The sequence below is a fragment of the Schistosoma haematobium genome, chromosome 5, assembly GCF_000699445.3.
Source record: "Schistosoma haematobium chromosome 5, whole genome shotgun sequence".
NCBI classification, from domain to species: Eukaryota; Metazoa; Platyhelminthes; class Trematoda; order Strigeidida; family Schistosomatidae; genus Schistosoma; species Schistosoma haematobium.
Window position 1 is genome coordinate 19,609,766 of NC_067200.1, and position 69,765 is coordinate 19,679,530.

The 69,765-nt window shown below is 38.5% G+C and overlaps 2 protein-coding genes across 6 annotated transcripts; both read right to left on the bottom strand.

Annotated features, from left to right (window-relative positions):
• Positions 1 to 3,276: 3,276 nt before the first annotated feature.
• MS3_00009329 (uncharacterized protein) lies at positions 3,277 to 13,827 on the bottom strand. 4 transcript variants are annotated; one of them, XM_051217683.1, is made up of 12 exons: positions 13,771 to 13,827; positions 13,657 to 13,734; positions 13,480 to 13,620; positions 13,391 to 13,445; positions 13,255 to 13,359; positions 13,126 to 13,209; positions 13,054 to 13,088; positions 11,464 to 11,549; positions 10,219 to 10,448; positions 8,170 to 8,315; positions 7,473 to 7,542; positions 3,277 to 4,629 (listed from the first exon to the last, which is right to left on the bottom strand). In XM_051217683.1, exons 3-12 carry the CDS (start codon positions 13,579 to 13,581, stop codon positions 4,526 to 4,528), a joined length of 1,017 nt encoding a protein of 338 aa, XP_051065116.1. In that variant the 5' UTR covers positions 13,582 to 13,620; positions 13,657 to 13,734; positions 13,771 to 13,827; the 3' UTR covers positions 3,277 to 4,525. The 4 variants fall into 4 exon arrangements, with proteins under 4 accessions (XP_051065116.1, XP_051065117.1, XP_051065118.1 ...); XM_051217684.1 differs by lacking the exons at positions 3,277 to 4,629; positions 13,657 to 13,734 and having other exon boundaries at positions 6,633 to 7,542; positions 12,938 to 13,088; XM_051217685.1 differs by lacking the exon at positions 13,657 to 13,734 and having other exon boundaries at positions 4,324 to 4,629; positions 13,255 to 13,620; positions 13,766 to 13,827.
• Positions 13,828 to 17,294: 3,467 nt separating this feature from the next.
• On the bottom strand, positions 17,295 to 50,719 carry JPH1_2 (Junctophilin-1). 2 transcript variants are annotated; one of them, XM_051217688.1, is made up of 10 exons: positions 50,053 to 50,719; positions 43,108 to 43,811; positions 39,732 to 40,075; positions 39,036 to 39,154; positions 36,053 to 36,405; positions 33,524 to 33,806; positions 30,765 to 31,225; positions 27,073 to 27,576; positions 24,085 to 24,243; positions 17,295 to 17,533 (listed from the first exon to the last, which is right to left on the bottom strand). In XM_051217688.1, exons 1-10 carry the CDS (start codon positions 50,459 to 50,461, stop codon positions 17,513 to 17,515), a joined length of 3,357 nt encoding a protein of 1,118 aa, XP_051065120.1. In that variant the 5' UTR covers positions 50,462 to 50,719; the 3' UTR covers positions 17,295 to 17,512. The 2 variants fall into 2 exon arrangements, with proteins under 2 accessions (XP_051065120.1, XP_051065121.1); XM_051217687.1 differs by having other exon boundaries at positions 17,299 to 17,666.
• Positions 50,720 to 69,765: the final 19,046 nt, after the last annotated feature.

Sequence of the window (69,765 nt, forward strand, 5' to 3'; positions counted from 1 at the left end):
AAATTTCTACCGCTTTTGATTGATGATTTATACTACTTATATCTAACGACATCAGTAGTACACACCGCAGTATGAATTGCCATTATTTGACAGTATTGTACTTTACACTGTCAATTCGTAAAGTACTTAACACTCTATCGCATAAATTGATGAAAGCCAACTTCGTATTTTATATTATCAGTATTTGTCAATGTATGGAATAGGAAAGAATATAAGTAATCAATTGAAGTACTGGTTTAGTCTAATCATTTCAACTTTACTTCAAAGATTAAACTAGTTCTGTTGTAAATGTTTAAATTGCAGTACTGTCTTATATGAATATTCAGGAATATACTTTGATAAAAGTTGGCTTTCTATTCTGAGGAGAGTACTGACTGTCTCAACGAACAATTTATGAAAAGTAGAATTGAGAGTAATGACGTAATAAACAAACTAGTGATTCCCTATTTTGAATCGTTTGCTATGATGACACATGAGAAAGAAACCAAAAGAGGAAGTTGAAAGTCGATGTAATAGGAATTGAAGATGGAGGTTGATTATGAATACAATGGTCTTGAGCGCTATTAGAAGTATGAGGACGGTTATCACTTCCCGGTTGCTTACACTGTGGAAGGATTTCCAAGTCTATCTAATACGAATTGTAGCAGTCACGAATAGATCAATAGTCAAAGCGAAAATAAGACAATATACACCCTTGAAGGTATTATATCGTAATTCAAAATCAGTGTGTTATATTTTACAAAGTGACCATCACTATATGTAAACATCATATCATTGTTAGAAATCCATTGGTCATCAACTGGAGAGTATTTAAGCTACCATTGCTTATGAAAAAAGAATGTATTTGTAGAAATCTCAGCGAATGAATTCGAAGTAAATCCAACGTTTTGCCCGTTAATCTGGTCCAAGCTTCTTCAAGGAAATATAATCAAACTGATCGAATATAAATAGGTACATGGTTCTTTAGTTCACTTTATACTGAGTAGGTCATCCAATTTCTGTTTACATCATTTACGTATAAACACAATCTGTAATCTTAACACTTTTCATAAATGTCTCTTATACACAAATGTAAATACCTACTTTAAACATTGTTAACGTTGATTGCATCGTCGTCCACCATTGTATTCAATGAGTTACCATCTCAAAACAAACGCGGTTGAACTCCACTGGTCACTGCTTCTCGCTAGAACTCCAGGAAATACCTCTTGAAGCCAATCACTAGTGAGCATATGCTGATTAGTATAAGTTTTTGTGGATATTATAGCAATTTAATAGTTGAGTTCATGAGTCAATTGGAGCTAGATAACCATAGAAAACCTGGACGGTCGTTTAACCCTATCGTGAGACTCCTCAGCAGTGCGTATCCACGACCCTAACTCGCGAGATTCGAACATAGGACCTATCAGTAGCGCGCGAACGCTTAACTTCTAGACCACTGTGTCTTTAATGGAAAAATTCACTTTAGAGTACATAACGGTTTATATGCATTTTGACATTATCTAGGAATCCAATAAAATCATGAGACCCAGTTTTCAGATTTAAATAAATGTACATAGGTAAATCAATCACCAAGGGATAAATCACATTGTGATGAGAGTTGTGAGTGCGTACTTCTTAGGAATCCTATTCTAAGATGAACTAAATATCCAGTGTTTATTAGCTTCTCATAGTTCTCTAACTAATGTCTCTCTCTCTGTGGTATTTTTAATTATTATAAATGGGTTAAGTAATTTCGGTGTTAACTAACTAATATATATAGAGCTTAAAAGTGAATATCTACTGTGCATTTAAGAGTTTGTGATTACTGAATTTTCTATCAACATTATGAAACTGACTATAGAATGCACGAACGTCAATACAATGACACGGAGAACTTTCCATTACTTCTCAAAAACATACCAATGAAACATCGTAATCTGTTGAGTATGTTGCTTAATTGAACAATCTTTTTTACTCAGTTATACTTAACACACAAATACATTGAGAAATATTCTGTCTATCCAGTTGTTCAGTTACTAAAAATCCAATATGTGGTTGATTACCTCCTTCTGAGGATCTTTTGATTTAAATCGACCTTATTTGAGTTTATTCATGTAAGTAAACGAGGAAGCGTTTGACAACGTGGATAAGAGAATCCTCTTCGGCACTATGGTGTACATGAAATCGTCAACATCGTACGGAATTCATACGCCCGACTACACTGCAATGTCGTACATGGAGAACAACTGACACATGAATTCCAGGTGGAGACCAGTGTCAGACAAGGCTTCTTACTCTCTCCATTTCTTTTCCGTCTAGTGGTTGATTGGATTATGAAGACCTTCACATCGGAGGGGAGGAACGGAATAAAGTGGACAGTTCAGAATCAAGTAGACGATTTATTATTATTATTAGCTTTATTCAATATTATAATTTTGGTACAATATAGAATTCTCAGCGCAAAGTATTTCAACAAGTTTCCGTTTCTTTCTTCTTGGTCGGTCCTGGCGATAAATATTGAGGAATCGCCAGTTAGATGTTAGCACTTCAGTGAATGAACAACTGAATAATGTACATTCTTTTCGTTGTACATTGCCAGCAACCATATTGTCTCTTATTGAGCTTTCTGTAACTTTGACAACGAAAGGTTGTACACTTTTCAGAAACGCAGCAGAATAGGTTATGCGATTAATAAACATAATGATATATTAAAACAAACAACAATAGATAACTTGTTGAAATATCTAGATGGCAGGAACAGGTAGCCCAGATGCTCAAGCAGGCCGCCCTTATGATTTAAACTTCGCAGATGACCTAGCTTTTCTGTCCCATACACACCAACAAATGCAGGTCAAAACAAACAATATAGCTACAGCCTCTGCATCAGTAGGCCTGAACATACACAAGGGAAAAACCAAGACCCTCAAATACAACACGAAGAACACCAATACAATCACACTTGATAAAGAAGCTCTGAAACAGTTGGAAACATTCACGTATGTGGCAGCATCGTTGATGAACAAGAAGGATCCGATGCAAACGTAAAAGCTAGGATTGGTAAACCAAAAGCTGCATTCCTACAGTTGAAGAGCATATAGAACTCAAAACAACTGTCAACCAATATCATAGTCAGAATCTTCATAACGAACGTCAAGACAGTCCTACTGTACAGAGCTGAAACGTGAACAACTACTATAACTATCATGAAAAAAGTACAAGTATTTACAAACAATTGTCTACGCAAGACACTTAATATCCGTTGACCGGATACCATCAGCAACAGCCTACTATGAGAGAGAACAAACCAACTTCCAGCTGTAGAAGAAATTAGGAAAGACATTGGAAGTGAATAAGACACACATTGAGGAAATTATCAAACTGCATCACGAGGCAATCGCTAACTTGGAATCTTGGAGGTGAACAGAAAAGAGGAATACCAAATAATACACTTCACTAAGAATTAGAAGTAAATATCGAAAGAATGAATAGCAACTGGAAAGCATTGTCCAGGACAGAGTTGGATGGAGATTGCTAGTTGGTGACTTATATTTCTCCACGAAAAGTAACCGAGTACCAACAATAAATATAAATAACAACAGAGTGATAGAGACATTTCTTAACGTATAATTTGATTATTGATATCAACTGAAGAATTAAGGTGGTTTATAAACATAATAAAAGAAAATAGACAGAAAAAACACACACCATAAACACGAAGTTTTCCCACCTGTATAATGTCATAGAATAGTGAACAAGAATACGAGTAAGGGCAATCGAATGTAGTTGAGCACAACATTAGAGAATATCTCATTAAAAATCTAACAACCATACCATAAATACTTAATTTGCAAAGTATCAATCCATTGACTCAAACTTGGTTGTTTCTTCAGCAAATATCAATCCATCGTTTCAGATTTCATTGTTCCTACATTTTCATACCAATTGCCTTCCGTTCTCATTCTTTCTTTCTCGATCTTCTACTGAAATACATTCAATGCCCGACCATCACAATTGATTGATCACTGGGTGGCGATCAATGTCATGCGTGTCTAGTCCTTATTTAGTGCAGATCGAATGCTATCAACCATGTTGCAATTTGGCCACCATCGAATCTGTCAGGGAGCACCAGTTCCATCAAGATTACAGATACACTTTGATGACGAGTGCCAGGTAGCACGAAACCCCCGGGTCCAGGGTTTCCTGTCGACTACCTCCAACCACTATCTAATGCCTGACCATCGTTATATACTACTTATGTAAATATAAGTAGCTCACACTACAATAGTACCCACTTAAAAAGGTATACGACCTAGTAATACCATAATGCCAGAAAGAAAACAATTAAAATCTCCAACAATGTAATCTAATTCTGTATTTCATTTCTCAGATAATTAAAGTAAACAAAGGTGAAAGTATTACAGATGAGAAAGATCAACTGGGAATCTACATACATACACACACCCATACATAGGCAGAGGAATAGTATAATACCAAAAAATGTATTATACATATGAAACTTCTTTATTTTTATATTTTTCTTTAATTACATTTCTTCAACATAATCCCCTAATATTGGATTTCGAATATCATCAAGACTTTGGATGATTTTAAGTTCGATTCGTGCAGATTCAGAAAGGTTCAATGATTCTTTAAAAAAAAAAGGAGGAAAGATCAATTTACACCAAACATAATTGAGGAATAACAGTGAAATATAGTTGTAGGGAGAAAAATCAATAGTTTAAAACACCATTTTGAGATCTTATAATGTTAGTGCCATTAGAAACTCTTTAATTATCACAGTACTTACTTACTTACTTACTTTTTTCTAACTTACGCCAGTTACTCGTCGTGAAGGAGCATAGGCCGCTCACTAGCATTCTCCATCCAACCCTGTCCTGAGCAATCCTTTACAGCTCCTTCCAGTTGTTATTCATCCTTTTCATATCTGATTCTATTTCCCGACGTAATATGTTCTTTGGCCTTCCTTTTTTCCGCCTTCCTTCAGGAATCCAAGTTAGGGCTTGCCTCGTGATGCAGTTTGACGATTTGCGTAGTGTATGTCCTATCCATTTCTATCGTCTTTTCCTAATTTCCTCTTCAGCTGAAAGCTCGTTTGTTCTCTCCCACAAAAGGCTGTTGCTGATGGTATCCGGCCAATGGATGTAAAGTATCTTGCGTAGACAGCTATTTATAAATACTTGTACCTTCTTGATGGTGGTTGTTGTAGTTCTCCAAGTTTCGGCTCCGTACAGTAGAACTGCCTTGACATTCGTATTGAAGATTGTGACTTTGATATTCGTTGAAAGTTGTTTTGAGTTCCACATGTTTTTCAATAGTAGGAATGTTGTCCTTGCTTCGCCAATCCTCGCCTTTACGTCTGCATCTGAACCTCCTTGCTCATCGATGATGCTTCCCAGGTATGTGAAGGATTCTGCATCTTCCAGAGCTTCGCCATCAAGAGTGATTGGATTGCTGTTCTTCGTTTTGAATTTGAGGACCTTGGTTTTCTCCATGTGTATGTTGAGGCCTACTGATGCAGAGACTGCTGCTGCACTGGCTGTCTTTATCTGCATTTGTTCATGTGCATGCAATAGGAGGGCTAGGTCATCTGCGAAGTTCAAATCGGCTAATTGATTCTCAGCTGTACATTGTATGCCGTGTTTTCCCTCAGATGTCGAGGTCTTCGTAATCCAGTCGACCACCAGAAGAAAGAGGAAGGGAGAGAGTAGACAGCCTTGTTTGACTCCGGTCCTTGCTTGGAATGCATCTGTCAGCTGTCCTCCATGCGCGACCTTGCACTGTAGTCCGTCGTATGAGTTCCGGATAATCTTGACAATCTTCTCAGGAACTCCGTAGTGTCGCATAGTGTTGAAGGTTAATTAACTTGATGTTACCATTTCCTCTAATCTCTTTTGGTCTTCTCATGTTTTACTGTTATTGAAGAAAGTTTTTCATCTGACTGCATGCTCTTGGGATTATTCGTCATTTACTCTTACAATTGATCGATTCCTGTATATTATCTATTATTTTTTACTGTTCTACATTATTCTTTTCCGGGTTTTTAAGAAAAGACTTTGCTGTATTGCAAAGAGTGCTGAAGGCATTTAGTAAGGTGTGTAATGAATCTTTCGAGGTCATTATTAATATGGTTATGGATAGACATCTAAAGTCTGGCAAACTCCTGGCAGGTGTTATCTTATTAGATACTAACCATCCCCTTCACTCTTATCTTTCTCCTTGTATATCTTCTGGTAGGATGAGACGTCAATACATTAAAATCCATGCATTTAGGTATAGAACTCCTATAATACCCTACCTAGCAAATATACTCCGTGACAAACAAGTTGTTAGAGCTAACCTAGTCAATAACCTGTATTCTTAAACATGTCTCTAATTTGGAAAGTTGTACAGTTTTTTTTAGATCTTTTTCCACCCTTTTCCTTTTGTTACTGTTGTTTTTTTGTAGAAGGAACTTGTTGAAATACCTTGTGCTGAGAATTCTATATTGTACCGAAATATAATATTGAATAAACCCATCAATAATAAAAAAAATATCACGAAGGTCATTTGCTGATGGGAAGCAATAGAAATTAACAAGTTTCACAAAATTTCTTATACTAATAATAATCATGTGCTTAGTAGTGATTAATCTCAAGAGGTTAATCCGGGATTTCTATTAAAAAGTTGCCACCAGTGAAGTTCAATCGTGTTGGGTGTGAGATAGTAACTCACTGAACACAATGGTGGATGGTAGCTCAATTTCGTGGATTGGTTGAAGTTAGACATTAACACCATTCGACGCCGGCTCAGTGGTCTGGAGGTTAAGCGTTCGCGTGCGATATCAATAGTTCCTGCGTTCAAATCTCGCAGGGCGGGGATCGTGGATGTGCACTTTCGAGGAGTTTCATACTAGAACGAAACGACCATTCAGTGCTTCTAGGTTTTCTATGGTGGTCTAGCTTCAACTGACTCATGAACTCAACTATGAAATTACTATAATATCTACAAAACCCCTTTCTGATATCAAATAATTGTCCTGTTAAGATGTTAGATTCGAGATTTTAGTGTGAATACGATTCATTTTGGTGTAAAACGTAATGAGAACGTAATAAGAGAAGAAATGGTAGGTTATATTTATAATTAATCAATAGTTTTTATGGTCCATCTAACTATACTCCATCTATTCAAATTATTTTGGCTTGTTCATATATGTAGGCTTTCGAACTGTAGTTAATTATTTAAAAGAATTAAATATCTTTTTGAAGGATTTGTGTCCCATCAAAGTTAATCATGTATCGTCTTGTTTCGACTGAAATCAGTCAGGTGTTCTCTAGTTAAGTGTCGGACGATTGCTCTGTAACAGTCATAAGAGGATTTTTGTACTTTCTTGTAAATGTAGACGATCAGTGATCAATACCAGTCATATGGGATCACATTCAAATCGGTAATAATTATAGACGGATCTTATAGAACAAATCAAACCAACTAACCTCCTTCGGATATTTTTAATGTTTTTGATAGAACAGTTTGGATTGTACTAAGAACCGATTGGAAAGCATCCTAAAAAAGAAACAGGTACTTGTTACCTTAAAATAGGATAAAACAAGAAAACAGGTTGCGAAATCATGATCCCATAACCTAAAGATTATTTAGTGCGTTTTTAATGCATTTTAATGCCCAAATGTCCTGGTATGGCCGAAAGTGGGGTGGGCCCGCCCTTCCTCTCGAAATGCTCTCGCACGGCCACACGTATACAGCCTCTGCTAGGGAAGTCCTACTCACTGACTTCTCTCGGCATTACTATTGTTTACGAAATTGAGAGGGCTAAAAGCGAATGTCCAGTGCTTTAACCGGGCCGGTGAGTCCACCCAGGGCAGTTGGGAAACCCTGATTCCAAACCAATGGTGCACATGGGCTCCAGTATACTGAGGGAACAAATGGCGCATAAACCAATTGTTGGTCACCGGACACCATGGGACTGCATCTCCTGACGTTGATCCACTGCCTTGTGGGTCAGACCTTTAAGTCAAGGGCTTGGGGTGTGGCTCCCTAAGATAACCACCTGCTTCGGTCTGAGCACCCGGGTAGTATCACAGCCCACACACAAATAAAATGAAAATGAAATAAAATGAGTAAGAAAATATTTTATGGTTAGAACTGAAACAATGGCAGATCATGCTGAATTACTTTGAAGGAATATTTAGGTATTTGTTGTCCATTTTCATTCTCAATTTTTGTCTCTAAATGAGCTAATGTTAAAGCAGCGAATAAATCTCCAGTTCCAATAAAATGGTAATCAAAATGTGGAATTTTAAAACGTACACGATCGTATTCTGTAAAATTTGGAAACAAAAGAACATTTAAAACCTTACAAAAGATTCAAAATAATAATAGTACAATACCAATGATAACAAATAGACAGATAAATGGTGTAATATTGGAATTCCAAACCGTAAAATGCATTTTTTTTTGGAAATCGTTTTTACTACTGACATCATCATCAGCTGGAATGCGTATTAAAATCACCATTTTATGACAATTTCATATTAACAAAAGGGATTTGTGGAGATTTTACAAATTTCACAGATTGAAATCATGAGTCCATTGAAGCTAGACCACCATGGAAAACCTGGAAGCACTGAACGGTCGTTTCGTCCTAGTATGGGACTCCTCGGCAGTGCGCATCCACGATCCAGCTTTTTTATGGTGGTCTAGCTTCAATTGACTCATGATTTCAATCTGTGAAATTTCATATTAAGTAAATTTGTAAGAGTCATCTTTACTTTGTTCGAGTCACCAACTTTATGGTTCGAGAGAAGATATTTATAGACTGGCAAAAAAACTAGTTATTATTTATTTATTTAAACACATAAACATTCGTACAAAAAGGCACCAAATAGATTTATGTGAGAGCTGGGATACTGTATTAATGCCCAAATCGAAGCAGTTGGTTTCCTTAGATGGACATATTCCGAGCCTTCGACCTAAAGGTCTAATCCACAAGGCAGTAGAGCAACGTCAGGAGATGCAGTCCTATGGTAGCCGGTGATCAATAATTGGTTCATATACAACTTGTTCCTTTAGGATCTTGGAGCCCATGTACACCATTGGCTTAGAATCACGATTTTCCAACTACCTTAGGTGGGTCCTCCATATCCACCGGCCCGATTAAAGCGCCGAACATTCGCTTTTTGTCCTCTCAATTTCGTAAACAACAGTAATGCCTAGAGAAGGCAGTGAGTAGGACTTCCCTGGCATTGGTTGCATGCACGTAGCAATATGAGAGTATTCGAGAGAGAGAGCTGACTCGCCTTACTTTCGGTCGTACCACGGCATTTGGGGGTCTGATCGATATTTTCCTACTGAGTTAATAATTGAAAGGTAACAATCTGTTGAAAATTTTGTGATAATATAACTAGAGATAAATCAAATTGTCTAACATTAGGGAATTTTGTTAATCATATACATTGGCCGTAGCCAGCGCTCGCTTTCAACTCGGATACGGGAACATATTCCAGCTTGGTTCTATAAGGGGAAAGGAAAGCAGTTAGGAGTTCTATAATTGAACACCTAATCGACTGTAACCATTCCACAGATCCAAGAAATGAATTTAAGGTTGTTTATATGATTCGTTCAAATCTACCCAGATTTCTTCGCATCCAACTTTTAAAAATAGCCGAAGCTCTTACCATCCAAGAGCTTAAATCAGAACTATGCGTACAAAAGAAGTACGTCTTATCGTTATCGTTACCTTGGCCTTAAGTATTTTGATAATCCAATTATTATTATTATTTTTATTACTGCATTCTCCCCTTACTTATGTCTTATATTCTTATTGTTTTATTCGTAAATACTCATCATCATATCACCTTATTTATTTTTACACCTCTATGACCTTTAATTATTATAACAAAAAGCATTTGGATCATCTTATTATATTCACTAAATCTATTGTAATTGTTATTCATATTACGTAATCTAGTATTATAACCCTTTTTTTATTAACTGTGTTCACATTTCCTCACGGAATTAGTACTTTTACAAAAACAAAAAATTTCATATATATACGATTGTACAGCTTGATAATAAATTCGTTGAAAAGAGAGAGATCCCTTCGCTAAAATTCGTGTTTTAATTTTAATGTTTAAATGGGAACTATCTGTTAATACTGATAAACTTAGTAGCTTCAAGAAAAAGTAAACAGATAAGCAAGTATATGAGTTCAGAATGAATTACTTGAAGTGTTGTTCGTAACTGAACCATTCGTTTGATTTAACAAATCACTACTATTATTATGATTATTTTTCATTGGATTCTTTAAACGGCTTCCATAACCATACATTACTGGTGATAAAGTTACATTAGTACTTGTAATAATTACAGTTGGAATCTGATATTTTTTATGTAAGTAGTTGATACAATTTAAAGCAGACTTTTCATCCGTTATTCGTATACCACTTAGTATTCTGTTGTAAGAAAGAGTAATACATAAAGATAGACAAATGAGACTTACAAATTAATGCATAGTACAATGCATGATTTACATAATATTATAATGATTTGTTTATGGAAGGAGAATTTTATTAACTGAGTTACGAGTTTAAACCCTAGGCGGCTTCATTTAATTTGGCGAGATAAGTTGTGGCAGTACATTAATATGAACTGATGTAACTTATTTACGAAACACAAGTTTATGATCTTCGTTTTGAGCTACATTTTAATTGAAAACTAACAATGGGATACAGCTGTTCAAATCTGTGGCATATTGGTTGGAAGCCTAGTGCTTTAAGACTATTATTAGTCCTTACCTACAAACATTGGCTATGTGTGTTGGGACCGCTAAGTGAGGAATGCTGACGATAGACACAGGTTACTAAGGAAAGATGGCAAATAGGTTGATGAGATAGGTAATCAATTTTAATCGACTGAGGTAACTGGGACGTGTATTGAGTATCCCTAACTGTCGCCTACCTCGATGTGTGCTGTTAGCTGAAGTAGGAGTTGGTTTTGGATGACCAAATTCAAGCACAAAATCAGTCCGTGAAGTAACTGACTATTCGACTGAGTCGTGTACGTAGGTAGAGACTACCTGGTTAGAGTCTACATAATTATCGTAATCAATGGCGTAAGAAATTGTATGATATGGCTCAAAATAGGTTAAAATGATGCAGATGCATTCACTCTTCATCTTCAGATCTTGAGTTCCAAGATTACATTGTACGTCTTAGTTCGCGAATTCCTTCTTTCTTCTAGAATCACTGTCTAGGCCTAGTACTTTCTGATACAACTGATACTGCCTCTAATACTCCGGCATTTGCCTTGACTGTTTAATTCTGTTCTGATAGTCTGGTAACTTGAACAGACAGACGTGTTAGGATACACGTAGCTTACGACTGGCGGGCATCAAAAAATACCTATAGGAAAACAAATCATATGTACAGCTACCATTCAACAATGACAGTAACAACAGATAAACCTTACTCTGCTTCAAATTGGTTTGGCAAAATGACATCTGATAAAGGGAGTATTTTTTCTTGGTATATCTGGACGAGTTCGGGTGGAACGTACTGATATAAAAAAATAGTTGAAAAACGAAAAACGTTTAGTCAAAGTTGACGAAAAACAACAATAACACTTCAAAAAAAGACTGGAAAAAGTACAAGAATATGGACATCAAGTGGAGTGAGGGAGTAAACTAAATAATAATGGTAAAATAAGTCATTTTCCAATATATTCTACTCTTATGAGACTCTATGTATCTTTTATTTTAAATAGTAGCTAGTTTGACTTTAAAAGCTGGGCGCTGACTAATTGTAAGCACTTGTCAACGGCTACGGAAATCGTCAGAAAAACAGCACAAAGCATGTTGAGAAAATGTAATGATGCGAATATAAACAAACTAACTGTTTCTGAATAATGACAATTTTAAGATAAGTTGAATATGCATAATCTAGGTAAAAGTGCGGCGAGACTATAATTTATGGGTGAACCAATCACATGTAAGACAACAGGTCTCGGGTTTTGGCGCGAAATTCACCCATTCATTTGGATAAATAGAGTTTTCGGCATTATAGCTTATGCTAGTTCGTGATGAAAACTCGAAATCTAATTTCTAAGCTTAATCATGGACTGTAAATCCTAATTCTAATTCCTAAAAAGGATTCATAATCCTCATTTGATCCTGGTTATTAAGTGAACACTCAAGATCAATCTAGCATCACTCAAAGGTCGTCCATAAATTGTAGTCTCAGCAAAAGTACTACTAAATCATTGTGGTTACTGCATATAAGCTGTCATAGTTCGTCGTGAATACATTACTGAAAACAAACGGAGCAAGGATTTAAACCACGAACAATTCATAGCGTATGCAAACTAGATAATAAATTTGATAGTTGTATATGAATCACTTAAAAACCATTTTAGTCGAAAACAAAATAACAAGAAAACTGAAGAAACTTTGTCTTAAATATCCATATTTTTCACTTTAGACTGTTGGATATTATCATCGGTGCTTGACTAGAATATGGCCCAAAGCAGGGTACACAAAGTCAGTAACTTCATTACATTAACATGAATATAAAAGTATAGATTTTTGAAGTTAAAACCTTTATGTTAGGTGTTTGCCAAAACAAAATGACTTGTTAGGTGACGATACTATTCAAACGACTTGTAGTTTATAAACGATTGCTATATTTTCTTACACACATGTCTTCTCAGTTCTCTTGAGTCAAGCAAAGATTCGGTGCATCATTTTTGCTCTCATTTATCATAAAAATTTACCGTTTTCTGGACGACCAGCATCGACATAAGCTACATCACCAGAATGTTATAATAATAAACTTATTAACTGAAACTAATCTGAGAGCCCAGTTAAAATATATGGGGCTGAAAGTATAAATAGACGAATAGGTAGGAGGCTAAGTATGGCTATGGCATGGCCGAGATATTACGTCACCTTTCGTACTCCAAATTCTTGGCTTTCAGTCTTTATCAATATCTGAACTCCTGAGAATGTTGACCGTAGTAGACACAATATGCAGACTTTAGAAATGATCGGACAGAGAAACTCACAAGCTTTCCATTATCACCTAGGACGGGATCGCAGTCTATTTGAGTAAATTTTACCAAATTATGTGCACTTACAATATTTTATATTTGAGTTCTCTTTTTTGAGGTCGGATACAATATCTGCGACCGCTTCTAAAGAGCTTGGTGACCCCAGGTAACCTAGAAACCGGGAAACGAACAATTTAAAATGATATTAACTAGTACCTGTGAGCACATGAGTATACTTGTTGAGGCCATTCGCCTTCAAACCAAGATATAAATCTTTCATGCTCGCAGCATCCAACACCTGCCCCTTGACAAAAGCATAGCCTGTATACGTTATGACTAGTAGTACGCAAACCTGTGTGATTTGAAAACTGTACAGAGTTAATATAGTCAACTTCTATACCTAAGACCTATAAACCAAAAATATAACAAAAATAAACTAACTTGCAAAGGAAAAACAGCTATTTTATTGCCGACATATCCATGGACAACATGACTTTGTATGCAGAGAACCCGTAAGCAATTAAGTGCAACTTTAACTGCCATTCTAACTTCATATAACGTTCAGCCTTTGATAGCTTAAGTCTAAACAAAAGAACATGAGTAAACGCAGATCGATACTTGACAGACACATAGGATGCACATACATTCGATAACAAAAAAAACAATTGGAGAAAATTATAAGTGATACAAATATAACTAGAAGTCAACAAAAAAGGATTGTAAATACCCTACACTCGATTATGACGGGCACATTCAAGGAAAATGAGCTGGATGTGACCTGAAGGTCATAGTACTGTAAAACTATTCAATACTCAATCACACTTTGTCTTCGATGTGCCTAGGTACAATTTACAAAACTTCGACCTTATTTGTCACTCTCCAACGGTGAATTACTTTGAATTGCTGTGATTGTTAACCTTCCGTGAAATTAAACGGACGGATACACTGAGAACTCACTCATACTTGTCATCTCCGAACAAGTATGAAGATACAGTGTTTTGGAGTTTTTTAGAGGCTAAATGTGGACGTCTTGCTTTTTCATCTCCACTCGGAGAGAAAGAAATGTCGCCAAAGGTACGTTGGAAACCAGGAAAATGAACCAAAAATGAATTCGTAGGGCCAATGAAATATTGAGATGGTGGAGAATATTTGTAGCTCAGGTGGATGATTTTGGTGGAGTTTTGTTCAGAAGTCTGTGCTGATGATGTCGTTCAGAAGAATGATGAAAGCTCCACGACCAAAACATCCAGCTCAGAGAACAAAACTCCACCAAAAGTCAATGAAATATCACAGGGCCCTAGACAAATCATCCAGCAGTTGGGTCACTGAATAATAAATAGTTTGCCGATTGTTGTCAAGCTCAGGGAAAACCGGCGCGCACCAAGCAGCTTCGCGCCATGGACTAGCCGGCACGGTGGAGAAATAATTTTGGCCGTTTTCACCCTCGAGGAACGCGTTATCATGTACATCGTCTAGTCGATAATTGTCGACCTAATGCTGCAGTTTTGCTACTGTGTTGATCAGCTTTAATCTCGTCTCTCAAGTCAACCCAAATGCCCTGGTATGGCCGAGAGCGGGGTGAGTTCGCCCTCCCCCTCGAAATACTGTCATACGGCCACGCGTATACAGCCTCTGCCAAGGAAGTCCTACTCACTGCTTTCTCGCGACCGGGGGGGTGTTCGCGAAAATGATAGGACGAAAAGCGAATGTCCGGCACATTACCTGAATTCTGAACCAATGGTGCACATGGGCTCCAGAATCCTGCGGGAACGAATGGCGTATGAAACAACTGTTGGTCACCGGACACCATGGCACTGCATTTCCTCACGATACTCCACTGTCTTATGGGTTAGACCTTTAGGTCGAAGGCTCGGGATGTGGCTCCCTAAGAAAACAACTTGCTTCGACTTGGGCAGCCGGGTAGTATCTCAGCTCGCACACAAAAACGTGATAAACAATTTACTTGTGAAAAATATTCCTCTTGTTCCAAATAACAATAAAGTGACTCGCATTATTATCATTACTGTTATTATTATCATTACTATTATTTACTACGTCATTATTCACCATCTTTTATTCCTACTGTCTATACTTATTTTTTCGACTTATACAGCAGCTCGTCTATGGTGGAAATTCGGCTCTATCTAAACGTTCTCGAGTCACTGTCCAGTTGAAAATTGTATGTTACCACCGAATACGAGAACTGAAGCAGTTTTTCTGAAACCACGTGCACCATTCAAACTGACTGCCTTCAACGTTCGCACATTTATGCAGGTCGGACAACAGATAGGGCTGGTTATGTGTTTGGAAAGTCTTAATATTGATGTTTGTTGTCTATCCGAGACCCGTATTCAAGACTCTGGTGAAGTACTACAAATTCGCTCTTCATCTGTCGCTTCGAAAAGCTTGTTTTGCGTGCGCTTATCCGGGGACCCTGTGGCATCTTCGTCTAGTCTTGCTGGCATTGGTGTCGCACTGAGCGCTAGAGCTGAGGCAGCACTAATCGATTAGATCCTCATTAACAGTCGGTTATGTGCTGTTAGATTAGAAAGTTCCATCAAAGTGAGAGGAAATCGGCGTGAGGAACGATGTCTTTTCGTCATCTCCGCCTATGCCCCGACAGATTGCAGCCCGGATGCAATCAATGATGAGTTTTGCCACCAGTTATCTGTTCTTCTCCAGAAAGTGCGTTCGACAGATATTGTAGTACTAGCCGGAGACTTGAATGCTCAGGTCGGGCGTCTAGGCGCAGAAGAGAGTCGTTTAGGTGGCCGATGGGGACTTGTTGGTCGCAGGACAGATAACGGGGACCGTCTACTGCAACTTTGCACAGACCACAACCTGTTTCTGGCTAGCACTAACTTTCGGCACAGTCATCGCCGATGTGCCACCTGGCGTCCTCTCTCTGCATCTCAGGCCTGGACTCAGATTGATCACATCGCGATCAGCTACCGCTGGCGTGGTTGTGTACAAGACTGCCGCTCCTTTTAGAGTACCTATCTGGACTCTGACCATGCTTTGGTCTGCGCCAATCTTGCCTTACTTTTCAGCGGACAACGAAGTGACTGCCACCAAAGGATTGATGTTAGCAAGCTGGTTGCAACTTCTGTTGCTAGTAAGTATCGAACCGAGCTAGTTTCTAGGCTAGCTACCGTTTCACCGAAAAGTATAGATGAGCATTGGTTGCAATTGCATGACGCCATGAAAATGGCGGGTACAGTCAGTTGTGGGTTCGCGAAACATTCCACTTATAAGCACTGAGTTTCTTCTGGTTCCTTACAACTTATTGAAGCCTGTCGGTCTACTCCGGGTGACCGTGAGTTTGACCACAAACGAAGGATGTTGCGTAAGGAAATTGGGCAAAGCTTGCGTAAGGACCGAGAAGCCTGGTGGTCGGAGCGTGCTAATGAACTGGAAGCAGCAGCTGCATCTGGTAACTACCGGAAGCTCTTCCAACTCATCCGAGCCACTGGCAGCAAGAAGTTTGGTGTGAGCGATTCCAAGTGGGGTTTGCCTTGTGGCGTAGTTGGGTGCTTTCCTCAATGTGTGTCCTATCCACTTTCAGAGCTTCTTGCTGACTTATTCCTCCACTGGTATCTTGTTTGTTCTCTCCCACAGTAGACTGTTGCTGATACCACTATTCATATTTACATATAATGCATTTGAATTAAGTTATAAACTATTGTTCAGTTAGGTGGTGGTTGGAGCTAATCGACAGGAAACCCTGTACCCGGGTTTCGTGCTACTTGACACTCGTCAGCACGATATACCTGTAATCTTGAGAGAGATGGTGCTCCCTGACGGGTGCGATCCCGTGTCACCCAGCTTCACAGTCAGAGACGTTACCACTGAGCTATCCGGGCCGTGACCAACCTCCTGTAGGATTGAGATGTAATCACAATTGATTGATCACTGGGTGGTGACCAATGTCATTGTGCGTGTCAAGTCCTTATTAGTGCAGATCGAATGCTATCGACCATGATGCAATATGGCCACCAGCCCAGGGTTTCCTCTCGACTACCTCCGACTATCATCTAATCTCAAAATAGTGTACACAGTGTCGAGTCACCTAGACTGGTGACCACATTGCACATCATGGTCGATAGCATTCGATCTGCACTAATAATAAGGACTTGACACACAGTGATATTGGTCACTACCCAGTAGTGATCAATCAATTGTGACTATTGTTCAGTATTCAATAGGTTTAACATACTGGTAAACCCGTCGTTTTAAACAAACAAAAACAACCTATTCAATCTCAATAAGTATATATATAATTTAATTACTTGTTTTGTACAATCTTCATTATATAGTATCAATTATTAAGGTAATAATTATTGTTGACAATTCATAATCACAATTCGAACTACAATTGAATTGAGCAAAATGATTGATCTGAAAGTTTCTGCAATTTGTTGATCACAATAATGATTGAATCCATTTTTTGTTGTTGTCATTTTGAAGTTATATATCATGGAAATAGATTCACATTCTAAAAATTTTATACACCGGAAATATGTTGGATTATTACTTTATCAACTGTAAATAATGATGTAAAAGAAACAAGCTAAAATGCAATTGACTAATATAAATGTTAATATGGACAAATTGACACGGCACCAATCCTATAAAACAAAAACAATAACAACAACAATTGTATCAGATATTATACTACTTGAATGTTTTTAATCTAAACAATTAACACACATACATCAATGATCAGAGAGGTTTTGTAGAGATTGTAGTCACTTTAATAGTTGAGATCATGAGTCAATTGAAGTTAGATCATCATGAAAAACCTAGAAGCACTGGATGGCTGTCCCATTCTAGTATTGGACTCCTTATCAGTATACACATTCACGATCCCTCCTCGCGAGATACGAACCCAGGACTTATCGATCTCGCATGTGAACGCTTAACCTCTAGACCACTGAGTCGGTTGGCATCCAACAATGTTAGTGTTTAATTTCAACCAATCCTCAATGTTCCACCCATCATCTACCATTGTTTTCAGTGAGTTGCTATCTCGCATCAGACCTGGTTGAACTCCACTGGTCACCGTTTCTCACTAGAACTGCAAGAAATAACTCTTGGAGACAGTCACTAGTGAGTATATGATGATTATGATCAGAGGGTTTTGTGGAGATTGTAGTAATTTAATAATTGAATAGAAAATTGAATTCCCGGTATTTATCAACTTAATGGTATATATCCAAGGAAATAAGATAAATCGGTTCCAAATAAAATGTCAATAGGTAAGGAGATAAGAGAGATAGTTATAATTTTGATAAATTAGAGATTAAGACAACGGTTAATGGAAAGGTTGTATTGTGGTGTGTGTTACTTATATCGAAGTGAGTATGATATAAAGATAGTCAGGATTAGAATGTCTGACAGCAGAAGGTCAAGAAGCAAAAAACGGGAACAGTAAGCAATTGGTATATATATATATGCCATGAACTGCAGAGAGTAAAGTAAGTTGTACATAAATATCAATGCCAAGGTTGGACTCAATGAGTAGAACTTTGTACTTCTGAAGTTTCGTGACTTAATGTAAGCCACTTCCTCAGAGTAAATAAATAACCGAAATAAGATTAACGCAAGCTTAATTAGTACAGATGAAAATGGTACATAATTGATTGGCAATGCGTCGCATTAGCTAATAGGTACATTGGAAGCTTGCAATTAGGAGAATATAAAACTGCAATAATATAATTATCATGCGTATGGGATTTATAGAGAATGTAGTATTTTCACAGTTGAATTCACGAGCCGATTTAACCCAGACCACCACTGAAAATCTGGAAGCACTAGAAGGCCTTCTCGTCCTGTTATGGGACTCCTCAGTGGAGTGCGTTCACGAGTAGGCACGTAGTACTCGAACCCAGAAACATCGGTGTCGCGTGTGAACGCTTAACATCTGGACCACTGAACCAGCATCCAACCGTGTTAATTTCTAACTTCAATCAATCCATGATCTTGCTCAACCCTTCATCCATTGTCTGAGTTTAATAACTGTCCTACAAGTGCACACCCACGATCCTGCCTCACGAGATTCGTAGAATAGTCGAAGTCAGACTGTCTCAGTGGTTTAGATGTTAAGCATTAGGTCTTGGGTTCAAAATCTCGCGATCTGGATCGTGGATGCGCACTGTTGAGGAGTCCCGCAATAGGACGAAACGTCCATCCAGTGCTTCCAAGTTTTCCGTGGTGATCTAGCTTCAATTGACTCATGATCTCAACTATTGAAATCTTTTATACATTTAGTTTCATCTTTCTGTCTTTCTTCAGCTTTTATTTCGTTATGTAATCATCTTGAAACACTTGAGATTGATGAACGTTTCTTTGTGTAATTTATTTTCAAATAAACCATTGTAGCCATTACATTACGATGACAATGATTATACAGTAAATTGGAGTATAGTGTAGTAATTTAATTAATCGAATGGTCTTTAATACTTCTTCAGTCACATAATTGATTTGTTTCATTATATTTGGTAAAACAATTTGGTTTTATCTTGGAATTAAAAATGAGCTAACTGTTAAGCTTTATACATTACAAACAGTAATAAAGTATGTAACCATTAGATGACCAAACAGCACTGGACAGTTGTTTCTTCCTAGTATGAAATCCCTCAACAGTGCGTATCCAGGGGTCGAACCACGAACTTCAGTCTCGTAACGAGTGCTTAACATGTAAACCGCTGATCTGGCATCTAGTAACATACATTTCTAACTCAAATCAGTTCACGATATTAAACAACTACTGATGAATGGGATGGATAGATAACTACCTCACACTCAACAGGGTTGAATTCCACAGAAAACAATAAAAGATGATTATACAATACTACAAACTAATTACAATTAGACAACATAAATCATTTTAAGACAGCCCAGCGGTAGAAAGAGTAGAAGACCATCTCACCCTAAGATAACCAACTGCTTCGGTCTGGGCACCCAGGCAGTATCGCAGCCCACACGCAAATGATGAACTCTCTATATCTATAGAAACTACTTCTCTCGCTTCGAATAACAATCAAATGATTATTATTACCATTATTATTTACCACATTAATCACCCTCTTTTATACTTATACAGCGGCTCGTCTTTGGTGGAAATTCGACTGTATCTAAACGTTCTCGAGTCACTGTCCAGTTGAAAATTGTATGTTACCACCGAATACGAGAACTGAAGCAGTTTTTCTGAAACCACGTGCACCATTCAAACTGACTGCCTTCAACGTTCGCACATTTATGCAGGTCGGACAACAGATAGGGCTGGTTATGTGTTTGGAAAGTCTTAATATTGATGTTTGTTGTCTATCCGAGACCCGTATTCAAGACTCTGGTGAAGTACTACAAATTCGCTCTTCATCTGTCGCTTCGAAAAGCTTGTTTTGCGTGCGCTTATCCGGGGACCCTGTGGCATCTTCGTCTAGTCTTGCTGGCATTGGTGTCGCACTAAGCGCTAGAGCTGAGGCAGCACTAATCGATTAGATCCTCATTAACAGTCGGTTATGTGCTGTTAGATTAGAAAGTTCCATCAAAGTGAGAGGAAATCGGCGTGAGGAACGATGTCTTTTCGTCATCTCCGCCTATGCCCCGACAGATTGCAGCCCGGATGCAATCAATGATGAGTTTTGCCACCAGTTATCTGTTCTTCTCCAGAAAGTGCGTTCGACAGATATTGTAGTACTAGCCGGAGACTTGAATGCTCAGGTCGGGCGTCTAGGCGCAGAAGAGAGTCGTTTAGGTGGCCGATGGGGACTTGTTGGTCGCAGGACAGATAACGGGGACCGTCTACTGCAACTTTGCACAGACCACAACCTGTTTCTGGCTAGCACTAACTTTCGGCACAGTCATCGCCGATGTGCCACCTGGCGTCCTCTCTCTGCATCTCAGGCCTGGACTCAGATTGATCACATCGCGATCAGCTACCGCTGGCGTGGTTGTGTACAAGACTGCCGCTCCTTTTAGAGTACCTATCTGGACTCTGACCATGCTTTGGTCTGCGCCAATCTTGCCTTACTTTTCAGCGGACAACGAAGTGACTGCCACCAAAGGATTGATGTTAGCAAGCTGGTTGCAACTTCTGTTGCTAGTAAGTATCGAACCGAGCTAGTTTCTAGGCTAGCTACCGTTTCACCGAAAAGTATAGATGAGCATTGGTTGCAATTGCATGACGCCATGAAAATGGCGGGTACAGTCAGTTGTGGGTTCGCGAAACATTCCACTTATAAGCACTGAGTTTCTTCTGGTTCCTTACAACTTATTGAAGCCTGTCGGTCTACTCCGGGTGACCGTGAGTTTGACCACAAACGAAGGATGTTGCGTAAGGAAATTGGGCAAAGCTTGCGTAAGGACCGAGAAGCCTGGTGGTCGGAGCGTGCTAATGAACTGGAAGCAGCAGCTGCATCTGGTAACTACCGGAAGCTCTTCCAACTCATCCGAGCCACTGGCAGCAAGAAGTTTGGTGTGAGCGAAAGAATCTGCGAGGATGATGGGATGCCAATCACTAACATCCATCGACGTCTTGGTTGATGGGCAGAATTCTTCGAAGGGCAGTTCAACTGGCCTGCTGCTCCGGCAACATCGGTCGGACTGTCCTGCCCTCCATGGCCGGTGACGACTGATCCACCAAATGAGGCGGAGGTCCGCAAAGAACCCAAACTCTTGAAGCGTTACAAATCACCTGACCCAGATAACTTACCTCCGGCTCTTTTTAAAGATGGTGGTGACTTTTTGACTAAGGAATTGACGACGTTGTTTACAAAGGTTTGGGAACTAGAGAGTGTACCAACGTCATGGAATGAGTCGATAGTTGTCCCTATCTTTAAAAGGGTTCACGTCGTTCCTGTAACAACTATCGGGGGATAAGTCTACCTCCGATTGTGTCCAAGCTATTGGCTCCCATCATACTTCGTAGGTTGTTCAAAACCCGAGAAAGATTGACTCGCGAGGAGCAGGCTGGGTTTCGTTCTGGTCGAGGATGTATTGATCATATCTTCACCCTCCGCCAAATGTTGGAACACCGCCATACTTATCAAAGGCCAACAATCGTAGTGTTTCTTGACATCAGGGCTGCCTTCGATTCGTTGGACAGAACTGTTCTCTCGGATTGTCTATTGAAGAAGGGTGTGCCTGAGAAGTTTACTAACATCCTAAAAGCCCTATATAAAAACACCTCAGGCAGAGTGAGGGCATACAACCACCTCTCTCCATTGTTCCATTCGAGCAGTGGGGTTAGGCAGGGTTGCCCAATCTCACCATTCCTCTTCAACTTTGCCATCGATGACATCCTGGAAACAGCTCTGATGGACGTAGGTAATGGTGGTATGGATCTGTTGTCTGGAGAAATACTTCTCGACCTTGAGCATGCGGATGATATTGTCTTACTGTGCGATAATGCCCAATGCATGCAATCCGCACTTAATCAGTTGGCAATCAGTGTCCGTAGGTATGGTATGTGCTTTGCACCTTCGAAATGCAAAGTACTTCTACAAGACTGGCAGGATTCTGATCCTGTACTCACCCTGGATGGTGAGCAGATAGAAGTATTCGAGAAGTTCGTGTATCTGGGTAGCTGCATAAGTGCTGGTTGTGGTGTGGGTGATGAGATCAATGCACGTATAGTGAAAGCCAGAGCGGCTTATACCAATTTGAGCCATCTTTGGCACCTTCGTGAGGTCAGTTTGGCTGTAAAATGTCGGATCTACAACGCGTCGGTGAGAGCATTTTTGCTCTACGCTTGTGAAACCTGGCCTCTCCGGGTTGAGGACGTTAGAAGACTCTGTGTTCGATCATCGCTGTCTCCGAAGGATTGCTGACATCCAGTGGCAACACCATGTTAGTAATGCAGAGGTTTGGGATCGTGTGTTCGGGCACAGAGACGGTTATTCAATTGGTGTCACCATCTTGAAACACCGACTTCGGTGGCTTTGACATGTCCTCCAAATATCGTCTCAGAGAATTCCACGTCGTGCATTATTTGCCGACTCTGGGATTGGTTGGAGAAAGCGGAGAGGTGGTCAGTGCATGACATGGTGTCGTGGCATGAAAGAAAGCTGCAAAGGGCTGGCTTGTTTTCGTCCTTCTCGACTCCCTGTTTGGGGTCCTAGAGATGGTGCAACACAGTGGCTAGAGATGTTATCAGATATGGCTGAGAATAGGAGCCAGTGGCGATCCTGCTGTAACCTTCTTTTACTTTCTTCATAAAAAGTGGTTGTGTCTCCCTTAACTGAAACGTTTCTTCTGATGGTACCTTTCCGTTCCCTCATTATTACTATTACTATTACTACACTACCTTACACCAACCTCTTTGTCATTGTTCTCTTTTCACGCTCCTTACCTTTTTTTCTTTCTCTTCGAATTCTCATTGTTTTGTGTGGCGCATATATATTGGCGCTCTCTTGTACCAATATTTTTGTGTTCAAATAAATAAATAAAGACCTGAAGATTATGGGGTTCGATCCTCAATGAGGTTGTGAATATGCATTTTAAAGTAACCCATACCACGTGTTGAGTATGCCCAAACACCGATTACCACGATACAGAATACTCACTAGTTTTGTGGATGTTTTGAAGAATGTTAGGGGTGGCCAAATCGAAATGTGGCATCAGTGCTTCTAGTCTTAGCCATGTTGTTAGATGCAGACTACTCAGTTGAGGTCCGCGTGACTATCAAAACTCTGGGTGACATGGTTCAGAATCGATCACAATGGCGTAGATGTATACACTGTCTTTTCTTAAACTAGGAGACTATAATCGCTTCATATCTTTCTTCCTGTACCATATTTTCATAGGCAATCTTTCTTTTATATATTACCACCATTGAAGTAACTACTTTTATGTATACGAAGTTCATCTTGTTGTGCTAATGAGGTATGTCAACTTGAACCGATGCATATATGTACCTTGTCCTACGTTGTAGCTGACTGACTTTCCAGTTCATGATCACAACAAAAATTCAATGAAGTAATTAAAAACAGAAACAAAGTTGGAAAGAAAGAAGAGAAAAAAAAGTAGAATAATGTAACTTACAAAAAAATCCACAAGTTGTATCACTATTTCACCTTGACGTTTTCTATCTAATATATTCTCATATTTTCTTTTATGTTCTTCTTCTAATTTTAATAAATCATTTGGAGATAATGTAGAACTTTGTTTTGTCACATCTGGAACACTTCCACGTTTAATACTCTATGAAGAAAAAATAATCATCAAGAATTCAATAAAATGATCTATGAACGAACCAATCAGATAAGAGGTCTCTAATTTTAGCGCGGAATTCATTTATACACATTTAGTTAAATAACAGTTTGATATTATAGCTGATGTTAGTTCGTGATGAATATCCTAAATCTAATTCTTAACCGCTAACCATCAATTGCAAATGAGAAGTCTAATTCATCATACTGCTTTATAACCCTCTAGGTCACTTTAGTGTCGCTCAAAGGTGGTCATCCATAAATTATCGTCTCACCATCAGTTCTATTCTACAAGTGATTAATTAGCGAGTCCTGGTATGGCCAAAGGTGGGGAGAGTCAGCTCTCCCTCTCCAAGCGCTCTTACATGGCCACGTACATACAACCACTGCCACAAAAGTCCTACTCACTGACTTGTTGTTTACGGAATGGAAAGGATGGAAAGCGAATGTCCGGCGCTTTAACCAGGCTGGTGGATACAGAGGATCCATCTAGGGGAGTTGGAAAACGATGATTCCAAGCTAGTGGTACACGTGCGCTCCAGTATCCTGAAGAAACTAATGGCGTATAAACCAATCGCTGGTGACCGGCTACCATGCGACTGCATCTCCTAAAGTTGCCCCACTGCCTTGTAGATCAGACCTTTAGATCGAAGGCTCTGGGTGTGGCCCCTTAAGAAAACCACCTAATTCGGTCTAGACACACAAGCAAAACATCACAGCTCACAGACAAATCAAGTCACTTGTGTGGCGTATATCTATTTGATGCCTGTTTGTACCAATATTTATGTGTTCAAATGAATAAATAAAACATCTGAGAGAATATTCTCAGAACATTAATAAATCAAGATGAAATTCCTTATGTTTGGAGTTTCATTCTTCACATCGAATCATGAATTACGGAACTTCTCTATTAAATTAGATAATATCAAGCACATTTTGTTGATAAATTCAAAGCAAGACTATATCTCAATGGTTACTTAACCTCTTACCTTTCCATCTGAAAACTAAAAATTAATACATTTATGATGTTCTTTAAAACAACCAACTGATATATCTATGCTACTGCAAAGCAAGATAATAAACAGCAGAAATGTATATTTATCGTGAGAAGTTACATAGTATTCATAAATTACATATGCATAGCCTTCAATCAACTAATTGCATTTTTTTCAGTATGTTCTGCAATTTGAATATTCTCATCTGTTCTTCAAGTATTTTGCCAACCCCGCACATCCAATACACTGGAACCCTTCATTTCATCCGACAATTGTAATAACTTTGACATCACGTTCCCCTACACACTACTTATAAATGATCTTATGAGTGGCATCCACTACAGTACTTCTGTAGTGTTCGAACCCAAAATTGCAGAATCTTTTAGTAAAATCTAAGAAGCATACAGTAAATACTTCATTTACAAAATATCAATCAATCGTCTTAGACTTCACTGTTCCCCTCACTTCCACACCTATAGCTTTTGTTCCCATTCTTCCCTCCTCGATCTTTTTAACTATCTGCTCCGAGACATTCTATTCCTGACTAGTGTTATATAATACTTATGTCGATATAAGTAGCACGCACTACACCAACTAGCACCTCAGTTGACGGCCCGCATCATCATCCGCAGAACAGCAACCTTTCCTCCCTCTTGATTGACAGCGACACCAAATGTAATGAACGAGAACACAAATGGGGACAATCGCATGTATTTCAACACAAAATTACAGAACATCTTAGTAAAATCTGAGAATCATACAGTGAATACTTCATTTACAAAGTGTCAATCAGTCGTCTCAGACTTCACTGTTCTTTTACTTCCATGTCAATTGCTTTCTGTTGCCATTCTTTCCTTCTTAACTTTCTGATGTCAGACATTCTATCCGTGACTAGCGTTATATACTACTTATGTGGATATAAGTAGCCCACACCAATTTTTAAGAATATTAAAATTTACACCGGCGAGACTCTAATTTATGGACGACCTTTGAACGAATCTTAAGTGACCTTGAGAATTACTAGACAATCAGCAAACAGTCAGTATAGAATAAAAATATGTTATGCAAAACCAAAGAAATAAAGTGGATACACTTCTTATACGCGGTTCAAAAATTGTGAAGTTTAGAAAAAGGTTCAGAGGTTCTAAAATCATAATGCATACAGTAGAGGAAATCATCCATATTGCTACAGAATAGTCGGTTTTATACCTGATTGGTTCGTTCACAAATTATAGTCCCGCCGTTTTATTTGTTATAGCTGCTTAATTATCGTGTTTTATATAAAATCCCCTATAAACCGATCGTCATCCATTGGCCGGATAACATCAACAATATCCTTCTGTGGGAGAGAACAAACCAACTTCCAGCTGAAGAAGAAATTAGGAAAAGACGATGGAAATGGATAGGACATACATTACGCAAATCGTCAAACTGCATCACGAGGCAAGCCCTAACTTGGAATCCTGAAGGGAAACGGAAAAGTGGAAGGCCAAAGAACACATTACGTTGGGAAATGGTATCAGATATGAAAATGATGAATAACAACTGGAAGGACTGGAAAGGATTGACCAGAACAGGGTTGGATGGAGAATGCTGATGAGTGGCCTATGCTCCTTCACGAGGAGTAACAGACGTAAGTAAGTAAGTAAAGTAAGATGAACCGATCGTACGTTAGCATGAAGCACTGAAGTTAGCGCCGTAACCTTGAAATCTCTAAAACTCTTCTGATTGGCTCATCCATAAATTAGAATCTCGCCATTTACACCATATATACATATCATGAAAAAACAAAACAAAACAAAATAATCAGGTTATTCACTACTTACTTGAGATAAATCAATTCTTGATTCTTTATAATATATTGGTAATGGAGTTAATTGATCTTGTGGATCTTCAATCATTACATTAGCTACAACGAATGGTGATTGATTCATTCTTGAATGAGAATATTGTTGTGATGTATTTGTCATTGTAGACATTACATTAATATGATTAGTATTAGTTAAATATGAAGTTTGTATATCTCTACTCATTGAAATAGGTAATGTAGATATTTGTTTCAATGAGTCTAATTTACCTGAGTTATTCATTGAATTCTTTTGTGATAAATGAGTAAATAATAACGAATCTTCATGAATAGGAGAATAAGCATGAGCTCTTTTACGTATACCATTATCTGTAAAATAAATCACTGATGAATTATTATTAGAAGATTGTTCATGTTTAGTATTGATGTTATGATTTGATAAATGTTGAATAGTTGATAAATTGTTTTGAGTATTCCTACTTGACGATTGATTACACATAGTAACTGATTTATTGTTACTAGGCTAAATTTAGTTTCCATTTAAAAATATCAAAAAATAAACATATATGTAGTTGATTATAATTGAAATCAATAAACAAAGAGTTTAGTCAAGTGAAATTAATATTCAATTTGTTAGAGACATGTTAATTCAATGTCCATTTACCTTAGTACTTATATATATACAACTTAGTAACTAAGGGTAAATTGTTTAATCTACCTGATAGTTATCATTTACTCACGTAAAATCTGATTACTTACTTACGCCTGTTACTCTCAATGGAGCATAATGTTGGGCTGATCCAGAAATCACTTGCAAAAGACAAGCAAGCATCAAGAAACACTAAGATGTGTTTCGTCCAATCAGCGCTCATTTGGAGTCTTGGCCAGAAATATCAAGGTAGCGAAACGTCACGTGCGGAAGCTCTGATTGGTTGGCTACTACAGTGCTACTATGTCCAGTAGCATTCCAGAATATTTCGGCGACCCAAGGACATTTAGATATATTATGAAAACCCTATATTTTCTGTAATAAAATGATCCTCGGAGTAAAGTATTTTCCCTCATACTTGCATCTTCTCTCTGGTGTTCAAGTCGCTGTGCAGTTCTAGCTTTCGGGGTACCAGAATAGCTTAGGAAACTAATATAGCGTTCAATCGATAAGACTTATCACATAGACCACCGACCAGCATTTTCCAACCCAATCAGTCATGGCCCTTCCTTTCCAGTTCTATCCGATTGTTGTTCATTCTTTTAATATCTGTCTCCATTTCTCGGCGTAATGTGTTCTTTGGTCTTCCTCTTCTCCTTTGGCCTTGAGGATTCCAAGTAGGGGCTTGCTTTGCGACACAGTTGGGTGCTTTCTTCAATATGTGTCCCATCCACTTCCGGCTCCTGATTTTGTTCTCTGCTGGAATCTGGTTTGTTCTCTCTCATAATAGGTTGTTGCTGATAGTGTCTGGTCTACGGATCCGAATTATTTTGGGTAGACAACTGTTAATAAACGCTTGTATGTTCTGGATGGTGGCTCTCGTACTTCTCCAGGTTTCTGCCCCATACAGTAGAATTGTCTTGGTATTTATTTTGAAAATTCTGATCTTGATGTTGGTTGACAACTGTTTTGGGTTCCAGATGTTCTTCAATGGTAAATATGCTACTCTTGCTTTGCCAACCCGCGACTTCACATCTGCATCAGACCCACCGTGCTCATCAATGCTTCTGCCCAAATATGTAAAGGTTTCTACATCTTCCAAATCTTCTCCGTCAAGTGTGATTTGATTGGTGCGCTTTCTGTTGTATTGTAGAATCTTGTTTTTCCCTTTGTGTATGTTGAGACCTACTGCTGCTGAGGCTGCTGCTACACTGGTCGTTTTTTCCTGCATTTGTTGTTGCTTGTGCAATAGAAGAGCCAGATCATCTGCGAAGTCTAGATCGTCCAACTGCATCCTAGATGTCCACTGTATCCAATGCTTCTCCCCAGATGTTGATGTCTTCATAATCCAGTCGATCATCAGGAGAAAGAGAAATGTAAAGGCTGATGGTAACACTTAAATAACTATGATGGAAGTAGACGAATTATAGTTACGTCACATATTCGAATAAATCAAATATAAGAGACTACTTTAAATAATGAAAAGAACCCCTTCAATTTTTCTAACTCAATTTTTGTGCCAGTATACTTTGGTTATTAATAACCAGTTGTTGAAATAAATCATTAGATTTGAGTGTCTGTGTTCATGTGATTAGGTAGCCTTAATTAGATTGACGATAACAGATCTTGGGTTTTGGCGCAAAATTCATTCATTTATTTGGTTAAATAGCGCCTTGGCATTTTAACTGATGTCAGTTCATGATGAAAACATCAAATCTAATTTCTGACCTTAACATTCAACTGTAAGTCCTAATCTTGATTCCTCACACTAATCTATAGCACTCATTTAAACCTAGTAATTAGGTGAACTTTTTCAAGATCATTCATAAGTGATAGTCTCACTGATAGTCTCTCTCATTTAAATTATACTAACCGCATATACTCACTGCATTTCACAAGATGTTCACAACTTACTGAGAAACTCAAGAAATAATACCTCAAAGGTAGCTCATGTATTTTCATTCTCTTATGTCCCCTGAAGGAACAAGAGGCAATCGCTATGAAATTTATGCATCGAATATATTAATTGATAGAAAGAGATATCATGGTATGTTATGTGCTACTGATGTCGATAGATATAAGTAGTATGTATCATCAATCAAAAGTGAAATGTCTAGTAGTAGAAGGTTAAGAAGATCAAAGAAAAGAGAACAAGAACAAAGAATGATTGGTTTGGAAGCGAAGAAACAACCAATTCTGAGACAAATGATAGACGTTTTGAAAATGAAGTATTCACTGTATGATTCTCAAATTTTACTAAGATGTTCTGTAATTTTGTATTCAAATACATTCAATTGTTAGTATAGGGGGTTGTGGAGATTATTAAGTATTTGATTGAGATCATGAACCGATTGATGTTAGAACACCTTTGGAAACCTGGAAGCACTGGACGGCTGTTTATTCCTATTGTGGGACTCCGTGGGTGCGCACTGCTGAGGAGTCCCACAATAAGACGAAACGGCCGTCCAGTGCTTCCAGGTTTCCAAAGGTGGTCTAACATTCAATTGTACCCATTTGTGTTCTTGTTCACTGCAAAGCAAGCAAGACTGATTGTAAACAATTACAAATGAATATAAATGACTATTAGTCATGCATATTATTGAAATCATAAATCGATCTAAGTTAGAAAATCATTTAAAAACTGGAAACACTACGTCAGAGTTTTGTTCTAGTATAGAACTCTTCAGTCACAGTGTTTATCTAAGGCTCCTAAGCCAAGGATCGAAGCGAAGACCTTCGGTCTCGGACGAGAGGGCTTATACATATGTTCTAAATATTTACAAGTTAAATGCTTATAAAGCGAGAACTTTGTAATAATATTACACTATTTCGTACAATTTCGTTACTGTAATCAAATCTATATAGTTTTGTCATTACTATTATTATTATGTGATGATGGTAAAACTACGTCTGGAGAATCCTTAAGGCTACTGTCGGTCCCAATCCCGGATAAAGGAGGAGGGTTGGGCACAAGGTTAGCGACCCCATACCCTAGGAAACTAACTCTCTAAAAGAAAAAAATACGCTAACCAGTAATGATAATAACCAACATAGTGCATTACCGTGATTCCATTTTCTTGTAATGTTGTTAAATTTGAATATTTACTTAAATCTAATGGTGGTTGTGTTAAAAATCCTGGTAATGTTCTACGTCGTACAATTCTTTTAGATGATTCACAATTCTCGGAAGTACGTGAAAATGTTGCACTTTTTGCATCATAACTTAATGGTTTCGAATGATCACCATCGCCACCATCATGATCATGGTCATCATCAGCATTATCATCATCATATTGATTCATTTTAGGATCCCTAAATTGATTGAAGAGATTTGATTTGATTTCATGTATATGTTGTGATTCATTTAATCTTTCCATAGAATAACGTTTTTCATTATATAATGATGGTGATTGTTTTGGTGTCATTTTATAATGTCCAAAATAATCATCCATTACTGTTGTATTTGACATTAATTTATTCAATGGAATTGTTAATGGTTCTGTTTGAGGTTTGAGAATGTTAACTAACAAATAAACAAAGAAAAGAAAAGTTAAAAGAAAAAACGAGTAAAGCATATTATTCATTAAGTATATATAGATAGTACTTGTCACAGATTGATCTCTGTAGGACTTCAATAAGAATCGAACCTCCAATCGTCTGACTTAGTAACAAATGCCCAGTCATTTTGATGGGGTTTTGTTGTCTGAGCTGGATGGTTTGGTCGTCGAGCATTCATCGTTCTTCTGCCGAGTCAGTAAAACTTCCAGTCTAGTGTTGAATGGTAGAATTCCAAATTTTAATCAATTTCTGATATACCACAGTTGTTATTTAATGCTATTACTAATCACTGTTTCATTTCTAATATGTCTACACTCTACCGTTCACGAATTCTTACTAGAACTTCAGTAATATCATGAAATAAACTACCAGTAAGCTGACAATCATATTTTTATCTGAAATGATTTTGTGAAGATAAGGTTAGTTTGTCAATAGTGTCCATCAAACAATCCTTCTACTATTGTTAATACGTTTACTTTTATGAAGTGTATTTTAAATAAATAAGTGAAGAAAGGTTAGAACAAACTTAGTCTTGAGTGCTGTTAGAAGTATGAGGGCAGTTATCACTTCGCGGTTGTGCACACTGTGGAAGGGTTCTTCTGCAGGTACCTGAAAAGGAATTTGGATTAGAGGTGGTCTTAGTGATCTGAAAGCGTGACCGCAATGCCCAAGCGACAACTGCTTGCGGTCAGTCACACACCATCTTTGTGTGAGTAATTTTCGTGTTAGCTTCCGTACTTGCTGAGATCTTATCACCGGAGACGGATATCTGTGGGATAAGTTGAGGTGTGTATTTTTAGGATCGACCTCCTCGTGGGAAGGCAGCATCTCTGTTATGCTGGTTGTCTGAAGGAAACACCTTACTGTTGTCACACCTCTGTACAGTCAGCAGTATGACTTCGCCTTCGGACCTTAGGTTTGTTGCTTTTACTCTTACTGCTCTTCAACCGACCTGTTTGGCATGGTAGGACCTTGAGGAACGGTTGTTCCAGCCAATATAGCGCGGTTGGATCATCACGATAGGCAAGCCCGACATAGGTATTTGATTCAAGCATTTAAATCTCCTATTACTCAATCCATATAAATCATATTTTCGAACTTCTCTTAAAATAATTCGTTTGGTATACTCAGTTACTATCACTAGCTTATATGTTAAATGTATCGATAATTAAATGATATCAGGTTGACTACTACTATTAGACTGTCGCTAATGATGAAAGTTTAAGCGCCATGTTTCATTAACAGTTCACTGTTTGGTTAACGCAGAATATGGTAATACAACTACAGCACTCAAACGTATAGAACCCACACAGTCACAAATCAAAAGACAAAAGAGCACTGGAGAAGTGCTTATTGACTAAGAATCAAAATGTACAGAAAATTATGGGTATTTATAGATATTAGCGTTTGTTATAACATTATTATAATTCAGTCAATCCATAAAGAGGCATGTTATGCTACTGGCCAATAGTAGCATGTCACTTTAATACTTTAGAAAACTCCATCACATTCCGATTGGATGGAAACTCTTCGACTCAGTCATAGTTCTTGGAAGCTGTCCTAACAGTTCTTGTAGTGACTTTATATCCGGCTTTTTATCACGTGATTAATCCACCAATCAAAATACGATTTATACAATCTTAGCACTGTGCCTAACCAATGACGTTCGACCGGTATGAACAACCTAGCCCGTCCACTTGAGTCCAGTGTAGTGTCAGTTATTATGCCAAGCCCATATACCTTATTCGAGCTTTCGGACATCCCATTCTATCCATTTTACTCGAGCCATACATTGACCTTGTTATTTATTCGCTTATCAATCTAGACTGTTTTTATATGAGCGTATATGTGTGTGCCCTTCTTATTCCATTAATCACATGTCTGTAGCTTTATTTTGTCTGACTATAAATATTGAGTAACGCTTGACAAAGATGGAGTTGGCTTCCCAGCCATCTTCCATACGTGTCATTTTGCTCTACTCTTTTATTCGCTTCATATTCGAAATATATGTCTTCTCAAGTCAATTCTCGTTATTCGACTTATTTAATTCCGTTATTGGATAATGCGATTTAAGTCGACGATGATATACGAGAATCAGCGATAGCAAACATTTATACGATCTTGGAGTCAGATCTACGGGCCACCATACTAGAACACCACCCCACCCACCCCTATCGCAAGAAGGCAATGAGAATGGATACATATAACAATCATAAAATAGAAATAGAATAATCAATAGAAAACTGATATAAACTTTACTTACATGTTGGTAAAATGACATAATTTGATGCTTCTGATGAACTACGTGTTGTACGACTTTCTCCTTCTATTGAATCACATTCAGATGATATATCATTATCTATTCTATTAGTATAATAATTAAGATTTGGTACATGTAAACTATTCTCTGATGTTGTTGTCATTATAGGACTAGGAAATTTATTATTTAATATTGATTTATCATTATTTATTTGTTGAGAAAATGAACAATCAACATTCACTTGTGGTATTTGAAGTGTTAATGATTTGCCAATATCATTTCCAGTCTAAAAACAAAATGAAGATATGAATATACAATAGATTTAAATGAGATGATAGAATAATGATTAGTATAGGAATTTCATCCTGATGGATGCTACTACCTTGATGTAATAGTCGGGTTTGCTTATTGTAATGAATTAATCGAGATATACTGACTGGAACAATCATTCTTCAAGGGCCTATCATGCCAGGCAGGTCGGTTAAAGAAATGTAAGATTAAAAGTAGTAAACTCAAGGTTCAACGGTGATGTCGTACTGCTGATAACCATCATAACAGAGACGCTGCCTTCCTACAAGGAGGGTTGAGGTTAGAAAAGGTCGATCCTAAAAATACACACCTCACTTTATCCCACGGATATCCGTCTCCGGTGGTAAGATCTCAGCAAGTACGGAAGCTAACACGAAAATTACTCACAAAAATGTCGTGTGTGACCGACCTCAAGCAGTTATCACTTGGGCATTGCGGTCACGCTTTCAGATCATTAAGACCACCTCTAACCCAATATCCTTTTCAGGTAACTCCAGCTTATCTGCTGAAATTTTTTTCTTTTCTGAACAAATATAAAGCTAGAAGATCTCATGACGGTTAATAGTCATCCTGTTGTTATTACCCATAATTTACAGTCTGTTCTCTTTACAGGTGTTATGGCAGTAGTGATGATAATGCCGATATCAAATTGAATTAACTTAACCTGAAGAAGAGAAGAAAAGATACAGATGAAAAGAAGAAAACTAGAATCAACTTTGTTCACTTCATCTTACTAGTATGAATATTTTACATTTTACTTATATGAATGATTAGTCGAATGTTGAATAGCCTTGATCAACGAAGTCCTATTTGGCACTCATCAGCTGGATTTACCTACATCTCAGAGTTGTTGTTCACTCTAGGACTCGAACTCAGTAAGGTTTGCTTCAAACGCCATCGTATTATCCAATTAGCTACTGAGCCCTGATAGCCAATGGCTTGTACAATAGCGTGAAGCTTAAATTCACTTGTATCTTCCCGTTGATGTTTAGGACTGCAATGGGTCAGTCTCTTATTGGCATATGTACATCCTGTGCATATTGCCTTAATTCACAAACATTCTAAGTAAAGATGGATGGTGACTAGTAGTGGAATCCAGGACGCGCGTCCTGTTTATCGCTATTGTAAAGTTTTACTTAAATCAATCGAAGAACATATTACATAACTCTATATGTAAGAAATAAATGTAATTGAATAACAATAGTTTGTTATCAATCAAACGTAAAAGAAAAGAAAACTTTCTCCTTTAGACGAAAAAAGTATTCCAGAAGTTTTTTTTAACAGTTTCCTATTTCATTCTTTCATAGTGTTGAATTGTCTAGTGCTGAATTTCGTAGTTGAATTGATGAGTCGATCTAAGCTAGACCATCATTGAAAACCTAGTAGTAATGAACGGCCGTTTCGTTCTAGTATGGGACTCTTCAGCAGAATGTGTACACGATCCTACACCAATGGGACTCGAACCCACGACTTTCTGTGTTACACGCAAATGCTTAACCTGTAGACCACTGAAATGACATACAACAGTGTTAGTGTCTCACTTCAATCGATTCATGATCTTAATCAACCGTTCATCCATTTTTTCAGGTAGATAACTGTTTCACACCCAACTCCACTGGTCACGTCTTCTGATGAATCATGAATTCAACTATTAAAATTATTACAATCCCTCAAATCCCCCATTCAGATCATAAAAATATACGTCTCTAATAAGAAATTAAGATGTATGGCTGCCCGGATAGCTCATTGGTTAAGTCTTTACTGTGAAGCTTGATGACGCGGGATGCAATCCGGCAGAGAGCATCAGATACACCTTGCTAACGAATGTCAAGTAGCTAGAAACTTAGGTTCAGGGTTTCCTGTTGACCACTTCCAACCACCATCTTATCTCAACATAGTGCATGCAACATCGAGTCACCTAGACTAGTGACCACATTGAGACTTGGTCGATGGGATTCGATCTACACTAAGAAGGATTCCGGGTTTTCATCACCAACTGATATCAGCTATAATGAGATAGTAGAGAAGATGTATAGCTTTTCTGAGTTGGATGGTTTAATTGTAAAGCTTTCATCATTCTTCTAAACAACATCATCAACACAAACTTCAAGTAGACTTCTAGGCAAGACTATAATTTATAAATGAACCAATTAGATTTACGAATAACAGGTCTTAGATGTCAGCCTCGAAAATAATCATAGTAATAATGAATAATAAACCTACTGTATATTCAATATTCTTCATTTCAATTGAATGCATCTTATCATTTTCATGTTTATGTTTATTTGAATGATGTTTCTTATGACGTTTTAAACGATATGATCCAGCTCTAGATAATGGAATACCACTATTATGTTGAATTGGTTTCATTGGATCCAAATCTAATGATGGATAGTTTAGATCATTCTGTTCATGATTTTCTTCTAAATTTTGTTCTTGTGATTGATTATGTTCAATTAAATTTGCTTCAACAGTAGCTATTACATCTTTAGCTGATTGAAGTGCTGTATCAAATGCTTGATTACCACGTTTTGTTATGTTCATAAGACGTACCATATCTTCTAAATATTTTATACCTTTTAGAAAAGTTCAATAAAGAAATCATTGAATAATGAAATAATAAAAAATTACTTGAATTCATGAGTAAAATCCGCCTGGAGTCCCTCCTAGGGCTACTGCCGGTCCCAAGCCCGGATAAAGGAGGAGGGTTTGGCATGGGGTTAGCGACCCCATCCCGTAGAAAACTAACTCGCTAAAAAACGAATCCATGAGTTAACCTTAATTAGACAACCATTGAAAACCTTGAAGGACTGGATGATCGTTTTGTTTTAGTATGAGACTCGTCAACTGAATGCACTCACGATTCAAAATGTGAAACTTGAACCTAAGATCTCTAGTCTCGTATGCGAATGTTTAACTTGTAGACCACTAAATTGACATCCAATGATCTCAGTGTCTAACTTTAATGGATCTATGATCTTGTTAAACCCTACATTCATTGTCTGAGGTGGATAACTGTCTCCACTTAACATAGTTTGGACTCTAATGATCACGGCTATATGTATTTCTTGAAACCTGTAGTCGCTATAATACCCATGAACCACTACGTCAAAATCCAGTGGTTTATTCCTCTGATTTAATGCAATACTGATTTCGTTTAGTGATGTGTTACTGTCTAATTTTCAAGGTCCTGTGTTTGATTCCAAGCTGGATCGTAAGCACGAATTGTTAATGAATTTCATACTGACGATAAACAGATCTTCAGTGCCTATGTGTTTACTAATGGTTCCCCATTTGAGATCATTTTATGGCGAATATTGATAAGTTTTCTAATTGAACGCTAGATTCGGTTCCTAGCTTTCCTAGTAACTCCCAGGCTAAATCTACACAGCAACTTGAACACGATAGTAAAAGCGCAAAATTTGGAAGAAACGATTTACTCCAGGGTTCGTTCATGTACAGAAAATCTAAGTTATTTATAGTATTTTAGATGGCCTTAGGCTTGCCGGAATTTCTGGAAAGCTAGTAAACATAGTAGCAGCATGAGTAATCATCCAATCAGAAACTCGACATGTGACTTTTCGCTTTCTAGATGTTTCTGGCAAAACCTCAAATGCCCTGGTACGGCCGAGAGTGAGGAGAGTCAGCTCTCCCTCTCGAAATCCTCTCATATGGCCACGCGTAAATAACCTCTGCCAGCAGAGTCCTACTCACTGCCTTCTCTCGGCATTACTATTGTTTACGAAATTTAGAGAACGAAAAGCGAATGTCCGATGCTTTGACCGGTTTGGTGGACATGGAACGTTCACCTAGGGGAGTCGGAAAACACTCATTCCAAACTAATGGTGCACATGCACTCCAGTATCCTGAAGAAACTAATGGCGTATGAAACAATCGTTGGTGACCGGCTACCATGGGACCGCATCTCCTAAAGATCCTCCACTGCCTTGTGGACTAGACCTTTAGGTCGAAGGCTTCAAGTGTAGCCCTCTAAGAAAACCACCTGCTTCGGTTTGGGCACCCGGGAAACATCACAACCCTTAAAGAAATCGAGTGATTTATGTGGCCCATACCTGTTTGGTGTCTCCGTGCACCAATATCTATGTGTTCAAATAATAATAATAATCTATTGAATGCTGATTGAATAAGATACTTCTTAGCGTTTTCAGAACCCATTTCGGTCTTTTTCGATGAATTTTCTAAATCTCCCCAACAAATATAATTTGAAAACTTAACCAATCTCTACATAACCTTTCCTAAATCAAAGATACTTAACTAGGTTTCAATGTAAACATAGATTACAACAAACTGAACTTTAGGTTATTATTAAGTTTGTTTTGAAACTTTATTGTATTGGACTGTCATGTGTTGTGTACTGAAATCTTACCGAAACCAGTTTGTCGTATGTGAAAACCAAATACTGAACAATAACATTCACTCGCCAGTATCATTTGCGTATTATTTAGTCCTGAAGTAATATTCCTTTACTGGTCAAGTTTATCAAACTGTACAGTAAATGATCCTTGGACAAACATCAAAAGCCCAATCTATACAAACTCAGGTAGGGGAAGAAATAACGCTAAAAACATTGCCCACTCCATGTTTCAAACAGAATATCTATTCTTACATGATACACATTTCATAAATGAACATTAAGTAACATAAAATCTATGTGTAGAGCCTCATTCCTTAACCTCTTCCAAAATAATATTCTAAACCGAGATTGTATGAAGCAGCTATCCACACTATGTGTTCGATGAAGGTTGCTCAATATAGTGGATTAATTAACACAGTTGGATATCAGCTCTGCAGTTTAAAAACCTTAGGTCCGGAATCCAGTCCTCGGATGTTGAGTCTTTGATTCCCACTGTCTAGGAGTTCCATGCTAGGGAGAGACGAGTATTCAGTACCTCCAGGTCTTAGATGTTTCTTTAACTTGGATCGGTTCATGATCTCAATAAAATTACAAGTCAGTTCTTATATATCATCAGTAAAATACTCTTCATCAACGATACTGGATTAAATGGGGAATTGTACCCTTAGACACTAACTCACTGATCCTAATATTTAGTCATTCATTTCGAGACCCAAAGACTATGGGGGTTTAATCCCTGGCAGAGTCATCTGTATGAACTGTAATGGTTTTTGGAGATTAATGTGAAATGAAACGAAATAGTTAGAATTTTATAATAGAATAAGCAATTACCAGGTTGTTCAAAATCTGGATACATTTCTTTGACTAATTCACGTGTTTCTAATGAATAATCACGAGCTAATTCAGCAGCTTTTTTCGAAAGTTGCACTGCATTCTCAACTTTAGCTAAACTAAATTAATAGAAAACAAATGAAACAAGGAAATAAATATCAGCATAAGGTTGTGGAGATTATTAAGTTTTTGATTGAGATCATGAACTGATTGATGTTAGACCACCATTGAAAACCTGGAAGTACTGGACAGCCAATTCGTCTTATTGTAGGACTTCTCAGTAGTGAGCATCCACGATCCCGCATTGCGAGATTCGAACCCAGGACCTTCAATCTCGCGCGCGAACACCTAACCTCTCGATCACTAAACCGGACGGCATCCAATGGTGTTAATGTCTAACTTCAACCAATCCACGAAATTGCGCTGCCATCCTCTATTGTATTGAGGTAGATACCTGTCTCTACTCGACATGGATTAGCTCCACTGGTCACTGCTTCTGACGAGAACTCCGAGAATTCTCTCACGTGGATGCACACTTCTGAGGAGTCCCGCAATAGGACGAAACGGCCGTCCAGTACTTCCAGGTTTTCCATGATGGTCTAGCTTTAAATGACTCATAAACTCAACTATCAAATTAATCAGTATCTATCAGGAGAAATAAATGAAATTAAACAACAACAAAAAATCACTTCTTACTTCTCTCTAGCTTCATTTGCTTTAACGAAAGCATCATCAGCTATATTTCTAGCACGTTTTACAGCATTAGCCACTTCACGCATAATATGATAATTATATAATAATAAATATGATTTCGCTCCTTTTGGCCAAGAAAGAAATACTAATTTACCATTTTGATATTTTCCTTGCTCGCATACTCCATCAGGAAAATGTGTTTGACCATAACCATGTCGTTGATTTTTCACCCATTGACCTTCATAAATAACACCATCAGATCGTTCACATACTCCATAACCATGACGTGAATCAGCTTCCCATTGACCAGCAAATGTTTCAACTGTTTCAGGATCGATAGCATCTACCTGAATATACATACATATATAAGAACAATAAGTACCGATCATTGATAAAGAACCCAAACGTTTACACTTATTACTTCAGTGAATTCGAGGTATCTATCTCCAACAAACGAATAGTTTGACAAGAAATACAGTAGAGTCCTTGCTGAAGACTATTGAGTGATTCCAAAGTATCAGTTACTCACTTTATATTATTTCATGAAGACAAGATCTTCTCAAAAACACCAACTTTCTATTACTTGTAAGTTTATAGTGTTATTACTTCATGTACCAGACGCAACTTTTTTTAATCTGTAGTGCTGTTTCCTATCATTTGCACTACGAATTGATAAACATTGACAACTAAGAAGGGTTGGACAGCTGTTTCGTTCTAATATATATAATTCCTTGGCACTGGGCATCCACGACCTCGAAGACGGAATCCAGAACCTTCAAGTCTCACGGTAAATCTTCAACTTTTACACAAATAAGTCGGTAATGAATATTTTACATTTCTAACTTTTGTCACTTTGTAGCATTGTACAAACATTTTCAAAAGTCACTGGTAAATATCTTGGAGAGTTTATTTCAGCTAAAATCTCTTCACTTACTGTAGGTCTGAGTTATAATCAATTGTTTTGAAATGATAACTTAGTAAGCATTATAAACGATAAGTCTAATCCGTATCGGGTGGAGACAGTTACCAACCTCAGACAATGGAGGAAAAGTGGCGCAAGATCATGGATCGACTGAAGTTCAACAGTAACACCGTCGCATGCCATCTCAGTGGTCTGCTGGTTAATCGTTCATACGCGATACTGAAGGTCCTGTGTTCGAGTCCCTTTGGTGTGGGGTTGTGGATGTGCACTGCTGAGGAATCTCATGATAGGACGAAACAGTCGTTCAGCACTTCTAGGTTTTCAATGGTGATCTAGCATAAATCGACTCATGAATTCAACTGTTAAAATTATTACAATCTCCACAAATCCCCATCTTGATTATAATCAATTATTTTGAAATGATAGTTTAATAAATATTATAAATGATAGGTTTAACCTAAGTGAATAGTATTTCAGCTCGCTAAATGAAAATGATCAAAGATTAACATCAGTGCGTAATGCATAATTTTCCCAAATAAAAATTATTTTAGTGAAATTCATGAGTCAATTGAAGCTAGACCACTATGGAAAACTTGGAAGCGTTGGACAGCCACTTCGTCCTATTATGGGACTCTTCAGCTGTGCGCATACAAGATCCATCACACGGGACTCGAACCCAGGACTTTCAGTCTTATGAGCGAACGCTTATGCTTTAGACCACTGAGCAGGTATCCAACTGTGTTATTGTTTTACTTCAACTAATCTACGAAATTGCTCGACCATCTTCCATTGCCTGAGGTGCAAAATGACAGAGTCCTTGCGAATTATAAAAACCAGACATTAAATACTTCATTGACACATCTTCTATCAGTTATCTCTTACAAACTTCATCATTCCTTCATTCCAGTTGTTATTATAATTACTGTTTGTTTACATTCCTATTCTCCTTGCTTCTATCTTCTCACCCTTGTGCTACCAGACATTTCACTTCGAATCGATGTCACATGCTACTTATATTCGTCAACATAAGTAGCATACACCACAATACAACTGACATTAGTCTTTAATGTAAATTATATTGAGGTACAATAGTGAATGTGCAGTATGACATGGCTATTTTATTCCCATTTATGTAATAGTTGAGAAATTAATACTTCACTATACTTCAGACTTGAAAAGAGGGCTGAAATGAACTGGATGATACTATATCATTCACCATACAGCAAATTCTTAATGGGAACATACTAAAAATTTCTAACGGAAAGTAATGAGTTCTAATTGTGTTCAACATTTCTACGCCTCCTGTGCAAATTTATAAACGAGTTATGATTGTTATACCAACTCACGTTGCACCAGACTGGGTAAGTTCACTATGCTTCGCCACTTCAATTCAAATATTATAATATAATAGACTAGTTTCAATCAATTTAAAATGTATATAACTAAATAACGTGTATGTTATACGCAAAGACGGATGGTGGCCAGCAGTGGAATCCAGGACTCGCGTTACGTTCTATCTCCTACTAGTCATCTGGATGTATCTGCACTTCATTGCACAAGCCAGTGGCTATCAGGACTCAGTACTTAAGTGGATAACGCGATGGTGTTTGGAGCGAACAGTATTGGGTTCGAGTCCCAGAGTGAACATCAAATGTGAGATGAAGGCACATCCAGCTGATGAGTCCCAAATGGGACTAAACGCACACTCTAGATTCCACTACTAGCTAATATCCTTCTTTGCTTATAATACTTGTGAATCAAGGCAGTATCGCGGTAATCTGCACTGAATACACATATGTCAATAAGAGACTGATCAATTGCAGTCCTATACATCAATCGGAAGATTCAAGTAAACAATACCAAGTGAACTTGACGTGTATGTCACCTACAAACTATCAGCTGTCACTAAACATTTGAAGTTACCAATTCTAATCTCCTGAGGTTCCACACTCTAGTTTAATTTCGTATTCTGCAAACAAATTCAATTTAGCTCACTTTTAATGATTACAATAAGCATTAACATTTATTCATCTATTTAAAGACCATCAGTAAAGTTTTGTGGAGATTGTTAAATTTCATTGAAGTTAGACATTAACACCACTGGATGTCAACTCAATGACTTAAAAGCTAAGCGTTCAACATTCAAGATCCTGAGTTCGACTTACACATGAAGTGTAGTGGATGAGTACTGTTATGAAGTCCCATGATAGGATCAAAAACGGTTATTCAAGATTTCTCTGTTTTCAATACTAATCTAACTTAGATCAATTGATTGTTTCAATAATATTTAAAGACTGTATTTAACAGTGAAATTCCACCTGGAGCCCTTCTGGAGTTCCTCCCAGTCCCAAGCTCGGAGAAGGGAAAATGGTTAGGCATGGAGTTAACCACTGAACCCCATCTTGTAGAAAACTGAATCACCAAAATTTTACCACTGAAAGTAAATCACTAACATACTTGATCTAATGTGAATACTGATTCAGGTGTTTGTTCCACTTTAATCTTTGCTCGTGCTGAATGTTCTGTTATACTGCCTTGACGTCGAACACATGCAATAGATTCTTTACTTAATGAACGATTAAACAAATTTGTTAATGATTTTGATCGACGATTTGTTTTATTATGATTTAATTCTTTACGAAATTTCATTAATGAACCACTACCAATATGATTTAATTTTTGTTGACGTTTTAACATTAATTCACTACGTTTTGATGATAATACAAAACCACATTTAAATTTACATGACATACGTAAATCTTTAAAATCTTTATTATGAATATTTGATGGATTTGGACGACGACCAAAATATGGTTCATCTTCATTATCATCTTGTCCACTTAATTCTGGATCATCTAATTCAGCTACATCACCAGATCTTTGACTTAGAAGACTTCCACGACGTGTTCCTGTATTGTTGTTGTTATTATTATTATTGACAATATGATGTGTACTGTTGTCAGTATTAGTAATATTATGATGAGTATGATGTGTTGAGTTTAATAGATTTTGTAATGCTGTACGTTTTTTAATATCTAAAGCAATTTCTGCAGCAATAGCAGCTTCTTCAGGGAAAAAATTTATTACTTCCCCATATGGTATAGATGTACGTACACCAAGTCCTTCACGTACACCATTTTTATATTCACCAGCATAACTTCCTACAATGGAAAATAAGATAAGTGTGTTTACTTCTTCATTTTTTTAAATTGAACAAACATTTTGTTTGATTAATACTAACAATAAGGTTTGTAGTGTGGCGTCGAGTCGCGGTTGACTATGAACACCACTACAAGAAGACTACGTGCCGGTTAACCGATAACATCCCCTGTAAGCCAAACATCAGAAGGCAGTTGATGGTTGTAGTCAAGATGTATTCGTTGGCGATCTCGTGGTATCGAAAGAATACCGAGATCGTGCCAAAGAAGTACAAGCGGATTCACTGAGCAAACGTAAGTTCGTGCAAGGTCACAATCAACGGAAGGAAGAATGGATGTCTTTAGTACGGTTAAACAAACAAATACAGTAAAACAATCCCTGGTACAATTGGTTATAATAATAATTGTTTCCATTAAACCAATCGCGTTCTCTTGATAAAAGTAGGTCACTACACGTTATTGAAAGTTGCGTAACACTATTTAGTTGTTTAGTCTAAATTCAAGACTACATAGTAACTCTTAGCCATGAATTCAAAAATGAATCTAAATATGATCTTTTAGATATCTCAATCATAATGAAAGATTCATTGTGAAAGAGAAAGAAAGATAGCAAGCAGCTTTGTCTGACACTGGTTCTTACTTGGAATTTGTCTGTCAGTTGTACTTTATGCATGACATTGCAGTGTAGTTTATTGTATGAATTCTGTATGATGTCAAATTCACCTGTAGAACTTCTAGGGTTATTGTGGATCTCAAGCATGGATAAAGAATGAGGATTTCGTATGGGATCCGCAATCTCATCTCATAGAAAACAATCTTGCTAAGGAAAAACGCCAATCATACTTGTTCGAAAAATATTAACACTGATAATATGATTCGTTATCAAGTCATTTACGTTTTGCAATATTTGTTAGAAAATTTATCACAAATGCTCCCAAATAACCTGGTACGGCCGAGAGTGGGGAGAGTCAGCTCTCCCTCTCGAAATGTTCTCATATGGCCACGTACATACAACCATTGCCACAAAATTCCTACCCACTTCCTTCTCGCGGATTACTGTTGTTTACGAAATCGAGAGGACGAAAAGAGAATACCCGGTGCTTTTCCGGGTTGGTGGACACGAAGGATTCACCTAGGGCAGTTGGAAAACCCTGATTACAAACCAATGGTTCACATGGAATCCAGTATCCTGAAGAAACTAATGGCGTATGACACAATCGTTGGTGACCGGCTACCATGGGGCCGCATCTCCTGACATTGCTCCACTGCCTTTTGGATTAGACCTTTAGGTCAAAGGCTTGTAGTGTGGCCACCTAGGAAGAATCCCAGCCCTTACACATATGGAGTGATCTATGTGTCGCATACCTGTTTGGTACGCCGGGAAATGGAGATAGACATGAGAAGAATGAACAAAAATTGGATGGAATTAGAAAAGGAGGCCCAGGACAGAGTGGGTTGGAGAATGCTGGTCATCGGCCCATGCTCCATTGGGAGTAACAGGCGTAAGTAAGTAAGTAATACCTGTTTGGTGCCTCCGTGTATCAATGTTTATGTATTTGAATAATAATAATAAATGATAACAGTAATCAACTGATAATGCAATCAGCTCCTGAAATTCAATTTGATTTGCCATGTTTTATGTAACATTTCATAACAGTTGTTACCTGGAATACATTATGGTACTTAGGTATATTCACATAACTACAATTACTGTTTAATTTCAATTCAGTTTAGTACGTTTGTAAGCAGTGTCAGAATCTCCACATTATTGATATCAAAGACTGTAATTGATCAGTCTCTTTTGGTGTTTGGGTATACTGGATGGATTGCATTAATATTGTCACTAAGTTAAAAACATTTTAATCAAGATTTGATGGTAGTTAACAGTTTTGGTGGTTTTGTTCTCTGAGCTCAGAGAACAAAACTTCATCAAAATCATCCACCCGAGCTACAAATCTTCTCCACCATCTCAGTAGTTAACAGTGGAATCTAGAACACAAATCCCATTTTGTTTGGAACTCGTCAGCTGAATGAAATCATACTCCAGTGTTGATATTCATACTAAAACTTGAAGTCCATACCTTTCGCTTTAAATACCTAGAATGTTATGCACCGAGATACTGTTATAACTTGTGGCCTGTGTGCCCTGTTCATATATAACGTAACGATACCGCCAATTAGAGAGCAGTGAATTGTCGATCGGACTAGCGACGCATAAAACACGTACGAGCAGTCTAGAGTCCTTATCGGTCCTGCTTCCTGCCTAGCCCTGGCCTGCCCATGGAGTCCAGAACACCAATCTCAGCCTCTGAGATATGAATCATGTGTTTTAAGCATACTGAGTTTATATACCAACCAGACAGACCACAACGTACCAATAAAGTATAAAACAACATTTGTACAAATTTAGCCCAATGTGGCTGTGAATGTGGGAGGTAGTCATTGATAGACTCGGGATAACTCAAGAATGATAAATCGTACAATAATAGTTCATAGGTCAAAATAAAGCTCATAATAAGAGAAACATGAATATGAATAGTGTAGTTATTTAACAATGATACGATAAAAATATACGTATAGTAGTGGTCCATAAATGGCTCCCAAAAGTTACCATTCATTATGCTTATCGGAACTTAACAGATACTGTATTTAGAAAGCTGACCATTTCTGCATCAATGAGATGCAAGAATATCCATCTGATGAGTTTCAATTAAGAAGTGAGATGAACTGTAGATTACATTACTGGTCATTACCCAATTCTACTTTCATTTTATTACGGTTTCAATTTATTATTATTATTACTCATTTAAGTGATATCATGAACTGATATTAGCAAGAGCATAAATTGAAAACTAAGAAGCTTTGATCACACAGGAACGATTAATAAATCTAGATAGAGACTCTTTAAATATAAGTAAATGATTGAGAGAAATGGAACTCTTTGAACTATTCTATAACAGAATGAGGATTTGTGGAGATTGTAGTAGTTTCAACAGTTGAATTTATCAGTCGATTTAGGCTAAACCTGAAAGTACTGGACGGCTGTCTTGTCCTATGATGGGACTCCTCAATAGTGCACACCCACGATTCCACCTCACAAGATTCGAACCCAGGACGTATCAGTCTCGCACGTGAACGCTTAACCTCTATGCCACTAAGCTGACTGGCATCCAGTGGTGTTAATGTCTAACTTCAACTAATCCACGAAATTGCGTCACCGTCCACTATTGTCTTCAGTGAGTTACTATCTCACAACAGACCCGGTTGAACTCCACTAGTCACTGCTTCTCCTTAGGACTCCAGAAAATACCTATTGAAGGCAGTCAGTAGTCAGCATATATTGGTTGGTATCAGAAGGGGCTTTTGTGGATTTTATAGTAATTTCAATAGTTGAGATCATGAGTCAATTGAAGCTAGACCACTATGAAAAACCCGGAAACACTGAACGGCCGTTTCGTCCTAATGTGAGACTCCTCAGCATAATAAGAATAAGAATAAAAAGAAGCCGAATTCAAATTCACAAGATGTAAGTCACTAGAACTTATGGATTATATAAATGGCTTTCAATATAATTAAGCATATCTTCAATCCATCATGTCTATAAATGTTATGTTTGATTATACAATAAGCATAACTATGTTATCAGTTACCTTTCTATTTTGTTTACATACAATAATACATACAAATAAACTAGTTTAATTCACTTAGAATTCCATTTCATTTAGTAAAGAGTTTAAAAAAGAAATAGTAAGACTATGATGTGAGTTACTTATATTCATATAAGTAGTATATAACGCGAATCAGCAATAGAATGTATTTCAGTAGAAGATCGATAAGGAAAGAATGGGTGCGGAAAGTAATTGGTATGAAAATGCAGGAACAATGAAATCTGAAACGATGGATTGATATTTACATAAGGAACAGTCAAGTTTGAGACAATTGATATATATTTTGTTCAATGAAGTATTTACTGTATGATTCACAGATTATACTAAGATGTTCTGTAATTGTATATTCTGATACGTTTGACTGTTCCCACTCGTGTGCTTGTTCACTACAAGACGATAGTTTATGGACGAGCCAATCAGATTTTAAGATAACAGGTTTTGGATATTGTCACGAAATTCGCTCACCTATTTGACCAAATAGTGTCTTGGCATTTTGACTGATCGTGGATGCATACTGATGGGGAGTCCCAGGATAGGATGTAACAACCGTCCAATACTTCCAGGTATTCCATGATGGTCTAACTTCAATTGACTTATGATCTCAACTATTAAAAATTACTATAATATCCACAAAAACCCCTTTTTGATATGGTATATTAATTTATTAGAAAAAGTACATTATAACGTTGAACATATATTCACTTATAAATGGATACACAATGTTACGCTTTTATTTCTATTTACAATATGATTTGATGGATAATAAGTAAAACCTGATAATTAGGCATTTATTCTATAGGCTGATAAACCATACCCTGAATATGATTCTTACAATCATAGACGTTTTCAATAAATTTTAATCTTTTTTTTTCGTTTTGTATATATAAGTACGTAGTTTTGTTGCTAGATGCAAGCTACTTGGTTGGGGTCCTCGTAATTATCGTAACCAATGGTTGGAGACTTTGAGTGACATGGTTCAGAATCGATCACAATGGCATAGGTGTATACACTCACTGTCTTCCTTTAAACTATGAGATTAAAATCGCTTCATATCTTTCCATCTACGTACTAATTCTATATTCCTCTGCTACATCCTTATATGCAATCTTTCTTTTATATATTACGATCATTGAATTAACTACTTGTATGAATCCGGTGTTCATCTTGTTGTGCTAATGAAGTGTGTCAACTTGAACCGATATATAAATGTGCCTGGTTGTAACTGACTCATTATAAATCTGACTAGTGTTTTCTACATAAATTGAGAAAGTTTAATCATGGTAAAAAAGAAACTGTATTTAAGTAGTGTATTCTAAAATGAAAGTTTAAACAGTTAACCGGTATGTTATAGGTAACAAGATATTATGTGTTATACTATTGATCATTTGATGGGATACAATTAATTTTGGCTTGATATTCACAAATCTGAATCAATGACATAAGGTAATAAAGAATGAAAATCTGATAACAGAATAACTGGTTAGTAAAAAATGAAGAGTCGTTTTGATATGACGAAATTACGTCAGTCAGTCAGCTACACCGTAGGACCAGGCACATTTATGTATCGGTTCAATTTGCCATACCTCATTAACACAACAAGATGGACATCGAATTCATAAAAGTAGTTAATTCAATGATGGTAATATATGAAAGAAAGAATTAGTTGGTAGAAAGAAAGATATGAAGCGATTTTAATCTCGTAGTTCAAGGGAAGACAGGCAGTGTATACACCTATGCCATTGTGATCAACTCTGAACTATATGACCCAGTCTCCAACCATTGATGATGATAGTCACGCGGACTTCAACCAAGTAGTCTGGATTTACCAACATGGCTCAGACTAGAAGTTAGTGACTTCAAGCACTGATGCCACGTTTTGGTTTGGCCGCCCTTAACTTTATTCCAACGATCCCAAACACTAGTCAGCATTCCGCGTCGTGCTAATGAACTACTAAGTACATAATAATGATAATAATCAAATAATCATTAAATTCTATGAAGCACATCGATAGATATTACAGTTTACCTGGAAACGGCTTAACACTAAGTAACCATGACTTCTTATGGGTCATAAACGTTTTCAAAAATTCATATGGGTAATTATAGAGACTAACAGGAACACGTATATATATTGTCCGTGACTGATCTTCTTTGAATGTTTTGTTATCATCCTTCGGTCTTGGATATAGATACTATCTTAACTTAAACATTCTGAAACTCATAGGATTCCAATCCGTTGACAGTCAACAGGCACATCAACGTAGATCTAATCTATGAACCTACATAAACATTTCAATCAATCACAAGGTTGAAAGTCAATTGAACAACAGAGTTAATAAGAATGAAACTATGAATAAAGACAGTGATTTATCATCTGTAGAGTATGCGAAAAGCTTACTTCTACATGAAATAGGCATTGATGATGGTGCTCAGAACGATACTGAAAGGTTGACCAAAAGAATCATCTAACTTAATAAACATAACCCCTCCAAAAACATCCTCCTTAGCTGTAAATCTATGTCATTATATATATACACACATATTAAAAAAGGAAGCCAGGATTGAAAAGAACTTACCTCCATCTGCATAAGTTTCTACACCAAAACTAGGAAAACCATTTTCAAATTCACCTTCAAATCTTCCAATTGAATCTTCTTTACATTTTATTCCACATTTAATAAAATCATCTTTAAATTGTCCCATAATAACCCAATCTTCTCGTGTAAATATTCCATAACCATTACGTCGATTATGTGCCCATTCACCTTCATACATAGCACCTGGTGCATTTGGCCATAAAAATACACCACTTTTCTCTGAACCAGAATCCCATAAACCAGTATATTCACCTTGACATTTATCTTTTGTAATTAAACCTAAACCAACAGCTTTCTCATTTAACCATTCACCAATATATAAACCAGAATCTTTAAATTCATATCGACCAGCTGGTAAACAAGTTGCTTCAGTTTTTACTAAATCCATATTATTATCACTTCCAAAACATTATACATCATTATAAAGTATCATTTATGATAGATAATCCTTAGTGTTTATGGTAATGCACAATGGAAGATCTTTATCACTATGTATAACATTCAAATGAGTCTACACTATCCCATATTTGTTTACTCATGTTGTGAAAAGGTAAACGAAACCTTCATAATAAAGAATAACATCAATGACATAAATATACTACTATTATCAAATGGATCAAACAAATACCCGATAAGACAGTTTGGAATGTATGACACATTTTGTCCTAAATTTCAGCTTCCTTATTTATTTGCTTTTTTCCCCTTTCTTATAAGAACTAACACCTGATTGGTTGTTTTTTAAATTAACCAATCAAATCAATGAAAACGTTTCATGATGTTTCTATTCTATCTTCTGATTGGTTAGTTTCATTGCACAATACATACCATATAAGGGATCGATCAATAGGTAACTGGGCAAACAGAATATGACTACCGATCGATAGCACACACGTACACACACATGTAAAGATGGTATTTGGTGAAAATATTTGAAAAGAAAGAATCATTTGGCAATAAACTATGTTTTGTACTTTCATTAAGATGCATAGAAACTCCTACACAGAAATCATCAATTATATCTTATATAAGTGAAAGAAAATGTATAAACAGTTCTATTTTTCTTATGGATTAGTTAAAATAATAAAAATTAACATGGTTACAAAGAACAATTAATGAGATTTGGCAAAGTATTCAAAGTGTAAATGTACATGTCGTAAAGTGGATAAATATAAGAATGAACATTTTTGATAAAGTTTTGTTCATTGAGCTAAATGGTTTGGTCGTGGAGCTTTCATTTTTTTCTTCTGAACGATATCATCATCATCATAAACTTCAAGTAGAAGTTCAAACGAAACTATCCAGCTCAGAGAACAGAATTTCATCAAAATCATCCACTTGAGCTATAAATCTTTTTCACCATCTTACAAACTAATATATATATAAACAATTAGGATTGGTTCATTAGAATGAAATAGATTGTATCATAACTAGAATTTTTGTATTTCGTAAGAAAAACTAGGAATTCCTTCTGTACATACCGAATTCTTTCTTTAAAAAGAATTCCCTGAAAATAATTCATTATTGTCTGGTAATGATAAGAGTGAATATACAGGAATTCTAGGTGTGACTATAATATATAGACGAACCAAACATGTATAACTGTGGTGTTTGAATGAATTAATAATTCCTTTGTACGTGTTGAATGCTTGATTTCGAATTCCGAATACAGTATATTCGTTTGTGCTCATCTAGTACTCCTTGACTCAATTGCATTATTTCTGGGATTTTCAATTCGTACTATAATTCAAATCAGTCAGTCAGTAACAACGTAGAACTTCGTACGTACGTACATCAGTTCGAGTTGCCACACCACATTAGCACAGAGATGCAGTTGTCGATTCAAATTCCGTAGTGGTAGAGGTAATAAGAGTATAAGCAGTAATCGGGAAGATTAGGGTTTGGAGATGTTATTTAAAGAGTATAATCCAGTGAAATAAATTTGGAAAGAGGAAAAAACGGACATGAAGGATTCAAAAGATTAGAATTTGGGAGAACACAGAGAGTGGATGCACCTGCGCCATTGCAAACGATTTTGACCCATGTCATTCAGGGTCTCTAACCATCGGTTGCTATCATCTCGCGGTCCCCAACCAGGTAGTCTACACCTACCAACATGACTCAGTTCACTTGTCAGTGACTTCATGGACTTGTGCCATGTTTTGGTTTGGCCGCCCCTAGCTTTTTTCCAACCTACTCCTATACCACTGAACATAGCACGTCGAGGCAGTCGGTCGTTGGGCATACGTAACACGTGTCCCAGCCATCTCAACTGATGAAGTCTCACTACTTCATCAACTGATTTGTCATACTTACCTAGTACCCGTTTCCTAACAACTGTGTTACTTACTCGATGGTCCCAGGATATACGAGCAATGTTTCGAAGACACCTATGATCAAATACTAGTAACCTACGAATATCCTCTACTATTACCGGCCACGTTTCACTGCCATAAAGTAGGACGGAACGAACTGCTGCGCAGTAAACACGTCCTTTGGTTGATAGACGGATATCTCGCCTACGCCATAAATGACGCAAGTTGGCAAAAGCTAGTCGAGCCTTCTGTATCCGTGCTGAGATTTCGTCACACATCAGACCACAAGGGCTGATGAGACTCCCAATATAAGTGAGATAAGTGAGGCGGTCGACGCGCTCAACTACTTCACTCCCTATCACTAGTTAAGGTGTCGATGCAACCAAATCCTGAAGTAAGATTTTGCATTTCGAGGGAAGAATCGCATCCCGAACATGTTTGCATTGTTGCTTAGAGTGGTCCGAAGACTCTGCATTTTGTCAGCGTCTTCACCAAATAAAACTATGTCATCTGCATATTCTAAGTCAACAAGTGAACCTCCCGGTAGAAGTTCAACCCCTGGAAATTTAGATGAGGAGAGTGTTATCTCTAAAAGCACGTCGACCACAAAGTTGAACAAGAATGGGGAGAGTGGACAGCCCTGACGAACACCACTTGAGGTAATCAATTCTGATGACAGTTCGCCATAAGCTCTCACTCTACCAGTTGTGTTCGAGTAGAGATCCTTTATAAGTTTAATGTACTTCTTTGGTACTCCTTTCAGTGACAAACACTGCCATAGAACCTCACGATCAACAGAGTCAAATGCCGCCTTAAGGTCGAGAAATACTACCATTGTGGGGCGTCTGAATGCGTGTCTGTGTTCTAGAACCTGACGTAGTGTGAATATCTGATCTATACAACCACGTCCAGGTCGAAAACCGGCCTGGTTTTCTCTAACCTGCTCTTCACGAGCTTTGATTAGGCGTCGAAGCATTATTAAAGCTAATATTTTAGACACTATATTAGTCAAACTGATTCCTCTGTGATTGTCACAACAGGACTTTTGTCCTTTCTTAAAAACTGGCACAATCAGTGATTGAGACCAGTCAGATGAGATTACGTCCAGTTCCCAAATTCTACCTAAGACCTCAGTTAATCTCACTGCTAATACTGGACCACCATCCTTAAAAATCTCAGGAGTAAACCTGTCAGGACCTGCTGCTCTCCCTCGCTTCAGATTTCCCATAGCTTTTTCAACTTCGTAAAGAGACGGAGGACCTACATTAACTTGCCATTCAGGTTGACTAGAGATCGTGGGAAACCGAAGTGTGGCTGAAGGCCAGTTGAACTGATCCCTAAAGTGTTCTGCCCATCGACCCAATCTCCTGGATTGAGAATGAATAATATGTCCATCTTTCTCTGAGATTGTTTCGCTAACGGTCAGTTTCCTAATACCGGTTTCCTTAACAAGTCTGAACAATTGTCTACTATTACCTATTGCCGCTGCCTTTTCCATCTCTCTTGCTTTCGATACTCACCACTGTTCGCGATCATTGCGTAGACTTCTTGTCAGCTTGCGCTTAAGCTGACTCCGCTCTTCATTATGTTCAGAGCCGGGTGGAATGAGTTTTCGAGCATCTATCAGTGCGATAGATGCTGCTGAGATCCAGTGTTGCTCCCTAACCTTCTGGTTTACCTTACTAGCAGATATCACTGCTGTTTCCACAGCTTTTCGGATATCATTCCATGCTGCATCGGGGTGGGCATCACATACATGGCTGCCTAACTGTTTTCCTAGTTGTTCATGAAATATACTCTTAGCTTGACTATCATTAAGTAGGGCCCTAAGAGGTTTTTTTGCAGCGTCTTTCCTACGTCCAGTAAGACGCAAGCAAATACGCGCTCGTACTAGAGCATGATCTGAATCTAGGCATGTGCTCCAGAATGAGCGACAGCCTTCTATTGAGCCCCTCCATCGGTGGCTGATAGCGATGTGATCTATTTGTGTCCAACGTTGGGACGAATTCGGGGTCGCCATGTTAAAAGATGTCTTTCCTTATGCTTAAAGTTAGTATTTGCAAGGAAAAGGCGGTTATCTGAGCATAGCTGCAACAGACGGTCGCCATTATCTGTTCTTTGAGCCACGACACCATAAGATCCACCTAGGTGTCTTTCCCTATCGCTAAGTTTACCTACTTGAGCATTAAAGTCACCGGCCACTATTACTACATCCGAGCGCTTAGCTTTTCGGAGAAGATCCGAAAGCTTTCTGTAAAACTCATCTTTTACATCATCTGAGCTGCAGTCAGTGGGAGAATAGGCAGAGACGACGAAGAGGCAATGACGAGTGTCCCTATCTTTCCGGATTCTTACTGTTCCGTTCAGTCGGACAGCGCACGAACGACTGTCTACTGGGATCCACTCTAAGAGACCTAGTTCTGCCATAGGACTCAATGATATACCTACGCCGGCGAGGCCGCGGGAAGCAGAATCTGGGCTTCCAGATACACGAAGTGTGAATCGAGTCGGTTCTTTATTTTGGCATGGTGAGGTCAAATAGATGACGCTACTCGGATCCTGTATGCGCGTTTCGGAGACGCAGCACACATCGATGGTGCGGGATTCTAAAGTCCTAGCTAAGGAAGCCTGTTGTCCTATTTGGCACAGTGTTCGTACGTTAAAAGCTCCTACGTGTAGTTTAGAGCGTAGTTTCAGGAGACCAGGAATAGCGTTCCGCGTACTCGAATCGTTTGCCCTAGTGGTGCGAGATGATAAAGAGACGTGAGAAGGGTTAGTCATGGAGATAAGAGAGGTATTAGGAGGTGTAGGAAGGATTTGAATGTGACCAACTTGGTCTCTTGTGCTGTTACGGGTATGAGGGCTGATGTCACTTCCCGGCTGCCCACACCGTGGAAGGGTATTTCTTGAGGAACCTGAAAAAGAAATTGGATTAGTGTTGGTCTTAACGACCTGGGAGCGTGACCGCAGAGCCCAAGGGACAACTGCTTGAGGCCGGTCGCGCACGGCCTTTTTGTGGAAGGTTTTTGACGTGTTAGCTCCGTTCTTCAAAGGGCCTTACCGCCGGAGACGGAAATTCGTGAGGTGTGACATTTTTAGGGTCGATCTTTTCTAACCCCACCCCTCCTTGTGGGAAGGCAGCATCGCTGTCATGCTGGTTGTCCGAAGGAAACACCTTACTGCTGTCACACCCCTCTACAGTCAGCAGTACGACTTCGCCCTCAGACCTTGAGTTGCTGCTTTTAGTCTTACCGTTCACCAACCGACCTGCCTGGCATGGTAGAACATACAGGAACATATGTTTCAGCCAATATAGCTCGGTTGGGTCATCACGATAGGCAAGCCCGACCACCACGTCAAGGTAGCAGCTTCGATCGGGCTATAATTCAAACACTCCTAATTATCACAATAATATAACAGGTTTTGGATTTCACCGCGAAATTCACTTATCCATTTGTTATTTAAGCTAATGTCAGTTCATGATGCAAACCTGAAATCTAATTTCTAACCTTAACTATCAATTGTAAATCATGATCCTTACTCTTCACACTGATTTATAAACCTCATTTAGAACTGGTTATTAGGTGGACACTCTCAAGATCAGTCTAGCGTCGCTCGAAGGTCGTCCATACATCATAGTCTCACCAAATTTTATTGATTAATTTACTATCTATCCACTGTTGTCATATACCAGGAGAATAAAACCATATCCCATGGTTTAATATTATTATTAGTAGTAGTAGTTTTGTGGCCCGTTGTTTTGTCGTCGTTTAGATCGGACGATGTTCGTTGTAGGGCTCACCATTTTGGTGGCCCATAGATCTGACTCCAATTAGATCGTATGGATGTTTGCTATCGCCTATTCTCGTATATAATCGTCGACTTAATCGCGTTAGCCAAGAACGGAATTAAATAAGTCGAATAACGAGAATTGATTTGTGAATACATATATTTTGTATATGAAGTGAATGAAACAGAGCAAAGCAAAATGACACGCAGGGAAGATGGCTGGGAAGCCAACTCCATTTTTAGTCAAGCGTTACTCAATATTTATGGTCAGACAAAATAAAGCTACAGACATATGATTAATGGAATAAGAAGGGCACACACATAGACACTCATATAAAAACAGTCTAGATTGATAAGCGAATAAATAACAAGGTCAAAGTATGGCTCCAGTAGAATGAATAAAATGGGATGTTCGAAAGCTAGAATAAGGTATATGGGCTTGGCATAATAAATGACACTACAGTAGTGGTAGTAGTACTAGTAGTAGTAGTTAGATCGTACACCTTTAGGATAGGTTACATAAATGAATGGCTGTTGAAATTAGCAAACAATATTCGTTTATCGCGTCTTTACCCAAAACTTTACACCCATGACATTTAGATCTAATGAAAAGTATTGTATTTTTAATCCCTTAAACATGGGTCCAAAATTTCATGCATTCAGTTTTAGTTATTCCGTGATATTATGTTGTCATTATTTAATATCATTTGTCTATGCAATTTTCTACTCAATATACTCAATATCTGTTAACCAGATAACAACAGTAACAGCTTAATGTGGGAGAGAACAAAGCTGCTTACAGTTGAAGAAAAAATCAGGAAAACATGTTGGAAGTGAATGCATATTGTGGAAATCATCAGACTGTATCAGGAGGCAAGCGCTAACTTGGAATAATGAAGGAAGACGCAAAAGAGGACCGAACTGCGTCGGAAATTGGAAGCAGATATCGAAAGAATGAATAGCAACTGGAAAGAACTGAAATGGATTGTCCATGACAGAGCTTGGTGGAGAATGTTGATGGAAAGCTTATGCTCCTCTACAAGGGGTAACAGGCGTAAGTAAGCAAGTATATGTTTAACTCCCAAATTGAGTAAACTCTACTATTTATTTAAATGATATATTAAGTTGAAAAGATGACAGAAAATCTAGCATTTCCATTTGAGTTTTCCAACATCTCGCGTCATAATAGTTTATGAGTTTTTTTATTAAACCTAGAGGGTATATTACATGCTTACTTACGCCTGTTACCTCTCATGGAGGAGCATAGGCCGCCCGTCAGCATTCTCCGTCCAACTCTGTCCTGGGAAATCCTTTCCAGTCGTTTCCAGTTGCTATTCATTCTTTCGACGTCTGCTTCGAATTTTCAATGCAATATGTTCTTTAACCTTCCTCCTTACATTTTCCTTTCAGGATTCCAAGTTAGCGCTTGCCTCCTGATGCAGTCTGATGACTTCCATCATCTGTATTCTATCCACTTCCAACGTCTTTGCCTAATTTTTTTCAATTGTAAGCTGGTTTGTTTTCTTCCACAATAGGCTGTTGCTGATTGTATCCGGCCAACGGATATTGAGTATCGTGCGTGAAGAACTGTTTATAAATACTTGTACTTTTTGGTGATGATTGTGGTAGTTCTCCAAGTTTCAGCTCTGTGCAACAGGACTGTCTCGACGTTCATATTGAATATTGTGACTTTTATATTGGTTAATAATTGTTTTGAGTTCCATATGTTATTCAGTTGTAGGAAGGCAACCCTTACTTTGCCGTATACATATAGTTAGCATATATAAGTATTTAGTCGAAACAGCTTTTAAATAATAGGACTTATTGTAATATTATATCCTGTTGAATAGGCAACTATTCATTTAAAAATAATGGTAATATTGTTCATGATTTATTGAAATATTATTGCTACCGTAATGACCTTTGTAATAATCATTCTTTTTTCATGGTAAAGTCTTTATATTTTAGTAGACATGATCAGTGGAGTCAAACCGTGTCTGTTGTGTGGAAGTAGCTCACTGAAGACATTGGTCGATGGTCGCACAATATCATGGATTGACGGCTTAGTGGTCTAGAGGTAAAGCGTTCTACCGCAAGATCAATAGGTCCTGGGTTCGGATCCCGTGTGAGGGATCGTGTGTCCTCACTGTTGAGGAGTCCCATACTAGAACGAAACGGCCGTCCAGTGATTCCATGGTGGTCTAGCTTAAATCGATTCATGGATTCAACCATCAAAATTACTACAACTTCCACAAACCCTGATTGTGACAACAATTTACAGATAGACAAGTTTAGGTGAAGCTTAAACGGAGTTAATTATATGTAGTGTGGCTAACAAACATGAAACTACTGTCAACTGATAAGTAGTGAATGTTTTGCTTTTTTTCTTATCTCATTATAGATGATTCACTGATTTCCATATCACATTAATTCGATGATCAAAAATCAATACATTTTCGATGCACGCGAAAGATGTCAATTGACCATGGAAACAATCAGTCGGAAATCAGAGATTCCAGATTCTGTGAAAATAATCAATCACAATCAAGGTTTTCGGGACAAATTCACTTGGTGCTGTTCACTTGTATCTTCCCATCGTTATTTAGCACTGTTCAATCATTCCCTTATTGACATATGAGTATTCTGTTCAGGTGGCTATCAGGACTCAGAAGCGCAGTGTATAACGGGATGACTTTTGAAGCGAACGCTATTGGGTTCGAGTCCCAGAGTGAATATCAACTCTGAGATGCAGACATCCAGCTGAAGAGCCTTAAACAGGACGAAACACGCGTCCCGAATCCCACTATTACTCACTATCTATCTTCGCTTATTAAATTTGTGTATCAGTTTTTTTTAGTTCATTGATGTTAATGTCATGCACAATAACAGTAAATTACATCGTTCATTTCAATTAACCGAAAATACCGGAAGCGTTGTGAACGAGATCAAGAATGGGAGACAGTCGAATGTATTTGATCACAAAATTACAGAACATATTGGTAAAATCTGAGAACCATATAGTAAATACTTCATTTGTAAAATATCAATCAACTGTCTCAAACTTGACTGATGTTTTTGCAAATATCAGTCAATCGTATCAGACTTCACTGTTCCTTCACTTCTATACCAATCGCCTTCTGTTCACGATCTTCCCTCTTCGACCTTTACAATCTTCTTCTACCAGACATTCTATTTCTGACTCGCCTTATATACTACTTAAGTAACACACACTACAAAAGTTCTGTAATTCATTAAACATATTAATTCATAATGTAAATTACTTTCAATAATAAAAATCACGAAACAAACATCTACACTTCATCTGGAATGATTTAACTGAATCGATATTACGTTTCATTCTAAAACTGAGTGCTTTGAATTGTTGTTCAGGTTAAGTTAAACTCTCGAGAATTTAATGTAAATAATGCACATATATGCACTTTCTCTCTGCTTCGCTCAGTTTCAATGAAAGCAACAATTTCCAAACGAAATTCAACTACCTCCATATTTCTCATTACTGAAATAATCACCATGTTCTTGCTAGAGAATAACTTTAAGAGATAGCTTCCTGAAATCTATTGAGAAACTGTGACCAATGTAATATAGCGTGTAGCGGTAAATAAATCCCTATATTAAATTGCTCTGTAAGTCCTCGACATTGGATGCTGACCACATTAGTCTTAATGGACTCACCTAGCCGAAGGCGCACGGTCGTGCATCCGCACCAGACGACGAGTGGAAATGCTGTGCTCAACATCCCCTGCAATTGCTAACCAGTCTGGATCAGTCGATCCTCGATATATTGATAACCTATCAAACATACCTTCAAACCTCCTCGCTTCTAACTTTTGATTTCACTGGATGGGCACAATTCAATTGTAGAATGTGTTACTGGTTAAAGTATTGTCAAACTGCAAATACTTGTGATATCTTCAAGAGGATTGATTGAAGTTAGAAATGCTAATCATAAGTAATCAGCTTAGTTATCCGAAAGTTAGGAATTATGCATAAGTCCTCACTACAGTAGATTTATTTCATGGTGGTGTTAAAAATGCGCACTAATGTGAAGTCCTATGCCAAGACGAAACTGAATTCTTGTGCTTCTAAATTTTTAATGATTATTCAGCCAAAGTCAGTTCTTGATGTAAAAATACAAACTTTCCAAACATTTAGCAACTACAGGAATTACGGTTAGCTATGGTGAAGTTTGATTACAAAACACTCACAAACAAAACTTCGAAACGTTGATAACGGTACAACTGGTTTTTACCTGTATCTGAGACTGTAAATCTTCCTTTTCATTGCGTATTATCATGACAAACAGATACAATTTGACGAGTTAGAATGTGTGAAGTTGAGTTCATGTTTAAATTCTAATGCATTGAGCAGTTAGACTGGTAAGTGTCTTTTAGAAGTGACTTACGCCTGTTAACCCACGTGGAAAGGCATAGGTCGCCCATCAGCATTCTTTTTAAAACTTCGTCTTCGGCCAGGTCATCTGTGAAGTCCAAATCATCTAGCTACATCCTAGTTGGTCGGCACGGGTTCGGGATCAGATCCATCAGGGAGCCACGGTTCTCTCGAGATCACAGGTATACCTTGCTAGCGAGTGCCAAATAGCGCGAAACAAATGTACAAAGTATCCTATAGACCACTCCCGATCACCTCCTTACATATTGCACGCAATGTCAAGTCACCCTGGCTAGTACTCACATTAAAATTTGGTTGATAGAATTCGATCTAGATAAGGAAGAGGTGATAAGTATGACATTAGTCAGCAGTCAGTGATTAATCAGTTGTAGACTGTCCTCATTTGGCAACAAGGTTTCCTACTTCATTCGCTAATAAAGAAATCTTTTGACACTATAGAACCCGATTTCTCACAAAACTATGGAGTGAATTCTTATTCACCCTGTTTTCTGATAGGAACCTTGAGCCAACCTTCCAACCGCTCTCTTTCACACATATATTATTACTGTATCGTAATTTGTCAGCAGTTTATACTACGACAAACTAATCACAGTCCAGGAGTCAAATTACCAGGATCACGTCCGTGATACCTAATGACATCGAGTGTGGTAATTCTGTTTTATGACTATATTCCTTATTAGCAATCAGTATTCCCTTTTTTGTATTTAACTGATTATCCATAAAGTGGTCATTTTCTTATTAGTTCCCATTCTCACGATTTAGTGAAACTTTGGGAAAGTTTTGGTTTCTTTCCCAAAGCCATGAGAAATTCATAAATTTCCTCAGAGCTTTGAGGAAATTCCAAAATTTTTCAAAGAAATTATGGAGTCTTATGAGTATTTATAGATGAATTTCTCAGTTTTTTGAAAATTCTGGAAAAATACTGAAAATAACCCTAAATTTCCCCATACATAGGAATACAAATACACTCACATATTATTGGTCAGATCATGTATCTAATGCAGTGATGTATGCACCAACCAAACCTCATAAAATGAAAATATAACAGTATCTACATCAAACTCATTCTGGGAATCACTTTCTGGAAACGATATCTGATTTTGAACAGCATTTATCTGATCACAAGGCGAATTCTGTGAAGTTTAGGTCATTATACGTCGTCAAATATTTCCATATTAATCGAAGAATGATTACCGGGTAGTGATAAATGTGACATTTTTTTGGGCCTCAGTACCAATCGAATTCCACCAATCAACGATGGTCACTACCAAGTGATCAGTTAATATAAATATACTAGTCCTCCAAAAAATCAGTATCACTCGAAATAGCTCAGCGCTAACATTTCAAACTGTGAAACTGAGTAAGAAAAATTTTAGTCCAGCTAGGGATTATTGAGTTAGTTGAAGGTGCAGACACCACTGCTTCAGGTAAAAGATTCCTAGAACTGACGACTCGAATTGAAAACCTGTATGCTATTGGTATTTTGCTCGGTCTTGACTTTTCTACTCGCCTACTATGTCCACTGAGATGTCCCGATCTAGTGGGAGGAACAAGAGAGGATATGTTGTGTCCATAATCGTTTCTTAGTATTCCATAAATCAAAATCAGGTCACAACGATGAATACTAAGGCAATAAATGACACGATTATTTGTTACTGATATCTTAAGACGAAGAATTCATTACCCTAACTATAAAATCAGTCAGTTGAGTAAATTTTTAATTTCTTTTACTCATTCGAGCAACAAGGTAATCCGCGCGCTTTTCGAACGGTAGGTTTAGTCCTGACGTGATTTGTATTTATCAAACTTTTGCTGTGTTCTTACGCAACAAAAGTACCATTTCAGTTCTAAAGAATCTATCCTGAGCTATACGTTCGGTAGATTACTTTTTTGAGTTTCACCATATTTAATAGTTACCTGTGGTTTAGCCTCAGCTTACTATTCGGTTTTTTTCACGTATAGACTAGTTTCAGTTTATATCACTCGTTTTATCCATTTTTGTCCGTTTTGAGTGTGCTTTTCAGTGTTTTTAGAGGTCTTAGGCTTTTGCAAGCATCTATAACATAGTTTGCTTCAACATAGCCATGAAAAACTCATGCAAACGTCCGGGATACCGTTTTGCTGTTACAACTGGCATGCAGTACGACAACCGCAAAGGTTGGTTCGACGAAGTATGCACAGATCTGACAGCAATTGCTTACAACAGACTCAGCAAGTCAGACCAAAAGTGGGTGTGTGTTACGTGCAGCACGGACGCTGTAGTCTTGCTGAGTAACATCATTGTCCTACTGACAGGTCTTCGGAACAAGTTGTCAGTTAACTTGGGTAACGATAGTAAAAAAACCGGTAGACAAACAAGAGCGTTCGACGGATACAAAAATAGGGATGTCGACAGGTATACCATCGATGGAGCATCCATCAGTCAGTCAGCTACAACGTAGGACCAGGCACATATGTGCATCGGTCCAGGTTGCCATACCGCATCAGCACAACAAGATGAACACCGGATTCATAGCAGTGGTTAGGTCAAAGGTGGTAATAAATAAGACGAAGATTGCATATAGAGATATAGTACAAGAAGAAAGAATTGGTTCGTAGAAAGAAAGATATGAAGCGATTTTAATCTCTTAGTTTAAGGGAAGACAGGGAGTGTATACACCGACGCCATTGTGATCGATTCTGAGCCATGTCACACAGTCTCCAACCATTGGTTACGATAGTCACGCGGACCCCAACCAAGTAGTCTGCATCTACCAACATGGCTCAGACTACAAGTTAGTGACTTTAAGCACTGATGCCAGGTTTTGGTTTGGCCGCCCCTAACTTTCTTCCAACCATCTCCAATACCGGATAGCATTGCACGTCGTGGTAATCGGTGTTCAGGCATACGTAACACGTGGCCCAACCATCTCAGTCGATGAAGATTCATAACCTCATCAACTGATTTACTATCATTCCCTAATACCCTGCGTCTAACCTCACTATTACTTACCCGGTGATCCCAGCAGACGCCAGCAATATTTCTAAGGCATCTGTGGTCAAATACTAGTAGCTTAGGAGTGTATTCTACTCTTAAAGGCCATGTTTCGCTGCCGTAAATTGAAACAGAACGGACTGTCGCGCAGTATGCTCGTCCTTTTATTGATAGACGGATATCTCGCCTTCGTCACAGGTGACGTAAGTTGGCAAAAGCCAAACGAGCTTTTCGAATCCGTGCTGAGATTTCGTCCGATACCAACCCATTAGGGCTGATCAGACTTCCAAGATATGTGAAGTTGTCAACGCGTTCGACTACTTCACTCCCTATCCTTAGTTCAGGTGTTGACACAGACCAGTCCTGAAACGACAAGTTGCATTTAGAGGGGGAGAAGCGCATTTCAGACATCCTGGCATTGTTGCTCAGTGCTACCAGAAGACTCTGCATTTTGTCAGCGTCTTCACCAAACAGGACTATGTCATCTGCGTATTCTCAGTCGATACGTGGACCTCCTGGATGGAGATCAATACCCGAGAACTCAGTCGACGAGAAAGCTATTTCCATCAGTAGATCTATGATGAAGTTAAACAAAAATGGGGAAAGTGGACATCCTTGACGGACACCACTTGAGGTTGCAAAGGTAGATGACAGTTCGCCATAAGCTCTGACTCGACTAGTAGTGTTCGAGTAAAGAGCCTTTACAAGGTTTATGTACTTCTGGGGTGCGCCTTTCAATGACACCCTGCCACAGAATCTCGCGGTCTACAAAGTCAAATGCTGCTTTTGAGTCGAGAAAGACCACCATTGTCGGACGCCGATAAGTATGCCTGTGTTCTAGAATCTGACGAATGGTGAATATGTGGTCGATGCAGCCACGACCAGGTCTGAAGCGAGCTTGAGTCTCGTGTTTGCAGTTCACGAGTCTTAGGCGTCTGATAATTATCGAAGCTAGTATTTTAGATACTATATTAGTTAAACTAATCCGTCTGTGGTTGTCACAGGATGATTTTGACCCTTTCTTATATATTGGGACGATAAGTGATTGTGACCAGTTAGATGGGATAACGTCTAATTCCCAGATCTTAGCTAAAATATTAGTCAACCTAATCGCTAAAATTGAACCACCATCCTTAAAGACCTCTGGAGCCAGTCCATCTGGACCAGCAGCCCTTCCTCGTTTCAGAATAACTATAGCCTTTTGAACTTCAGCAAGAGTTGGGGGACCTACTTCAACGTTCCATTCACACTGTCTGGGAATGGAGGGTAGTTGTAGAGTAGCTGAAGGCCAGTTGAACTGTTCTCTGAAATGCTCCGCCCATCGTTCTAAACGTCTGGACTGGGAGCAGATGAGAGTATCGTCTTTTCCGATATAATCTCACTTACACTTGACTTATTAATTCCAGTTTCTTTTATTAGTCTGTAAAGCTGTCTTGTGTTCCCTATAGTCGCCGCCTTTTCCATCTCTTTTGCTTTCATTGCCCACCACTGCTCACGGTCGTTTCTTAGACTTTTCTTAACCTAGATCTGATTTGTTGTCGCTCTTCATCATGTTCGGAACCTGATGGGACGAGTTTGCGAGAATCCATCAGTGTGATAGACTTTGAAGAAGTCCACTGGTTCTTTGTAACTCTGTGGTTTAAGTCGCTAATAGATGTCACTGCTGTTTCCACAGCTGCTTAAATATCTTTCCAAGCAACTTCTGGGTCAGCCTCGTTTTCAGAACTACCTAATTGTGACCTCAGTTGTTCCTGGAACCTACTTTTGGTTTTCTCACTGCTCAATTCAGTTCTAATGGGTCTTTTTAGTGTGGCTTTTTGCGTCCAGTGAGGCGCAAGCAAATGCGTGCCCGTATTAGGGCATGGTCGGAGTCCAAGCAGGTACTCCAGAATGAGCGACAATCTACAGACCCTCTCCAACGATGACTGATGGCAATATAGTCTATTTGAGTCCATCTTTGGTTTGGTGTAGGGGTCGCCATGTTAGACGATGTCTCTCCTTATGCTTAAAATTTGTTTGCTAAAAATAAGCAATTGTCTGAGCACAGTTGCAGCAGACGGTCACCATTATCTGTTCGCTGTGTCGGAATACTAAAATACCCACCTAAATGCCTTTCTGTTTGGTTTAAGCTACCTATCTGAGCATTAAAATCACCTGCTACGAGTACTATGTCTGAGCGTTTAGCTTTCTGAAGAAGTTCAGAAAGCTTTCTGTAAAATTCATCTTTCACATCATCTGAGCTGCAGTCAGTGGGAGCGTAGGCAGAAACGACAAAAAGGCAACGACGTGTGTCCCTATCCTTCCGAGTTCTTACGTAGCCGTTCAGCCGAACAGCACATAGACGACTGTTGACGGGGATCCACTCTAGCAGTGCTTGTTCCGCCCTCATGCTTAGTGCTATGCCTATACCTGCCAGTCCACGAGAACTGGCCATCGGGTCACCGGATACACGGAGGGTGTATCTCGTTGGCTCTCCATTTTGCCGAGGTGAGGTCAGGTGAATGACCACACTGGAATCCTGTATGCGTGTTTCGGAGACACAGCATACATCAATGGAAAGAGACTCTAGGGTTTTAGCCAAGGAAGCCTGCTGACCGATTTGACATAGGGTGCGTACGTTGAAGGCTCCAATGTGTAGTTTGGAGCGAGGTTTCAGTAGACCTGGGACAGAGGTTTGAGCACTAGAATCGTTGGCTATGGTGACACTTGAGCAGGAAGCCGAAAGAGGAAGTTTAGAGTTGAAAGTCGATGTAGGAGGAATAATAGGAATTGAAGAGGAAGGTTGATTATGAATACAGAATCCATCAACACTAATGATGACGTGTCGAGGCTCATCACCATCATTATGCGACAGTATTAGACTCCCTAAGCAAACTCGGGTCTCCCAGCTCAGGGTCCCTGAACACAACAGTGGTTCCCAAAAACCCTGTAAGTGATTCGACCCACGTTAAGAGAGCCCAAAAGAACCAGGCATCACCGCCTAAGCCGAGCAACCCAAGTGTTGCTGTACGGAAAATAACTGGTGATTTGGTCACACAGTCTACCCTCAAGACTGTTCGTCCGGTCAATAAAGAGCCCAAGACTCAAAAACGCGCACTAACCTCCAAACAACAAGTTATTAAACCTGAACCCATCGTGAAACCTGGTAAATTAACAACAGTTCGTGACGATTCTCTCATTATCATGAACCTCGTTGACAATCCTGACCTTCCTCTCAGTCTGCAGGACAAAAATGACAGGATGCTCTGGGGTGAATTGAACAAGAAGCTCGAACATCCTAGAATAGAGCCTTTGACGGTCACCCGGCTCACTCGAGGAAAGGATTCTGAGCATCTAAATCACCCGAGGATTCTCCGAGTAACACTTAAGAATGCTGCCGACGTAGAGGACGTCTTGCTAGCAAGTCACTTGCTGAAATCCGATGGTAACGTAAGAATATTGCCCGACATACCTTACTCTGAGCGCAGTATCATACGGAACATCCCTAAAAAATCTCGCGAGTTTTTCCGCGGAAGAAACATAATTGTGCAAGGTATACCGGAAAATGCAGACCCTACTCAATCAAATTCTGACATCAGGGAATGGAAATTCATCAAACAGTCCTTGAGGCTCAAACACATACTGACTCAGCATGTGACCAGCCCAGCCAAGAAGGACGGTAATCTTAGACGCCGTCTAATGAAGGTAACCTTCCCATCTTCCCACATGGCGGCTGCAGTTCTGGAAGCATTTCGTGCCAACAGACGTTGATTGCCACCTGGAATCCACATGCACCCGGATAGGCCATATGAAGCTAGGACCAAGCACAAAAGCAAGTTGGAGCTGACCATTCCACTTGTGGACTGTCTAAATGATAAAAAACGTGTAAAGGACAGGGCCTACCACCTCGGCAAACCTCATATAGGTGGGCTACCTGTCCATTCACATAAGGCTCATACAGAAAAACAGGACGAAGCTCACGCGTTCCAAATTGAAAGCATAAACTGCTTATATATGAACGCCGCGAGTCTACCAAACAAACTGGATGAGTTACGTGAATTTAGCAACGCTAATAAGGCCCATCTGATAGGAATATCTGAAACCTGGATATCTTCTCAGTTCTCGGACCAAGAGTTAGCATTACCTGGGATGACTTTGTTCCGCAACGACAGAAAAACAGGAATTGGGGGCGGAGTAGCCATATACATAAGCTCTTGCTTGGAGGTGCACCAAGTTCACAACATCGAGTTTAACAATCTTAAGGAATCCATATGGTGCTCTGTAAGATTGTCTAGTACTTCGAGGTGTCTAATCGGAGTCATTTACAGGAAGCCAACTGCCGACATCGAGTACGATAGTCGTATGCTGGAAGGACTATCCCGCTCTGCGCGTCTCGGTTTCACACACATCCTGATTCTAGGGGACTTTAATCTCCCTAGAGTCAACTTCGCGGAACACACGTACACTGGAGGCGACAACTCAATTGAAGCTCGGTTCTTCAACCTCATCGATGACTTGGGCTTATATGAAAATGTGAGGTCGGCAACTCGTTGGAGAAACAGTCAGACACCTTCGCGCTTAGACTGTGTATTCACAAATGAAGAATTCCTAGTTGACAACCTCTCAATTCTGGCTCCTCTGGAAAAGAGCGATCATGCCGTCATAGCCTTCAGTTTTGTCATCAAAACTAAGCTAAGGTATCCCAACAATAATTCGCGTTGGAATTTTAAACGGCTGAATGTGCCAGCTCTACATGACTATCTACAACAGGTGGTTTAGGATGTTCACCCTCAACTCGATGTGGACGGTCATTGGGACTTCTTACTGCACACGCTCTTATGTGCTACAAACCATTCAGTTCCTCAAACGGTTCCCAAAAGCTGCAAGCCACCTACAGTAATCAAGAACCGTACCCTTCGCCTGCTAAGCCGCAAAAGGCACTGTTGGGCGGAATACAAACGAACTGATAACGACGGAGCGTATAGGCAATTTAAACATATAAGGAACATATGCACGAAGGCTATAAGAGAAGACAGGCTTCAGTACCAGACAAAGCTTATGGACAAATTTGCCTCTAACCCTAGAGGCCTATTCTGTTATGCAGCCTCTCTTCGTCAAGCCAAAACAGGAGTTTCTCAACTGCTAGGTCTTAACGGCCCGACCGACAACGATGGCGACGCCGCTAACCTTCTGGCGGCACATTACTCTCAAACATTTCAACCGGCTGACATCAACTTTACTGACGACAGTTTCATCTGCAATTCCACAGGACTTTCTAAAGTGGACCTAAGCGCTGACTTGGTGTTCCGGAAATTGCAGCACTTAAAACTAGATACTTCTCCTGGCCCGGATATGGTTCATCCTGCCATACTGAGGGGGCAGCCTCAATCCTGGCAACGCCGCTTAGCGTGATGTTTTCACACTCGCTAAGCCGAGGCAAATTACCGGAAAATTGGAAGTTGGCTCACATCACACCAATTTTCAAAGGAGGTCGACGCAATGAACCTCCAAGTTATCGACCGGTGGCTCTTCTGTCATTACCTTCAAAACTCATGGAGTCCCTGATATGCGACGGTTTAAACGACTATCTACTGTCCTTAAATCTCTCCTCACCCCAACAGCATGGTTTCAGGAAGGGTTACTCTTGTATAACCAACCTGCTAACTGCGGTGGACAGATGGACAAGCATCCTCGATCGCAAAGGAAAGGTTGATATCATTTACCTTGATTTCTCAAAAGCTTTTGATAAGGTTAACCACTTGTATCTTATCAATAGGCTCAAACGACTAGGTATCAAACCACCTCTAATCGATTGGCTTACTTCATACCTAAAAATTGACACTTTAAGGTTAGGGTTAATTTCACTTTATCTCGGGCTATGGAATGTCCTAGTGGGGTCCCCAGGGCTCAGTACTAGGGCCTCTTCTCTTCTTGATCTACATAAATGATCTTACTCAACAGGTAACGTCAGACTTATTACTTTTTGCCGACGACGTGAAACTTTAGAGAGAGATACACAACCAAGACGATATACAGGCACTTCAGGAGGATCTGACTCGACTTCAAAGTTGGGCAGATGATAACGGACTTACCTTTAACACTTCAAAGTGTAAAGTAGTCCATCTGCGACATGTCGCGAACTACAGTTACAACTTAGGAAACTCCTCTCCAGTAGTATCCCAAGTCGAAAAGATTTAGGAGTCCTGG

Bases quoted from the DNA above. Each gene is read 5' to 3' on its own strand.
- MS3_00009329 (XM_051217683.1), bottom strand. From the start codon at position 13,581: ATGGCAGTTAAAGTTGCACTTAATTGCTTACGGGTTCTCTGCATACAA. The intron at 13,446-13,479 runs GTTAGTTTATTT...TTTGGTTTATAG, and splicing joins TAGCTGTTTTTCCTTTGCAA to GTCTTAGGTATAGAAGTTGA. The intron at 13,089-13,125 runs GTAAGTGCACAT...TTACTCAAATAG, and splicing joins GAACTCAAATATAAAATATT to ACTGCGATCCCGTCCTAGGT.
- JPH1_2 (XM_051217687.1), bottom strand. From the start codon at position 50,461: ATGGATTTAGTAAAAACTGAAGCAACTTGTTTACCAGCTGGTCGATAT. The intron at 39,155-39,731 runs GTAAGAAGTGAT...CTATTAATTTAG, and splicing joins GCAAATGAAGCTAGAGAGAA to TTTAGCTAAAGTTGAGAATG. The intron at 36,406-39,035 runs GTAATTGCTTAT...CTTTTCTAAAAG, and splicing joins TCCAGATTTTGAACAACCTG to GTATAAAATATTTAGAAGAT.